Genomic DNA, 72089 nt, shown 5'->3' on the forward strand with positions numbered 1-72089 from the left:
AATAAAAATGTGACAAAGTTTAAAGGGAATAGAAAAGCTGTGTGTTGGGATGAAGTAAGAGATGGAGTTACATCTTTATCTTTTATATTAAAAAGTAAATAGATAATATTTAAACTGAAAAATCAAGAAATGTCAATATAAAGAAGTTATTTATATATATGGAGATGAATCTCAGGGAGAAAATTCACCTAAAATGTTGAAAATTTTCTCTGAGAAATTAGTAGAGGTGAAAAGGGCAAGGAAATTTTGTTTTTCATTATAAACCTTATGATATTTAGCTTTTAAAAATGTATTTATGATATTACTTTTATAAAATATTAACATGTATTTTAAAATCCACAAATTTTTTTTTTTTTTGAGACGGAGTCTTGCTCTGTCGCCCAGGCTGGAGTGCGGTGGCGCGATCTCGGCTCACTGCAAGCTCCGCCTCCCGGGGTTCACGCCATTCTCCTGCCTCAGCCTCTCCGAGTAGCTGGGACTACAGGCGCCCACCACCACGCCTGGCTAATTTTTTTTGTATTTTTAGTAGAGACGAGGTTTCACCGTGGTCTCGATCTCCTGACCTCATGATCCGCCCGCCTCAGCCTCCCAAAGTGCTGGAAAATCCACAAATTTTGAGACATTTTTACCAGACTAAAAAATGATCATCAATGGTTTTATAATGCTAATATTTTTTATTGAACTCTTCTCAAGGTCTTTTGAAGAAAATACATATTCATGCTTACCCAGTCTAAATATGGAAGGACCTCATGATTACTTAAGTTGTATTCCTGATTCTTTTATTTGAGATTCACTTTAATTCTAACCTAGATAATAATCAATGTATTTTTAAAAATGCCATAATGCTAAATGACGAGTTAATGGGTGCAGCAAAACAACATGGCACATGGATACATATGTAACAAACCGGCACATGGATACATATGTAACAAACCTGCACATTGTGCACATGTACCCTAAAACCTAAAGTATAATAATAATAAAAAAAAAAGGTCTTCACCTATGTTACTGAAAGGCCTATCTAAAGTTCTTGACATACATTCTGGACAACTTTATATTGTTTTGGGTGCTTTATTTCTTTAAGAAAATAGATGCTCCTCTCCCAACTTTACTGTTTTTCATACTTTTTTCTATTTTGTTTCCCTGGTCCACAGTTCCCCTATGTATTCTGGTTAGATGGCATTGTAGAGAAAATAATCAAATTAAAAAAAATACAAAAATGGAAAAAAAAAACCCTCCAGAAAACCAATGTCCAATGTCCTAGGAATGCTGAGAATAAAGTGAACTGGAAGAACTTGGCAGGATCTGGTCCCATAGGTATTTTTCTACAGTGTACAATAGACTCCACTGGCTGTAGACCTAGGTTGATAGGGCTCAGGGGTAAGTTTGGTTGAGTTGTATGGGCTTTGTGATGAGTGCAGGGATTTCTGCTTTTGGTCTTGCTGCCATCAAAGCTAGGTCCTGACAGCAGCAACGGTCTCTCTTCCTAGTTCAATGGAATGTCTAGTTTCTGAACTTGGAGGTAAATTATGTTTTCTTTATTTTTTCTTGGTCTGCAATAAGAAATAAAAATGGAGAGGGGAGAAAGAAATTATGAGGAGGCTGAAAACCAAAATAAAGTGGGTAATAAATAAGAGGAACAACAAATGATTATAAACTTTGTTCAGGATTAGTCTTGCAATGTGTTCTGAGTGGTGGTTCTCACAAAGAAAATGGACAGAACTTGTTGATAACTCATGTCGACAGAGTTATTTCTAAAATTATCTTATTGAATTGGAACTGGCCTAAATAAGTTCCTTTTTTAGGGTGTTCACCTTTCTCTGTAATAGAGAATGTGGGTAAAGTCTAAACTTAATCTTATATCAGTTAATCATGAAGATTGCAAAATCTAGACATTGTTATCATTAGTTATGCAAATAGAATTTGAAAAATTATTTTTTCAAAGTGTATTTACTTTTCAACAGCTTGATAAATGAAGAATGCAATTAAAACATTTGTTCAAATTGCAAGTTTTCTCAATGATCTTGTCTTCATGAATGCCAGGACATTGCTGATATTCATCCTAGAAATGCTGCTTTCTTCATTTTGTTGTTCCCAGCCATGCCCTTTGGACCTGTTCCTGTTTATAGCAATATTGAATCAGTTGTGGACTGCTCCTAGCCACCCAGCATCTCACAGAATTTCCCCCACCTGGAGTTGGTTAGTCTTGTCTCATTTTCTGGACCAATCCGATCTGAGACGAGGGATGGCAGAAGCTTACCCAAGTCACCCTATGGTTTTGGAATTATCTAAAGCTCCAGATGGGGAGGTACAATCAAGTCAGTTGAGCTCCTCTGGTCTCTCTGGCAACAACAATAACAACAACTACAGTGGCAGAAATAACAACAGTAGAAATAGCAGCAATAGAAGCAGCAGCAGGAACAACAAAAGCAACAACAGCAGCAAGAGTAGCAGCAATAGTAGCAACAGCAGCAACAACAGTAATAACAGCAGCAACTATAATAGCAACAGTAGAAGTATCAGCAACAACAGCAGCAGTAACAACAACAAAAGCAACAGCAGCAACAATAGTAATAGCAACAGAAACAGTAACAGTAGCAGCAACAGATATGGCAACAGTAATACCATCAGCAGCAACAGCAATAGCAACAATAGCAGCCTCAGTAGTAACAGCAATAGCAACAGTAGCAACATGAACAACAGCAGCAGCAACAATAGTATCAGTAATAGCAATAGTAACAGTAACAGCATCAGCAGCAGCAGCAGCAACAGCAACAGCAGCAGCAGCAACAATAACAAAAGCAACAGAAACAGTAACAACAAAAGCAACAATAGCAACAACAGCAGAAACAATTTTAGCAATAGCAGCAACAATAGCAACAGAATCAACAGCATCACAATTAAGAGCAACAACAGCAGCCACAATAGCCACAGAAATAGCAAAAGCAGCAGTAGCAACAACAGAAGTCACAGCAATAACAGCAGCAGCAGCAACAGAAGTAGCAGTAGTAATAGCAGCAACAGCAGCAGCAGCAGCAGTAGCAGCAATCATTACCATAGTAGCAACAATAGTAGCAGCAACACCAGCAGCAGTAGTAGCAGCAGTAGCAACAGTAATAGTAGCAGCAACAGCAATAGCAACAGTAGCAGCATCAGCAACAACAACAGCAACAATAGCAGCAGTAACAACAGCAGCAGCAACAATAATAGCAGCAGCAACAGCAACAGTAGCAGCAGCAGCAACAACAGCAATGATAACAAAAGCAACAATAGCAACAGTATCAGCAACAGCAACAGCAATAGCAACAAAAGCATCAGCAACAGCAATAGCATCACAATGGACAACAGCAACAATAGCCACAGCAATAGCAACAGCAGCAGTAGCAACAGAAATAACAGTAATAGCAGCAGCAGCAGCAATCATTACCATAGTAGCAACAACAGTAGCAGCAACACCAGCAGCAGTAGTAGCAGCAATAGCAACAGTAATAGTAGCAGCAACAGCAATAGCAACAGTAGCAGCATCAGCAACAACAGCAACAATAGCAGCAGTAACAACAGCAACAGCAGCAGCAACAATAATAGCAGTAGCAGCAACAGCAACAGTAGCAGCAGCAGCAACAACAGCAACAATAATAAAAGCAACAATAGCAACAGTATCAGCAACAGCAACAGCAATAGCAACAGAAGCATCAACAACAGCAATAGCATCAAAATTAACAACAGCAACAATAGCCACAGCAACAGCAACAGCAGCAGTAGCAACAGTAATAGCAGTAGCAGCAGCAGCAGCAATCATTACCATAGTAGCAACAACAGTAGCAGCAACACCAGCAGCAGTAGTAGCAGCAATAGCAACAGTAATAGTAGCAGCGACAGCAATAGCAACAGTAGCAGCATCGCAACAACAACAGCAACAATAGCAGCAGTAACAACAGCAACAGCAGCAGCAACAATAATAGCAGTAGCAGCAACAGCAACAGTAGCAGCAGCAGCAACAACAGCAACAATAATAAAAGCAACAATAGCAACAGTATCAGCAACAGCAACAGCAATAGCAACAGAAGCATCCACAACAGCAATAGCATCACAATTAACAACAGCAACAGTAGCCACAGCAACGGCAACAGCAGCAGTAGCAACAGAAATAGCAGTAATAACAGCAGCAGCAGCAGCAGCAATAATCACAATAGCAGTAATAGCAGCAACAACAGAAGTAAGAGCAGCAACAACAATAAAAGCAACAATAACAACAGCAATAGCAGCAGCAATCATAACAGCAACAGCAGCAGCAGCAACAACAGCAGTAACAATAGCAGCAATGACAACATCAGCAACAGTAGCAGCAACAACAGTGTCAGCAACAGTAGCAGCAGTGACAGCAATAGCAACAGCATCATAGTCAACAATGGCAATAACAACAGAAGCAGCAGCAACAACAAAAGCAACAATAGCAGCAATAGTAGCAGCAACCACAACAGTAACAGTAGCAGCAACATCAGCAGTAGCAACAACAGCAGCTGCAGTAGCAATAGTGGTAACAACAGCAGCAGCAGCAATGACAACAGCATTAACAACAACAGCAACAATTTCAGCAACAGCAACAGCATCATAGTCAACAACAGCAATAATAATAGAAACAGCAACAATAGCAGTAGCAGCAACAACAGCAGCAGCAACAGCAATGTCAGCAATGGTGGCAGCAGCAACAATAACAAAAGCAACAACAGCAGCAATAGCAGCAACAACAACAAGAGGAGCAAAAGTAGCTGCAACAATAACAAAAGCAACAGCAGCAACAATAGCAGCAGCAATAATTATAACAGCAGCAACAACAGCAACGTCAGCAAAAGCAGCAACAGCAATAGCAGAAGCAGCAACAACATCAGCAACAGCAGCAGCAGCAAGAGCAGCAACAACAGTAGCTGTAACAATAACAAAAGTGAACAGCAACAGCAGCAACAAAAACAACAACCACAGCAAAAGCATCAGCAACAGCAACAAAGCAGCAACAACAGTAGCTGCAACAATAACAAAAGCAACAAGAGCAGCAACAGCAGTGACAAAAACAACAACAGCAATAGTAACAGCAGCAACAGTAACAGTAGCAGCAATAGCAGCAACCACAACACTAACAGAGGCAACAACAGTAACAGCAGCAGTAGCAGTAGTAGCAACAACAGCAGCAGCAATAACAATGGAAGTATCGGCAACAACAATAGCAACAGCATCACAGTCAACAACAGCAACAGCAGCAACAATAGCCACAGCAATAGCAACAGAAGCAATAACAGCAGCAGCAACAACAGCAGTAGGAACACCAGCAGTAACAACAGCAGCAGCAACATCAGCAACCACAGCAGCAACAACAGTAGCAGCAGTAGCAACAGCAGCAATAATTATAACAGCAGCAGCAACAGCAGTAACAACAGTAGAAATAAGTACAATAGCAATAACAATGGTAATAGCAATAGCAAAAACAATAGCAGCAGTAACAATAACAACAGCAATAGCAGCAACAACAGCAACAGTAAAAATGACAATAGCAGCAGCAACAACAGCAGCAGCAGCAACATCAGCCACCGGTGAGTGACTACTAACTAAATACCAAGCACTGTGATGGATGCTTCATTGCATTGTCCCATGCATGAGCCCAACCCTCTGATGGTGAGACAAGTTCATGGGCCACAAAATCTAGCTGCCAGAATTGAAACTTTGGCTTTGTCGCTTATTGGCTGTGTGGTTTTGAGCAAGTCCTTTACTTTCTCTGGCCTGTTTTTTTTTTCCAGTTGTCAGTGAGGTTAATAATAATAACACCTATTTCATAGGGTTGCTGCAAGGATTCAATGAGGGAATACAGGCATACCTCAGAGATATTGGGGATTCAGTTCCAGACCACCACAATAAAGTAAATTTTACCATAAAGTGAGTCATACATTTGTGTTGGCTTCCCAGTTCATATAAAAGTTATAGTTACACTATACTGTAGTCTATTAAATGTGCAATATTATGTCTAAGAAAACAATGTAATTTAAAAACTCTTTATTTTTTAAAAATGCTAACAATCATCTGAACCTTCAATTAGTGGTAATCTTGCTGGTGGAGGCTCTTGTCTCTATGTTGCTGGCTGCTGACTGATCAAGACAGTGGTTGCTGAAGGTTGAAGTGGCTGTTGAAACTTCTTAAAACAAGAATCTGAAGTTTTCAATGTTGATGGACTCTTCCCTTCATGAAAGATTTCTCTGTAGCATGCAATGCTATTTCATAGCATTTTACCTGCAGTAGAGCTTCTTTAAAAATTGGAGTCAATCCTCTCAAACCCTGATGCTGCTTTGTCAACTAAGTTTATGTAATATCCTAAATCCTTTGTTGTCGTTTCAACAATGTTCACCGGATCTCCACCAGGAGTAGATTCCATCTCAAGAAACCACTTTCTAAGCTCAGCTGTAAGAAGCAACTCCTCATCTGTTCAAGTTTTATCACGAGGTTGAAGCAACTGAGTCACATCTTCGGGCTCTACTTCTAATTCTAGTTCTCTTGCTATTTCTATCATATCTGCAGACACTTTTTATGCTGAAGTCTTGAGCTCTTCGAAATTATCCATGAGGGCTCTAATCAACATCTTCAAAACTCCCGTTAACGTTCATATTTTGACCTCCTCCAATGATTCACAAATGTTCTTAGTGGCACCTACAATGGTGAAACCTTTCAAGAAGGTTTTCAATGTACTTTGCCTAGAACAGTTAGAGGAATTACCATCTATGGTAGCTATAGCCTTATAAAGTATATTCCTTAAATAATAATACTTGAATGTCAAAACTACTCCTTGATCCATGGGCTGCAGAATGGATGCTGTGTTAGCAGGCATTAAAACAACATTAATCTTTGGGTGCATCTCCATCAGAGCTCTTGGGTGACCAGGTGTATGTATTGTCCATGAGCAGTAATCTTTTGAAAGTGATCTTCTTTTCTAAGCAGTAGGCCTAAACAGCAGGCTTAAAATATTCAATAAACCATGCTATAAACAGATGTACTGTTATCTGTACACAGGCTTTGTTATTCCATGAGCACAAGCAGAGTAGATTTAGTATAATTCTTGTGGACCCTAGGGTTTTAATGGTAAATGAACACTGGCTTCACCTTCTAGTCACCAGTTGCATTCACCCTTCACAAGAAAGTCAACCTGTCCTTTGAGCTTTGAAACCAGGCATTGATTTTTTCCTCTCTCACTTTGAAAGTCCTAAATGGCATCTTCTTCCAATAAAAGGCTGTTGTGTCTATATTGAAAATCTGTTGTTTAGTGTGACCAACTTCATCAATGATCTTTGTTAGGTCTGGATAACTTGCTGCAGCTTCTACATCAGCACTTGCTGCTTCACCTTGCACTTTTATGTTATGGAGATGGCTTCTTTCCTGAAGCCTTATGAACCAACATTACTAACTTTGGATTTTTCTTCTGCTACTTCTTCACCTGTCTCAGCCTTCATATAATTTAAGAGAGTTAGGGCCTTGCTCTGGATTAAGGGAATCCAGGCTTTGGCTTAAGGGAATGTTGTGACTGGTTTGATCTTTTTTTTTTTTTTTTGAGACGGAGTCTCGCTCTTTCACCCAGGCGGTACTGCAGTGGCCTATCCCGGCTCACTACAAGCTCCGCCTCCCGGGTTCACACCATTCTCCTGCCTCAGCCTCCCAAGTAGCTGGGACTACAGGTGCCTGCCACCATGCTTGGCTGATTTTTTGTATTTTTAGTAGAGACGGGGTTTCACTGTGTTAGCCAGGATGGTCTTGATCTCCTGACCTTGTGATCCACCCACCTCAGCCTCCCAAAGTGCTGGGATTACAGGCGTGAGCCACCGTGCCCGGCCGACTGGTTTGATCTTCTATCCAGACCAGTCAAGCTTTCTCCATATCATCAATAAGGCTGTTTCATTTTCTCATTTGTGTGTTCACTGGAGTAGCGTTTTTAAACTTCCTTCAAGAACTTTTCCTGTGCATTCTCAACTTGGCTAACCGGTGCAAGAGGCCTCGCTTTCGGCTTATGCTGGCTTTCAACATGACTTCCTCATTGAGCTTAATCATTTCTGCCTTTTGCTTTAAAGTTGAGACTTGCAACTCTTCCTTTCATTTAACACCTAGAGGGCATTGTAGAGCTATTAATTGGCCTAATTTCAATATGGTTGTGTCTTGGGCAATAGGAAGGCCCAAGGGGAGGGAGAGAGATGGGGGAACGCTCAGTGTGTGGAACAGTCAGATCACACACATTTATCAATTAAGTTTGCTGTTTTACACAGACATGGTTTGTGGTGCCCTAAAACAATTGCAATAGTAGTATCAAAGATTATTGACTGCAGATCACTATCACAGATATGATAATAATGGAAAAGTTTGAAATATTGTGAGAATTACCAAAACATGCCACAGTGACATGAAGTGAGCACTTGCTGTTGGAAAAATGCTGCAAATAAACTTGCTTAATGTAGGGTTGCTGTATACCTTCAATCTGTTAAAAAATGCAATATCTGCAAAACACAATAAAATGAAGTGCAATAAAAGAAGGTGCATGGGAAGGCCATGGAAAGCACTGAGTAGAGCTCTTAGAAAATGTTAGCTATTGTTATCCTCATTTTACAGCAAGGAAAACCAGCTTAAGAAGTGAGATAAATGGCAGGGCGTGGTGGCTCACACCTGTAATCCCAGCAATTTGGGAGGCCAAGGTGGGCGGATAACTTGAGCTCCACAGTTTGAGACCATTCTGGGCAACGTGGCAAAACCTGTCTCTACTAAAAAAATACAAAAAATTAGCTGGGCGTGGTGGCACATGCCTGTAGTCATAGCTACTTGGGAAGCTGAGGTGGGAGAATGACCTGAGCCCAGGAGGTTGAGGCTGCAATGAGCTGAGATTGAGCCACTGCACTCCAGCCAGTGTAACTGGTGGGAGACCCTGTCTCAAAAATAGAGAGACAAAAAAAGTGAGAAGTGAGATAAAGAATAGGGTATAAGTCCATACAGGCTATATTTGTAACTATGACAGGTTTAGTGCCCTTAGGAACCAAATGACTTGGTTGGTGAGGGAGGGACTCTTGCCCTGCCCTGTTTCTGCTGGCTCTCCTCAGCACATGTGACACTGTTCTTGAAGTCAGTTTTCAGTGCCAGCTGTGGTCTGCCCTCCTGCTCCCAGACATCCCTGCCTCCTGCAGGCCACACCTCCCACCCCTCCCTCTGTAGGCACACTGTTCTCTGGCTGTGTCTCAGCCCTCACCACTCCCGCTCTTCTGCAATTCTCCAAGTCTTACACATATCTCTCAGTGCGTGGTGAACTGGGTTATGTAATACAGAAATAAGAACAGTGCAAATCTTCATAGGAGTATTTGTAGATCACATAAATGGAAAGAATATAAAATAAAAACAGGAATGGTCTTTTGAAATATCGCTTTAGCCTGCTTCGACTCAGCCTGATGAAAATGAACAACTCTGACAAGCATAGGTATGTGTGTGTCGCTGAGCCACACTTCTCCATCTTACAACAACAACTCGGAATATATTTTCAAATTTGATTTCCAATAAACAGTCTAGGCTTATATTTTCCTGTTTTATAGAACAGCTACAAAAGCTTTTATGAATAATAGCAGTGGTTCATAGATGTTAATTAATTAGTGTCAGGCACTTTATTGACACTTGGTGAGTGTCAGTTAGAAAGCACTGGGTGAGAGCACTTAGTAAATGTTAGCTATTGTTATCCTCATTTTACAGAAAGGAAAACAGGCTTAAGAAGTGAGATAAGGTATTAGGTGTAAGTTCACAGGTTATATTTGTAACTAGGACAGGTTTAGTGCCCTTAGGAACCATAACAATTTAATTAGGAACCAATTGACACTTAATTAGTGTCAGGAACTTTACACATATTTTCTTCTTTAATCCAGTGAGTAGGTACTGTTGTCCCCATTTACAGATGAGGAAACTGAGGCTTTGAGGCATTAAGGCAATAAAGCCACACACATGGGAAATGTGACAACAGGGCTCAGGTTCTACAGGTCTTGCTCTTCACCACACATATTACTGCCTGCCTGGCACTGGTGCTGGCTAGAGAAAGAAACTTCAATTAGGGATGCTGTAGAAAGAACTTCAGCATTTATTCCACAAATAATTGGTAAGCTCCTGCTCTGTGTGTGCCAGGCACCGTGCTGAGTTCCAGCGATACAACAGTAAACAGGATTTAGACTGTCTTTGACGGGAGGTGCCCATGTGTGTGGGAAGCTGCATGGGGAGAGGGGTACGGGGTTGGAGATGGTTGGTTTAGATGAAAGGTCTCCAACTCAAATGTCTGCATGCACCAGGCAGATCATACAATGTACCAAAGGCAGTAGGAAACAGTGGGGACTGGGGCCTCCTGCAGAGGGTGTGACCTTGAGAAAGCCAAGCCATCATTCAGCTCCTACAAATTGCCAACAAGAGGAAATATCTTCTCAGTGTTACCAAATCTTCTGCTTTTTTAAAACAGATCCTGGAAATCCAGTTTATGTGGAATTTCCCACTTTAAAAAAATACTGTGTAGGCCAAAGAGCGCACTGGAGAACTTGGTGGCCTGCAGGCTGCTAGTGTGTGACCTCTGGCCAGATTCAAAGGCCTCTTCCAACTCCAAGACTCAAGTTCTAGGAAAAGCCTCAGACCACTGTGATTTACCAGCATTTTGCCCAAGTACTGAGAGTGTTAAACATGAAGGTTTGGTAAAATGAATAAAAATCAGTTGTTTGTGGTATCAACAGGCCAAAAGTGGAGTAGAAAGAAAATAAATAAAAATATCTAAACATACTGTATAAACAAACTTGTGGGGAGAGTGTCAGATAGGTTTGTCTTTATCTAGAATTTTTTTTATGTACTGTTTGAATGGGTTCATATGGTCCAAAATTCAAAATTACAAAAAGGTAAGCACTGAAGTCTCCCTTCTACCTGTATCTCACAGTCACTCAATTCCATAGACAACCAGTGTTATGGTTCTTGTACATTTTTCCAGAGATACAAGTATTTATGTATATGTCTTTCACTATTTTTACACAAATGATAGACTATATACATTTCTATGTTTTGCTTTTTCCCCCATTAGCAATATATCTTGGAGAACTTTCCTTGTCAGTGTATGTGAAGCAGCCTCATTCTTTTTAATGGCTGTATAATTTTACAGAATGGCATATCATTTATTTAACTGGTGTTCTAATTCATGGTCATTTAGGTTGTTACCAAACGCTTGTTATAAAAAATTGCCTTAATGACTAGTCCTGTACATATGTCACTTTGTACATGTAAACTTCTGGAGGTGTAGAGTTACTAGGTTAAAGGATATACATGTTTATAATTTTTATTTAATTTATTTTTAGTTTTTTGAAACAGAGTCTTGCTTTGTCACCCAGGCTGGAGTGCAGTGGCACGATCTCAGCTCACTGCAACCTCTGCCTTGCAGGTTCAAGCAATTCTCCTGCCTCAGCCTCCCCAGTGGCTGGGATTACAGGTGCGTACCACCACATCCAGCTAAATTTTTTTGTATTTTTTAGTAGAGACGAGGTTTACCATGTTAGCCAGGATGATCTCGATCTCCTGACCTTGTGATCCGCCCGCCTCGGCATCCCAAAAGTGCTGGGATTAGAGGCATGAGCTACCGCACCCAGCCCATGTTTGTAATTTTTATGCTACTATTGCACTGTCCATTATAGAGGCATCTAACTCCTACCAGCAACACAGGAGACTGCATTTCTCCCCGTTCTTCCCCAACATAGTGTGTTACCAAGTAATTTTATTTTTGACAATCCAGGTAGTCATTAGTGCAGTGTTAATTTGAACTTCTCTTACTATGAAGGAAGTTGAGCATATTTTCATGTATTTAAGAGTTGTTTTTATTTCCCTTTCATTGAATTATTTGCTCAAATCTGTTGCTTATTTTTTTTTTCTATTGGGTGGTTGCTCTTATGGATTTGTTAGGAAAATTAACCCAATGTAGAGTAGTAAATATTTTCTTCAAGTTTATAATTTTATTTTTAGCTTATGGTAGTTGTTTAATGCAGAATATTTTATTTTTATGAAAGCAAACATGTTGACCTTTCTTCTATGGATTCTGGATTTTTGGGTCATATTTAGAAAGACCTTCTCCACATCAAAGTTTAAAGAAATTCTCGTATAGTGTCTTTGTAATTTTACTAATTTTTTTTAATGCTTTCAAGTCTTTGATTTAGTTTGAATTTATCTCAGTGTATGGTGTGAAGTATGAAGTCAATTTAATTCTTTCCAAATGGCTACAGGGTTGTCTTAAAACCTTTATAGAACAATTCACTTAGAACTTTCAACTGCCTACCTTTGCATATTTTCGGCTTCCTCAATGGTCTCAGGCAAAGCCTTCCCTTTAGTTTCTGGAAGCAACAGCACCAGACCTCCAGCAACCAAGCCAAGCACGCCTGAAAGCCAAACAGATGAAAATCACATTAAGAACTGAAAAACTCAAGGACTATAATTAGAGTTTCCCTTATTTTTGTTTAAAACATTTTTTTTGGTGTTTTTCTATACTTATTTACAGATTCCTTTGCTATCTCTGACTGCTGTATTTTCCATTATAAATATTATACCAGTTCCAAACTCCTTTGAATTACTATTCCTAATAGGGAAATGAAATACTTAACATTTTGAGTCAAGGTTATTCTAGGGTAGAGGACATTGCCACCATATTAAGATACTTTGGAGTTAGAAAATAACTCTGCAAAAAATTAACTGTAAGAAAAGGAGGACCATAACCCTGCCAGTTTAAATCACTTAGTAAAGAAAATAAGTCAGAAACTTGGATCATTTCTAGCAAATAAAAGTAATAAATTATGTATTTATTACGATGTAAGAGCACTAAAAGGTATAGCCAGGATTTTAGTTTAAATTCAGGTGTTCCTTAAATTCCCGTTATTCCTTTTTTTCTTTGTCTCTAGCTATAATCTTTAATAATAAACACTTACATGTTTTTGTTTCTTCAGATTCTGATTAAAGTTTTGATCTTTTAACATTGTATTTATATGTGTTTCACAATAATAGAATACAGAAAATAGGATGTGGGTTCTTTACTGGTTTTGAGGTCTCAAAACACTACATGCCAGTCTCTATTTTTACACCCTCAGAAAATGGCTGAAATAGAAGCTGCGGGGCACAGAACCAAAGCTCTGAGGGCCTGGACTCCAACTCTAGCACCTCACATACTGGTCTCAAGGCCTTGGGAAGTTCTGTTATCTTTCTGATGCTCCAGACATTCCTATATAAATTGGGATAACATACTGTCAAATCAAGTTTAGCCTACAGCTGCCTCCTTACATATTTTAAGTTTGGCCTAAAGGTTTCTCTATACATTGTGAACTATAATCTAGATGGAATGGTAAACACACTATAGCCTACTCTTGTGCCAATTAAAACCACCTTTGCAAAATTATGACTGAGACAGTGAAAGAGATCTAACTTAATCGACTTCATCTTGCTTCTAACCTCCAAGCTGTCCTTGTCATTCTTGGGTATAGGCTGAACTAACTTTGGGAGAAACTTAGTTTATAGATTAAAACAAAGATGACAACAGCCAAAGGAGACCTCTTTGTTGCCTGGGGACTAGGTTGCCTTTGTAGGACTAACATTAGCCACAACATAAGAAATTATGGTTTAGGAGTCATGCAGTTTGAGTCTACAAGATTCTGACCCTTTCTAAACTGCTGCTAAAATCAGTGCTTGGGTATTTTGCAGACCCTGCACTCAATGGATCAGCTGACACTACCCAAATTGATAAACTGGCTTATCTGATCTTGTGGCCCCCAGCAAGAACTGACTCAGCGCAAGAAGACAGCTTTGACTCCCTATGATTTCATCCCTGACCAATCAGCACTGCCGGCTCACTGGCTTCCCCCACCCACAAAGTTATCCTTAAAAACTTTGCTCCCGGAATGCTCAGGAGACTGATTTGAGTAATAACAAAACTCCAGTCTCCCACACAGCCGGCCCTGTGTGAATTACTCATTCTCTGTTGCAATTCCCCTGTCTTGAGAAATTGGCTCTGTCTAGGCAGCAGGCATGGTGAACCCCTTGGGTGGTTACAAAATCACCAAGTTTTAGCCAGTCAAATGCGGCCAACTGTTCAAACCATGTTCAAATAAGGCAAATGCCAAGCTGTAACCAATCCCATTATTTCTGTACCTCACTTCCGATTTCTGTAGGTGGCTTTCCTTTTTCTTCCCCTAAATCTTCTTTCACCCTGTGGTTGTGTTGGAATCTCTGAGCCTACTCTGGCTCAGGCAGCCTGATTCTCGAATCATTCTTTGCTTAATTAAACTCTTGTAAATTTAATTCAGCAGAAGTTTTTCTTTAACAATACCACCTCACAAATGTAAACTAAAAATAAAATTTGGAGATCCCCAACTGATTGAATTGAACTGGAAAACTTCAAGGTTTTTCACCCCTACCCCTTCCCATTCAAGCCTTGATGGAGAGGGGTAGGGGTCAGACATATCTCATTATACCCTCTCCCTTTTGGAGTTCAAGCACTACTCACCAGTGTTAACATTAAAACACATCTTAAGACTGACACAACAGACTCTTTGTAGCAATAAGATAGCAAATTCCAACCTGACCATAGAATAATATCACATGACAGACAAAAAAAAATAAAATATTTTACCCCAAAATATATTTCTTTGCCCTATTTTGAAATGGCCTGGCAAAGCCATCTTTTGTGGAGAGAATTTGCATCTGTAAAGAATCTCTATTAACATAACTAGATCTTTCCCTTTCTAGACCCTCCCAATCCTGAAGAGATTAACTGAGAGTCTAGCACCTTTTAAAGGTCTGTATAGGAAACATTTGCCATTGATTGTCTCAAAGGGTACCACCTATGAGACTTCATCTACATAATAAGAGCCTTGGTTTCCACAACAACTTCTCTTAACTCAGGCACTCTTTTCTATTGATTCTGGATCTTCAGATAATAACTCTTTCAAGCAATTGCCAATCAGAAAATCTTTGAATCCACCTATGACCTGGAAGCCCCTGCATTGTGTTGTCTTGCTTTTCTGGACCAAACCAATGGATACCTTGCATGTATTGATGGATGTCTTTTGTCTGCTTAATATGTATAAAACCAAGCTGTACTCCAACTACCTTGGACACATGTTCTCAGGACCTCTTGAGACTGTGCCTTAGACAAGTCACTCATATTTGATTGAATATGGTCACTCATATTTGGCTCAAAATAAACTCTTTAAATATTTTACAGAATTTAGCTTTCTTTCCTCGACATGTCAGAGGCTTTTGAAACACAACAACTTTATCTTGAATAGGGACTGGGTAAAATAAGGCTGAGACTTACAGGGTTGCATTCCCAGACAGTTAGGCATTCTAAGTCACAGGATGAGAGAGGAGTTCAGCACAAGATACAGCTCATAAAGACCTTGCTGGCCAAACAGTCTGCAGTACAGCTGGCTATAACCCACCAAAACCAAGATGGCAATGAGAGGGACCTCTGGTTGTCTTCATTGCTACCCTCCCACCAGTGCCATGACAGTTTACAAATTCCATGGCAACATCAGGAATTTACCCTATATGGTCAAAAAAGGGGAAAATCATTAATAATCCACCTTTTGTTTAGCATATAATCAAGAAATAACTATAAAAATGGGCAACTAGGAGCCCTCAGGGCTGCTCTGCCTGTGGAGTAGCCATTCTTTATTCCTTGACTTCCTTAATAAAGTTGCTTTCACATTATTCTATGGACTTGCCCTGAATTCTTTCTTGTGTGAGATCCAAGAACCCTCTCTTGGGGTCTGGATCAGGACCCCTTTCCAATAACATCTTTCTGGCAAACCCTGAAGGGAGGATACTGAGGAGACCTCCCCCCACCACCCCAAAGGACACAGACTGCAGCACTGATGAATTAACTTTGGGTAAGTGCTGGCGTACCCAGGTAAAGGACATGATTGTGTTAGAGACCCAACTTAGGGGAGTTAAAAGCTCTTTGAAGACAGAGAGGGTTAAAAGTCCCTCTTAATAAAAGGCAAAGACACTTGACTGAACTTGGGTTTGAGGACTAACTTAGGAAGGTTAGAGTCCTTCCTAAGACTGAGGGGATTAGAGGTCCCTCTCAGTAAAGTCTCTCTCAGCTAAGAACTAGTGTGGCACTATGGGATGTTAACTGCTGTTTTCTTTGAATTAATTTCCCTTACACTCTGCTGATGTCTACGGGTGACAGGATTAGGCATATACAGGATCATAGAACATGGGTAGTAATTGTCAGGCCTCTGAGCCCAAGCTGAGCCATCATATCCCCTGTGACCTGCACGTATACATCCAGATGGCCTGAAGTAACTGAAGAATCACAAAAAAGTGAAAATGGACTGTTCCTGACTTAACTGATGACATTACCTTGTGAAATTCCTTCTCCTGGCTCATCCTGGCTCAAAAGCTCCCCCACTGAGCTCCTTGTGTCTCCCACCCCTGCCTGCCAGAGAGCAACCCCCTTTGACTGTAATTTTCCATTACCTACCGAAATCCTATAAAACAGCCCCACCCCATCTCCCTTCACTGACTGTCTTTTCAGACTCAGCCTGCCTGCAACCAGATGAAATAGCCTTGTTGCTCACACAAAGCCTGTTTGGTGGTCTCTTCACATGGACACCAGTGAAATTTGATTCCATGACTCGGATCGGGGGACCTCTCTTGGGAGATCAGTCCCCTGTCCTCCTGCTGTTTGCTCTGTGAGAAAGATCCACCTACGACCTGTGGTCCTCAGACTAACCAGCCCAAGCAACATCTCACCAATTTTAAATTGGGTAAGTGGCCTCTCTTTACTCTCTTCTCCAACCTCTCTCACTATCCCTCAACCTCTTTCTCCTTTCAATCTTGGTGCCACACTTCAATCTCTCCCTTCTCTTAATTTCAGTTCCTTTCCTTTTCTGGTAGAGACAGAGATGACACATTTTATCCGTGGACCCAAAACTCCGGCACCGGTGACGGACTTGGGAAGACAGTCATCCCTTGGTGTTTAATCATGTGGGGATGCCTGCCTGATTATTCATCCACATTTCATTGGTGTCTGATCACCGCGGGGACGCTTGCCTTGGTCATTCACCCACATTCCTTGGTGGCAAGTCAATTGCGGGGACGCCTGCTTTGGATGCTCACCCAACCCCTTCTCTCCATGTTCCCACCCCTTCTCCACTTTCCTGGGGGGCAAGCACCTCCCACCCCTTTTCCACTTTTCTGGGGGGCAAGCACCCCTGACTCCTTCTCTCTGTGTCTCTACTCTCTCTTTTCTCTGGGCTTGCCTCCTTCATTATGGGCAGACTTCCACCTTCCATTCCTCCTTCTTCTCTCTTAGCCTGCGTTCTCAAAAACTTAAAACTTCTTCAACTCTCGCCTGACCTAAAATCTAAGCATCTTATTTTCTTCTGCAATACCACTTGACCCCAGTACAAACTTGGCAGTGGTTCCAAATAGCCAGAAAATGGCACTTTTGATTTTTCCATCCTACAAAATCTAGATAATTGTTATAAAATGGGCAAACGGTCTGAGGTGCCTGATGTCCAGGCATTCTTTTACACATTGGTCCCTCACTAGTCTCTGTTCCCAATGCAACTCGTCCCAAATCTTGCCTCTTTCCCTCCTGCCTGTCCCCTCAGGCCCAACCCCAAGCGTCACTGAGTCTTTCCAATCTTCCTTTTCTACAGACCCATCTGACCTCTCCCCTCCTCCCCAGGCTACTCCTTGCCAGGCTGAGCTAGGTCCCAATTCTTCCTCAGCCTCCACTCCCCAACCCTATAATCCTTTTTTCACCTCCTCTCCTCACACCTGCTCCATCTTACAGTTTTGTTCCACAACTAGCCCTCCCCCACCTGCCCAGCAATTTCCTGTTAAAAAGGTGGCTGGAGCTAAAGGCGTAGTCAAGGTTAATGTTCCTTTTTCTTTATCTGACCTCTCCCAAATCAGTTAGCATTTAGGCTCTTTTTCATCAAATATAAAAACCTAGTCCAGTCCATGGTCCTTTTGGCAGCTACCCTTAGACTCTTTACAGCCCTAGACCCTGAAGCGTCAGAAGTCTATCTCATTCTAAATATGAGTTTTATTACCCAGTCAGCTCCTGACATTAGAATAAAACTCCAAAAATTAAATTCCGGCCCTCAAACCCCACAACAGGACTTAATTAATCTCACCTTCAAGGTGTACAATAATAGAGTAGAGGCAGCCAAGTAGCAATGTATTTCTGAATTGCAATTCCTTGCCTCCGCTGTGAGACAAACCCCAGCCACATCTCCAGCACACAACAACTCCAAATGCCTGAACTGCAGCTGCCAGGGGTTCCTCCAGAACCTCGTCCCCCAGGAGCTTGCTACAAGTGCCAGAAATCTGGCCACTGGGCCAAGGAATGCCTGCAGCCTGGGATTCCTCCTAAGCCATGCCCCATCTGTGCAGGACCCCACTGGAAATTGGACTGTTCAACTTGCCCCACAGCCACTCCTAGGGCCCCTAAAGCTCTAGCCCAAGGCTCTCTGACTGACTCCTCCCCAGGTCTGCTCAGCTTAGCAGCTGAAGACTGATGCTGACCGATCACCTCAGAAGCCCCCTGGACCATCATAGACACTGAGCTTTGGGTAACTCTTACAGTGGAGGGTAAGTCCGTCCCCTTCTTAATCAATACAGAGGATACCCACTCCACATTACCTTCTTTTCAAGGGCCTATTTCCCTTGCCTCCATAACTGTTGTGGGTATTGATGGCCAAGCTTCAAAACCCCTTAAAATTCCCTCACTCTCGTGCCAACTTGGACAACATTCTTTTATGCACTCTTTTTTCAGTTATCCCCACCTGCCCAGTTCCCTTATTAGGCCGAGACATTTTAACCAAATTATCTGCTTCCCTGACTATTCCTGGACTACAGCCACATCTCATTGCTACCCTTCTTCCCAACCCAAAGCCTCCTTTGCATCTTCCTCTTGTATCCCCCCACCTTAACCCACAAATATGGAATACCTCTACTCCCTCTCTGGCAACCGATCACATGCCCATTACTATCCCATTAAAACCTAATCACCCTTACCCTGCTCAATGCCAATATCTCATTCTGCAGCATGCTTTAAAAGGATTAAAGCCTATTATCACTTGCCTGCTACAGCATGGGCTTCTAAAACCTATAAACTCTGCTTACAATTCCCCCATTTTACCTCTCCTAAAACCAGACAAGCCTTACAGGTTAGTTCAGGATCTGCGTCATCAACCAAATTGTTTTGCCTATCCACCCCGAGGTGCCAAACCTATATACTCTCCTATCCTTAATACCTCCCTCCACAACCCATTATTCTGTTCTAGATAAACCTAGCTGACCCCATAAATCCTAAATCCTTTCCCCACTCCCCTTTCCATTCCTTAAAAAACAGCCCTAAAAGCTGCTCCCACGCTGGCTCTCCCTAACTCATCACTCCCTTTTCATTACATACAGCTGAAGGGCAGGGCTGTGCGGTCGGAATTCTTATACAAGGACAGGGGCTGCGCCCTGTAGCCCTTTTATCCGAACTACTTGACCTTACCATTTTAGCCCAACCCTCATGTCTGCGTGCAGTGGCTACCACTGTGTTAATGCTTTTAGAGGCCCTCAAAATCACAAACTATGCTCAACTCACTCTCTACAGTTCTCGTAACTTCCAAAATCTATTTTCTTCCTCTCACCTGGCTCCCTCAGCTATACTCACTCTTTGTTGAGTCTCCCACAATTACCACTGTTCCTGCTTCAATCTGGCCTCCCACATTATTCCAGATACCACACCTGACCCCCATGACTGTATCTCTCTGATCCACCTGACATTCACCCCATTTCCCCATATTTCCTTCTTTCCTGTTCCTCACCCTGATCACACTTGGTTTATTGATGGCAGTTCCACCAGGCTTAATCACCACACACCAGCAAAGGCAGGCTATGGTATAGTATCTTCCACATCTATCATTGAGGCTACTGCTCTGCCCCCTCCACTATCTCTCAGCAAGCCAAACTCATTGCCTTAACTTGGGCCCTCACTCTTGCAAAGGGGCTACAAATCAATATTAATACTGACTCTAAATATGCCTTCGATATCCTGCACCACCATGCTGTTATATGGGCAGAAAGAAATTTCCTCACTATGCCAGGGTCCTCCATCATTAATGCCTCTTTAAAAAAAAAGCTTCTCAAAGCTGCTTTACTTCCAAAGGAAGCTGGAGTCATTCACTGCAAAGGCCATCAAAAGGCACCAGATCCCATCGCTCAGGACAATGCTTACGCTCATAAGGCAGCTAAAAAAGCAGCCATCAAAAGGCATCAGATCCCTTCGCTCAGGACAGTGCTTATGCTGATAATGTAGCTAAAAAAGCAGCTAGCGTTCCAACTTCTATCCCTCACGGCAGTTTCTCTCCTTCTCATCTGGACACTCCCACCTACTCCCCCACTGAAACTTCCACCTATCAATCTTTTCCCACACAAGGCAAATGGTTCTTGGACCAAGGATCTCCTTCCAGCCTCACAGGCCCATTCTATTCTGTCATCATTTCATAGTCTCTTCCATGTAGGTTACAAGCCCTAGCCCATCTCTTAAAACCTCTCATTTTCTTTCCATTGTGGAAATCTATCCTTAAGGAAATCACTTCTCAGTGTTCCATCTGCTACTCTACTACTCCTCAGGAATTTCTCAGGCCCCCTCCCTTCTCTACACATCAAGCTCAGGGATTTGCCCCTGCCCAGCACTGGCAAATTAACTTTACTCACATGCCCCGAGTCAGGAAACTAAAATATCTCTTGGTCTGGGTAGACACTTTCACTGGATGGGTAGAGGCCTTTCCCACAGGGTCTGAGAAGGCCACCACGATCATTTCTTCCCTTCTGTCAGACATAATTCTTTGGTTTGGCCTTCCCACCTCTATAAAGTCTGATAATGGACTGGCCCTTATTAGTCAAATCACTCAAGCAGTTTCTCAGGCTCTTGGTATTCAGTGGAACCTTCATACCCCTTATCATCCTCAATCTTCAGGAAAGGTAAAACGGACTAATGGTCTTTTAAAAACACACCTCACCAAGCTCAGCCTCCAACTTTAAAAAAGGACTCTGTCAAGAATAGAGCCCAAAAACTCACCAACCAAACAAGTACTTACACTGAACCCCCCTTGGACACTCTCAAATTGGATGTCCTGGGTCCTCCCAATTCTTAGTCCTTTAATACCTATTTTTCTCCTTCTTTTATTTGGACCTTGTGTCTTCTGTTTAGTTTCTCAATTCATAGAAAACTGCACCCAGGCCATCACCAATCATTCTATATGACAAATGCTCCTTCTAACAACCTTACCACAAAATCTTCCTTCAGCTTAATCTCTCCAACTCTAGGTTCCTACGCTGCCCCTAATTCCACTCGAACCAGCCCTGAGAAACATCGCCCATCATCTCTCCATACCACCCCCCAAAATTTTCCCACCCCAACACTTTACCAATATTTCGTTTTTCATTATTTTTCTTATTAATGTAAGAAGACAGGAATGTCAGGCCTCTGAGCCCAAGCTAAGCCATCATATCCCCTGTGACCTGCACGTATACATCCAGATGGCCTGAAGTAACTGAAGAATCACAAAAGAAGTAAAAATGGCCTGTTCCTGACTTAACTGATGACATTACCTTGTGAAATTCCTTCTCCTGGCTCATCCTGGCTCAAAAGCTCACTGAGCACCTTGTGACCCCTGCCGCTGCCTGCCAGAGAACTACTCCCTTTGACTGTAATTTTCCTTTGCCTATGCAAATCCTATAAAACGGCCCCACCCCTTCTCCCTTCACTGACTCTTTTCAGATTCAGCCCACCTTCACCCAGGTGAAATAAACAGCCTTGTTACTCATACAAAGCTTGTTTGGTGGTCTCTTCACACGGACACGAGTGAAAGTTATTTCTTCCTAATGGGGACACTTGAGAGCTGATAGGACTGCTGGAAAAGATCCCTTCACTACCGACAAGTAGTCACCTGAACAGTGTTGCTGTAATGGGTGGGACTTCTTCTGGCCTCCCTGAGCACCTCTCCTTCCCCACCCTGCCACAGGAGCTGCCCCTGCCGCCCCACCAGGCAATGTTTTTCTCCCTTTCTCTCCTTTCTCTTTTCTATTTTCTCTGTTACTCAGGGTAACCGTCTGCTCTTTCACTGTGCCCAGAAACCACATGTTGAAAAATGTCCTTGGGAGCTTGAACTTGTAACCACATGGCAGTTCTTTCTCTTGGTTTCCACCATCCAACAGATAGGAATTTGGGGGTTCATGTCATACTTATCCCTAAAAATTATCTTGAACAGTTAAAAGCCTTGGCAAGCTCAGAATTGGCTGCTCTAAAATCCTTCTGGGAAGAAAAATGGAAACTAGCCAATGCTGTAGCTCAATAGCTAAGGCTTTGCCATTTTACAATGGTGGCCCAGGGTTCAATCCTGGCTTATGGAATGAATCTTTTCTGGTTTAAAATCTGTATAACCTTTACCACTGGTTAATTCTCTTCCTCTCCACAAACCATCTTGAACTTTCCTTTCTCTGAGCACAAAAATATTGGCTGTTTGGCATGGCTAAAGTCAGGTAATAAGATATTTAAAAGGATTTGAGTGCTATGGTTAAAAGTCAATTTGTTCAAGCTCTAACAGCCTGGAACTCCATGGGAAAAACAGAGGAGACATCACAGACCCCCTTTTGGAAAAACCTCTGTTTTCCTCCTAAAACCCGAGGAATTAAAGTGGATAGATGCCTCTCAAAATCTAAGGCTCTGTTTTGTTTTTCATTTCATTATCTGATGTTTTTGACTTGGAGAGTATCAGAAATTACTACACATTATGAGACAACTTTGATATGTGACTAGGTAGGAAATATAGTTTTGGGGATAGCTAATGGCAGTTATGGGGAGATCCTCAGCTCTTTGCAAGTTTACATCAGACAAGCATGCTCTTGGCCACCTAGAAGTTATGAAAATGTCCCAATCCCCACTGAGAAATAAGATTCCTATAGGAAATGGGCTGATTTCCTCTTTTTGGGATAGAGGATATGGTATAAAAATGAGACCCTTAATTTCGGGGAATCTGTTTTTGCCTTTCAGCTGTGCCTGCTTAATAGGCCCTAGAAGCTGCGTACTTTGAAGAGAAACTTAAAGTAGCAAATGAAAAATCTTACAAGTACTGACTCTTCTTCTGTCTGCGAATTTATATGTGCTGTGTGTATGATATGAAAGAGTTTTGATTAACACATTTAAAAATAATAAGAGCTTAAGTGAAATATTCTTGGCAGAAAAGTAAAAAATGTAATGCTTTTTAGTTCATGTGACTTAAGTAATCTTTGGGAAATAAAAACAGTTGTACATGCTGGTTGTGTAAAAAAAGTGAAATGTAGTTTTGGTAAAAGATTATAAGAAGTCATAGAAATATGGCTTTTTCTGCCTAGATTAAAGGGTTAAAGGATTGTTTAAAGTTAAATAAGATAAAGCTGAAGGTTTCAACAAGTTGTGGAAGATTTGTGAAAAATTAATCATGTAAAAGAAATTCTGTGTGTGAATATATTGGCTAAAGTTAAAGGGTATCATTCAGTTTTTCCATAAATTGAACATTAGAATAAAAGCACAATAGGTTTTTCTTAGAGCAAGCACTGATCTGCTCTTTAATAAAAAGTTTGTAAAGAGTTATAAAAGGTTTATGAGAATCCTACCTTATGGTCAAACATTAAAATTGGGTAGATATGTCTATGAAGGTTTAACATTAATAGTACACTAATGTGAAAGTGAAATTTGACTTATGTAGTATAAAAGTCATACAGGAAGCATTGTCAAATATAAAATGGTGTTTGGCTGTCTTTGGGCTCTATTTATAGAAATATATTAATGGTATGTGTTCCAAAATTATGTGAAACTCCTATAATTCTGATAGGACTTAGTGTACATTATCAGTAATAATTGTAATTGCTATGTTAAATTAATGTGTGCCACAGAAGTAACATATTTCTTTGTCAATTGTGTTTTTGACTGCGGCTGCCCTAAGACTTAACCATCCACAGACAATTGTTGTCTTGCGTTGATCCTCTTCAAAAGGTGGTTTTATAATCAACTATAGGACTTTAACAGGTATTCTTGAATGCAGGTTTCTGATAACTTTGGAAATTTTGAGAATAGAGGAATAGAGGAAAATACTTTCAGGACTTTCATGGAGAGGTGAAATGTTCATGTATATCAAACAAAGCAGGAGTTAACTGCATGCACTGAACTAATAAAAGACCGAAGTAATCTTTTTTAACTTTTTGCTTAAAACGTTGCTGATCCTTTGTTTTGTTTTTCAGAGTCAAGGAAACTTTTCTTTTGAGCTATTGATATTTACAGCTTGTGGCAATTAAGTCAAGTACATTCCTGTGAAAAACTTTGGAGCACATTTGTTTCTCTCTACCTGATTTCTCCAGAATTTGAAAATTATCTGTGAGTACTCTTAACTTATGGCAATATAGTTATTTGCATAAGTGCAATAAGAATCTGTTTTCTTTTGCAACAGGACACAGTTGGAGAAACTGGTTATTTTTACCAAGGCTTTGACTGGAATGTTGTACTTTCCTTTAAGAAATCAAACTTAACTTGTAGAGCCAATAAAAGCCCCCTGGGAAAACTGACATCATACCTTGTCTACATAGTCCCTGTACAGGGCTCCTGACCTGTGGTAAGTAAAAAATGTCACTTTTTGACAGACCCAGGAGCCCAAGTTGTCTGGGGACCTCAAGAGGAGAGGAATTTACTCAATTTATTGGTATTAGAGGGTACAAACCCATGGCTGGGCTTGGCTTTGAAAAAAAAGTCTTATCTGAGATTCCTTTTATGGAACAAAGTTTTGTCAAAGCCAATTTTAAAAGCCTATGTGAAAAATAATTATTTTTGCTGCACTTTATACAAATAATCAGGCCAAGTACAATAAAGCAAATCAGTCCTACCATGATTTGTCTTTAGTAAAAATGGGAAACTAGAGAGAAAAAAATGTGTTTCAAGAACAATGGTATACCTGTTATTATATTCTAGTCTCATCAGTTGTTTTAAGCTTTTTTTCCTGCGCTTTAGACTGACCCTGCTTATTCCAACCAATGATTCCTGCAGCTCAGAAGAAATAAGAGGGATGGGTAATATAAAAATCTGGATCAATATTCTAATTCTGGGCACATTGGAATCAGGTAGTGACCCCATATCAGCATGGTTTCAACAATTGCCAGGTTCATGGAAAGTCTTCTAATTTAGTTTGCTTGGGATAATTTTGCTTATTTTTCTTTACTGTTGTGGAATATATTGCTGTTGTACTCTTTGTATAGGAATACACAAAGGATTGTGCAGGATAAGCTTACCAAATGTTTTCTTAAATTAAACTCTTATTAATCGTTCAGATATCACTTTTTGTCAGAACTCAGAGTTATGAATGGCCCTCACCATACTGATGCTTTCTGACTGAACTCCTCTCTACCCTGAATACAAGAGACCCTAATAGTTAATCAGAAATATCATCACCCTTAATCAGCATGAAAAATTTACAGAAGATGGATCTTCATCTCTCTGCAACCATTAAGATTAAGAGTTCTCTTACAAAAGGGAATGGGGAAATCTCAGAGGTGTTTGAACCAGAGCAACTTTATCTTGAAGAGGGGCTGGGTAAAATAAGGCTGAGACTTAACAGGGCTGCATTCCCAGACAGTTAGGCATTCTAAGTCACAGGATGAGATAGGAAGTTGGCACAAGATACAGGTCATAAAGACCTTGCTGATCAAACAGGCTGCAGTAAAGAAGCTGGCTACAACCCACCAAAACCAAGATGGTGATGAGAGTGACCTCTGGTTGTCCTCACTGCTACACTCCCACCAGTGCCATGACAGTTTACAAATGCCATGGCAACATCAGGAAGTTACCCTATATGGTCTAAAAAGGGGAAACTGATGAATAATCTACACTTTGTTTATCAGATAATTAAGAAATAACCATAAAAATGGGCAACAAGCAGCCCTCAGGGCTGCCCTGCCTATGGAGCAGCCATTCTTTATTCCTTTACTTTCTTAATAAACTTGCTTTCACATCACTCTGTGAACTCGCCCTGAATTCCTTCTTGTGTGAGATCCAAGAACCCTCCCTTGGGGTCTGGATTGGGACCCCTTTCTGGTGACAGAGACAGGCTTGTTATGAGGCTGAAATGAATTAATATTGTCAAAGGCTTAGAATAGTGCCTGGCACATGGTATATACAATGGAAGTGCCTACTAAATAATTAACCTCTCAAAATCTCTCCAAGCCTCCCAAGATTCACTTGGTTATTGTATTATAACTAATGCAAACAGGAAACACATTCAGCTGGCATCTGAATCTCTGAAGTGAGTGAATCATGATGAATACAACTGATTAATAAAATTGCCATTCATTTGGCATTTTATATTTGCAAAGACAGGCCTAGTTAACCAGAATAATCCTTATTGATTTTTCCAGTGCTCTTTCAGCCAGAATTTTCCAATGTGTTGACTTTAAGTCTTCTGTGATTATCATTTTATGTCTATTTCAAGACCACAATTAGCATACCATTATTGTGTGGAAAAGAAAGGGAAAGAAGTTAAAATGAAAAACTATTAAGTTTTCTTTCCACTAGCTACTCATACTAAAGGTTGGTGAGGGAAGAATATGAAATTACTTTCAAGAATAAAATTGGAATTGTCTTTGAGTTTACTTTAAATATTGAAGTGTAGTTATAATCCTTTATCTTTCCTGCGGGAAGGTGTCAGGCAGGAGCAAGGGTCAATAAAGTACTATTTGTTAAATAGTACTTAGAGAAACATGAAGTTGTCAAAGGTGTTTGAACCAGAGTGACTCCATCTTGGATAGGGGCTGGGTAGAATGGGGCTGAGACCTACTGGGCTGCATTCCCAAGAGGTTAGGCATTCTTAGTGACAGGATGATAGGAGGTCAGCAAAAGACACAGGTCACAAAGACCTTGGTAATAAAATAGGAAGTGGTAAAGAAGCCGGCCCAAACCCACCAAAACCAAGATGGCGATGGAAGTGACCTCTGGTCATCCTCACTACTCATTATACACTAATTATAATGCATTAGCATGTTAAAAGACACTCCCACCAGCACCATGACAGTTTACAGATGCCAGATGCCATGGTAATGTCCAGAAGTCACCCTATATAGTCTGAAAAGGGGAGGAACCCTCAGTTCCAGGAACTGCCCATCCCTTTCCTGGAAAACTCATGAATAATCCACTCCTTGTTTAGCATATAATCTAGAAGTAACTATAAGTTACTCAGCTGAGCAGCCCATGCTGCTGTTCTGCCTATGGAGTAGCCATTCTTTATTCCTTTACTTTCTTAATAAACTTGCTTTCATTTTACTCTATGGATTGACCTCGAATTCTTTCTTGTGCAAGATCCAAGAACCCCCTCTTGGGGTCTGGGTCAGGACCCCTTTCCAGTAATGAAGTAACTATCTGCTATCCAGAAATGTCCTGCTGACCCATTAGTCACCCACTGTCCGCCTAAGGGAGTGGCCAAGATTGAGTGATCTCTAACTTCCTCCATGGCAGGAAGGAGGACAGAGGGTTTGATGGGTACCTCCTCACGATGAAAAGAGGGTTCTGAGGGCAGGTTCCTTAGCCAGTGTTGGGCGAGAAAGAAATAGGGGTCACATATGTCTCAGGAGTGGCACCAGCTACTCTGTGGCCAAGTTATCTCAGGATAAAGGGCTTGTGCTCTGTCAGCTTTGGCCATCTCATTGCTATTAAACTGGATCATGGAGGAATTCATTGGATCTGTTTTGCAGGTAAGTTCTATCGGTGGTTTGGAACTTTTGCTGGGCAGATCTAGAGCAGTGGAAAATTTCCCCCTCACAAATTCCATGAGAAGAAAGGGAAGAAAAGGAATGAGCAGGGTAGCTGTGCGGGGCATTGCACAGCCTTAGGAGTGAAGTGGTGGGAGCTTCCCCTGGTAACCGAAAATGAGTGACTGAGGAAAATGTCCCAATCAGTCGAGGTTTATTAAGTCAGCTTTAGGGCATGTCCCTGAAAAACAATGAGCCACAGACACATCTGTGGCTGTTTTTACAAAGAGGCTTTCAGGAAATTGGTATTTATACATTTCCTTAAAGTAGGGAGGCAGGTAGGGAGAGGGGCAGGTAGGCCATAAAGGAATGGTTCCATTCTTGTGAGACTTTAACTAGTGCCCAGTTAAGTTTACATTTTACATATGACAAGGTGAATGTTTGAAGAGAAAATGGGAGTAAAAAAAGAATCAATTATGCAGGCCTCTCTGAGTAGGTGGAGGAATGGCTGATCTTGTCTTTATTCTGTATAGCGGGAAATAAGCTTGCAATCAACATTATCAGTGTGGAATCAGCAGACTTTAGTTTTAGAAACTAAGCTTACATTGTAGACCTAAAACTCTTGTCTATGGGAGGCCAGCAAAGAATTTACTTATGAATGATCTGCAGGGGTGGTCCTTTGTAGATAACTGAGGCATGAGGTATAATGCTTGTAACAGCTATTCATCTGGAAGGGGGTGTTGCATGACTCAGCCTCCAGGCTTAGTCTTCCCTTTTGCATAAGGATTTTGGGGGTCCTGAGATTTTTAAATTTCCTTTCCCTTTACACCCTCATATACATCTGAGAGTGAAATCTCTTCTTCTTCTCGTCCCCTAAAGTGAGTGCTATATGCCCATGGGAAAAAGTATCACATATTCAAATTAAAAGCAGCTCAGAATAGGTGTCAAAGGAGCCTGAAATGGGTGCATTGAGGTGTTCCAGTTAACCAAAGAAGGCTCAGTGCTGGTGTGTTCCTGCTGGCAGTAGCAGAAGGGCAGTGCTGTGTGACGCTCCTGAACTCTAATCGCTCCAGGTGCATCGACACAGGTGCTCCGTTATGCTGATGCATTTTCTTAATGTGGGTCTTTATTTCCTCTGGGCTTTGAAATTGCCTTTTGCAAAATTTTAACCCCCTTCTTTGAAGTAAGAAGTAAAAGGGCTTTGTGTTTTACCACCTCTGGGCATGGAGAAGTTAACTCTTTGACAGAGACCTCAGGAAGGGTGGAAATCAGCAGAGAGAGAGTTAGGGGCCTGCTGCTGGGAAACTTCCTTCCTTCTCATTCTTCTCTTCAACGTTCTGCCTCTATGGCAGGAGTCCCATACTTGAGTATTAGTAGTGACTAAAAATATTATGAATACTGAACTAGTATTATTGACTAGTATTACTACTACTACTAATATTACTAATCACTAGGCACGTCCAGGAAGAACACAAGCCACAGACACATCATTACTACTACGAGTAGAAATTAGCAGTTACTAACAGGCATGACACCTGTTTCGAATGAAGTAGAAGAGAAGTGAAGGTCTCCAGAAAAGTAAGTTTTCATTTAAAGACATCTATAAAGATTTCTTACCAAAAACCATCAGTGGGAGCTCAAGCCAGATGTCAGTGAGCCGGTAGACCAGGAATGGCGTGATGATGCCACCAATGTCACACATCGAGGAACAGATGTGGACGCCAAGATTCCTAGAATGCAGGAAACTGATTTAACTTGTTAACTTACCACAGTGCAGTAGTTATCGCCCACCCATCCCTGAATAAACACTTCTTCAAATCATTAAAATGTTCAGGAGCTGTAGTGTACACTGCTCAGGTGATGGGTGCACCAAAATCTCAGAAATCACCACTGAAGAACTTATTCATATAACCATATACCACCTGTTTCCCAAAAACCTATTGAAATAAGAAAAAAAAACAAAAATAAAATGTTCAAGAGTTTAAAAAAACATTCACGTTATTTTCAATGCACAATATTTTATATATATATATATATACATAATTCCATTCATATTCTGTCATTCTTGTTTTGTATAAACTTTAAGATTTTTTTTAATGATGGGAGGAGCAACTGTTTCTTTTTACTTCCATCACCTGGCTTCCCTAAGCTGTTTCTATGGACCTGTTTGTGCCGTTCCACAACAATCTCCCCTGTAGCCATTGGGTAATCCCTGTCTTGCAATTCAATTTTCTGTTCTCACCATGGCCTCTGTATTTTACCCCAGCCTGTAAGTGTGAGAGGTGAACTGCTGGGCCTGGCTGGACCTTTACGTGTTCTCACCTTCCCTTACACTGTGTTTTGAAGGTAAAACATCCTTTGTCTGCACTTGTGGTGGTTCCAGCCAATGAACAAATGTCTCACCCACCCTCTTCATTCTAAGGAAAATGCACTCACCTAATGAATGTGGGGTACAGCTCAGCATTGACCAGGCAGACCATCTCATAGGCCATTGTGATCCCCATTCTTCCCAAGCATGAGATAATAATTTTTAGCCATTGTAGATCTAAGAGGGAAAAGCACAGTACTTATCCATACGCAGATGATTCCTCATCTTCAGACAGTGCTCCAGAGTGGGACTGGAAGGAGAAATTCCCCATCCCAGAATGGGACAAGAAAGAAAAATGACTTCTTCTATAGGCTCCTGTTAATGTCAGAAGATTCTCACGTTTGTTCATCTTAACCTCAGACACAATGCTAATTCTCTGTTTTTTAAAAAAGACATTTTTTAAGAGCAGTTTTAGGTTCATAGCAAAATGGAGAGGAAGGTACAGAGATTTTCCACATAACCTCTGCCCCCACACATGCATTCCCCCCACCACCGCCCATCATCGACATTCTCCACAGAGTAGTATGTTTGTTACTTGATGAACCTTCAGTGGCAACGATAATCACCCCAAATCCATAGTTGGCATTAGGGTTCACTCTTGGTGGTATACCTCCCGGGGGTTTGGACAAATGCATAATGACCTGTATCCACTATTTTAGTGTCATATGGAATAATTTCACCGCCCTAAAAGTCCTCTGTGTTCTCTTAACTTTAGACCTCAGTTGTTAATGACAATGGAGTTATACCAGTTTCTAAAGCTGGGCCAACTTTAATCTATAGAAGTCAAAGAAAGAGCAAAATATGGGCACATTTAAACAACTGCTAATCACAAAAGGATTCAAACGAAGCTCCATATTGCTAAAAGGATTCTCTTATACAGGTATTTGTTCCCCTTCGTTGAGAAAGCATTTTAAAAGGAAAAAAAGGAACTGAATAGTTGTTTATGGATGGCATTTACTTACATTTTTCTCATTTATTCTGCAGGTTGATGCAGGGAGGTCAAGAGAGTCCCCTAATTAACACCCAGGAAGGGCTGGAGTGAGACCTTGACCTGGGCCTGCTTTACCCCAAGGCCCATGCTCTCTGCTCCAGGTCATCTTGATGGCCTGTAGCATGGGGCTCTAAAGTCTCTCTTGTTACATCACATCAAGGAACAATTGGGTGCAATTTTTCCTGACGGGAGGCTGGCCATATGAATTTGCTCAGAAGGGTCCCAGATACTGCCCTCCAATTTGTTTTTCCAAATTGATTTGGATGACAAATTACATGGTTTTCCTATCAGTGGGCCGTGACACTCCCTTTCTCCAGGGTCTTGGAGATAAGACTCCAAATTTGCCTGAAACTTACCACCAGGGATAAAAACTGAGGCCAGACAGGCTGCCCCTGCAACCATATTTGATGCAGCCCAAGGGTAACGGCGGCCGATGCGGTCGATGGTGATGATGATCATGAAGGCAGCTGGGAATTCAACCAGGGCAGAGTAGAAGAAATCCAGGTAGATATTGTCCCCTGCAAGGCCCATGTGCATGATGAGGCCCTGGTAGAGCACAGAGCCCGTGAACCTGAGCAAAGAGGAGAGTTCAGGTCAAGTCAAGCACCAAACGCAGGGCACCAAAAAAGAGAGGCTTCTGGAAAAATAATGTAGATTGTAGGTCACCTTTCCCTGTGATCATCTCCTTGCTAGTCCCCCATCCCACTGCTTTTATAATCTCTGATCCACTTCAGTGGCTGGCTATGGCTGGGTAGTTTCCAAGAACCAGGAGAAGGGAAGAAATTGGAATAGTTCGAAATAATTAGAAATTGCAATAATGTTTCCTGGACAAATTGAAAGCCAAGAAGAATGTCTTAATGGAATGATTTATTTTATTTTTTATTTTATTTATTTTTTGAGACAGAGTCACTCTGTTGCCCAGGCTGGAATGCAGTGGTGCGATCTCGGCTCACCGCAAACTCTGCCTTTCTGATTCAAGTTATTCCCCTGCCTCAGCCTCCCAAGTAGTTGGGATTACAGACGTGCACCACCTGCTAATTTTTGTACTTTTAGTAGACATGGGGTTTCACCATGTTAGCCAGGCTGGTCTTGAACTCCTGGCTTCATGTGATCTGCCTGCCTCGGCCTCCAAAAAATGCTGGGATTACAGGTGTGAGCCACTGTGCCTGGCCAATGGAATGATTTATTTATTAATACTATATCAAGTTATTAGTGGTTGTGAATTATTTCTCTCTTTGGGATTGAAAGAACTGACTACTTAATTCAAATTTTAGGGAACCAGAAGACCAAGCGAGTCCAGCCTCCCTTCTTTTTTTTTTTTTTGAGATGGAGTCTCGCTCTGTTGCCCAGGCTGGAGTGCAGAGGCACGATCTTGGCTCACTGCAAATTCTACCTCCTAGGTTCATGCCATTCTCCTGCCTCAGCCTCCTGAGCAGCTGGGACTACAGGCACCTGCCACCACGCCCGGCTATTTTTTTGTATTTTTAGTAGAGACAGGGTTTCACCGTGTTATCCAGGATGGTCTCGATCTCCTGACCTCATGATCCACCCGCCTCGGCCTCCCAAAGTGCTGGGATTACAGGCGTGAGCCACTGCACCCGGCCCTTAGCCTCCCTTCTTGATGACTTCTCTTCTGGCCTGTTACGAACAACATTTGGACAATGCTTCTAGTTTATTAACTAAACATGGTCATTATATGTAATGGAAAATATGAGGATAATCAACAAAAGTCACGATTACTCAGAAAAAGAAAGAAGGATAATGAGGCCAATTTTCAAAGCTGCCTCTCCTGTGCGCTATTGTAAAGGTTGCTAAATTAATTCCTGATGAGCTTTGCTTTTGTCAGTGATTGTAAATCTCCATTTGCCTGGGTGGAGATCCAATGTCCCCTGAAAAGATGCATTCCCCACTACAGAAAGCATGGCTTGAAGCTCTGAGAGCAGCCTGTAGATAGCAAATACAATAAAGATCAAGTCACTGGGCTGTGAAGCCACTGGAATTATTCTTGTTCAGAAATTTTTTTTTTCTCCAGGTAGAAAAGAAAAAAGGAAAGAAAAGGCAGTGCCCCCACAACCCTGTTTTTGTTGTTGTTGTTGTTTTGGTTTTTTGCCAGCTCTGTACTACAATAGAGATCTAATTCATCATCAATTAAGTTATACAAATAGTTCTCTATTTGGGCTATGCATTAGAATCACCTGGAGTATTAAAAAACAATTGGTTTCCAAGCCCTACCTTAGAACAATTAAATCAGTATTTCTGGGGGTTTCGGCTTTGGTATTTTGTAAGCTCCCAGGTGATTCCAATGTGAAACCGAGGTTGCCATTGCCTTGATCTGTGCTTAGGGACTACACCGATCTTAATATTTGCCCAAGAAAAACACGATCAGGAAAACCTACCAGACAACCCACACTGCTGCCCACCGTCAGCGCTAATACTGGGATGAGGTCATGTTTTCTTCCCTTCCTTACTATGGATGACTGTGATTAAAAGAATTTGGAGGCATTTCAAAGTGAAAAATATTCCTTACCAGTTGTACATCAATATCACAGTATGTTTCCTTATCTGAGGAGTTCTGACCAAGTCAAGAAATGAAGGATTCAATTTCTTGCCAGTTTCCTCTTCAAGTCTCAGGCGCTAAGAAAAGGAATAGAAAGGACAGCTTTGTCTATTTAATGCTAGTGTCCCTGGGTCACACAGGGAATAACAATAATTCCTTACCCATCCTGAGCGCCCATCTCATGCCCAGCACTAGAGCAAGCACTTTCCATACTGTGTCTCATTTCATCTATTTTTTTTTTGAGATGGAATCTTTCTCTGTCACCCAGGCTTGAGCGTAGTGGCGCAATCTCGGCTCACTGCAACCTCCACCTCCTGGATTCAAGCAGTCCTCTGCCTCAGCCTCCCGAGTAGCTGGGATTACAGGCATGCACCACAATGCCCAGCTTTTTTTTTTTTTTTTTTCCCCGAGACAGAGTCTTGCTCTATTGCCCAGGCTGGAGTGCAGTGGTGCGATCTCGGCTCGCTGCAACCTCTGCCTCCTGGGTTCAAACTATTTTTCTGCGTCAGCCTCCTGAGTAGCTGAGATTACAGGCACCTGCCACCACGCCCAGCTAATTTTTGTATTTTTAGTAGAGACGGGGGTTTCACCATGTTGGCCAGGTTGGTCTCGAACTCCCGACCTGGTGATCCACCCGCCTTGGCCCCTTAAAGCGCTGGGATTACAGGCATGAGCCACTGCGCCCAACCAATTTTTGTATTTTCAGTAGAGATGGGGTTTTGCCATGTTGGCCAGGCTGGTCTCGAGCTCCCAACCTCAGGTGATCTACCTGCCTCCACCTCCCAAAGTGATGGCATCACAGGCATGAGCCACCGCACCTGGCCTATTTTCGAATAAGCTTAATTTTCTCTTTTCTACCCCCTGTGGAGTGAAAAGGTTTGAGGTCAACGTGGTGAGATCTACTAAAGGCAAACAGTAAACACAGGTAACGAACACCTCTGTAACTGGATTCTATTTAAGAAGGCAGGGTATTGCTTAAAAGCTTTTCAGCCTGGTGCAGTGGCTCATGCCTGTAATCCCAGCACTTTGGGAGGCCGAGGTTGGTGGATCACCTGAGGTCAGGAGTTCGAGACCAGCCTAGCCAACATGGCGAAACTCTGTCTCTACTAAAAATACAAAAATTAGCTTGGCGTGGTGGCGCTCATCTGTAATTCTGGCTACTAGGGAGGGTGAGGCAGGAGAATCGCTTGAACCTGGGAAGTGGAGGTTGCAGTGAGCCAAGATCGCACCACTGCACTCCAACCTGGGCGACAAAGCAAGACTCTATCTCAAAAAAAAAAAAAAAAACTTTTTGGACAATTTCTATCCAAAGTGTTTACAATTCTAAGAAATCATGTGTGTTTAAAGAACTGCTTTACTGATCTAAGAATCTGACCTGAGGATGGTGAATATGCAGATGATGAGGGTGCTGGGCACCTGGGCATAGGAGACATAGGAGAAGGCTTAAGTTGCACAAGACAGAAGCTCCTCACCTGACCATTAAATGATTTCTGGTTCTCTTTTAGTTTGATGGTTTCCACCTGTTTGAAATAGTTTCCCACAGAACCACAAATCTTAGTACATAAAATTATCTGTTGCATTCCGCTACAGGTAAGCCAAAATGCAAGGGGGTGGGTGTTTCCATGGTTCCCCGCTGAGATCACTGGCATGCAGGAATCTTACCAGAGCCTCCCTTTTCTCTGTCCCCTGATTTGATGCTTAAGGCCCTGGCTCACCTGAAGGGAGGCAGGTAGAGATTTTCCATTTTTCTTTGCGATGTGCTTAATGATTCTCACGGCTTCAGCATTCTTATTCTGGGAGATCAGCCACCTGGGAGACTCAGGTATGCACCTAGGGTACAAGGTGAGTGGAAGGCAAATCTTACTGAATCCTCCTTACCCCATCCCCCATTTTTTTATAATCAGATTTCTCTGAGGATGTTAATACAGTTGGATCTCCAAAGAAAATAACCCTCGTGTAGGGGGATATGTGGTTCTTTCCTCCCTCAAATGCTAAATCCCTCCTCAGGGATTTCTAAGCAGAAACACAGGAAGCAAACTGCAAACAGGGTGCGGCTGAACATCCAGCTCCTGCTGCAAGGAGGAGAGGCAGGTCCCTCAGGGTGGCCCTGGGCTTTGCAAAGGCCTGAGAACCGGCAGAGGGGTCAAGGACTGGACGCTGGAGTATAAACCACTGTGGGGGTGGGGAGCAAGTATGTATATGTGTTATGCTCAATTTCCCAAAGGAATGAGATAAGCATTTGAGGTCAGAGGGTGAGGTAACTGAAAAGCCAGACTTCATAGTTTGAGCTTGATGTGGCAGGGCTTGGGGAGCTCTTGCAAGTTTTTGAGCAAGACTAGAACTATTGACTCTGTGTCTGGAGGGAACTCTGAGCAGTGGGGTTCAGGGTGAATGAGTTCAGGGTGGAGGTTCAGCGGGAGGAGAAACTGGAGAAAGGAGGTGATAGGGCTGCTGCTGTGGCAGTTATGGTATAAATGTAGGAAGGCCCCAGTTGGGATCATCACTCTGGGAGAGAAGTTGCTCTGAGAGGCAGGGCTTAAAAGGAATTTGGAATGGATGCTTTTGTGGAAGTGTAATGGAGAGAGCAGGAAGGGTCACTCTCAGGGTGTAATGGACTGAATGTTTCTGTCCCCGCTGAAGCGCATGCACTGATGCCCTCACCCCCAGTGTGCAATTTGGAGTTGGGACCTGTGGGAGGTAATTAAGTTTAGCTGAGGTCTGGAGAGCGGGGCCCCCAGATGTCCTTATAAGAAGAGGAAGAGAGACTAGAGTGTTATTTTTGCTTCACCATGTGAGGGCCCACAAGTGGGATGTCTGCAAGCCAGGAAGTGGGCTCCCATCAGGAACAAATCTGCCAGCGCCTGGATCTTAGACTTCCCAGCCTCCAGAACTATGGGGAATATGTTTTTAAGTACCCGGTCCCTGGTATTTTGTCACTGCAGTCTGAGCTGGTAAAACACAGAGTTTTATTGGCTTTTGGATAAGAAACAGGCTTCCGGGAAAGAGTTGACATGTTTAATTCTTAGGCAAGACAGCCATGGGAAGAACAAGTGGGTAAATCCAGGAGAAACTAAATAAATGGGTTGTGGCATGGGAGAGAGATTTGGTCTGATAATCCAGTATCCCCTTTGCTTTATTTCAGATAATCTCACATTAGGGGTTTCTAATAGTTTCTGGTATTTCCCATGTGTTTCTCTTGGGCAGGGATGACAAATATATTTTACTTGCCTTGGTAACTCTGATTGATTGGTATGGTCTGTCTGGAGTGTCATGTTGGCCTTCTCTGTGATGAAGAACACTGTGATTCACTGGGGATGTCTGCCTTGGGCATGAGTATTGGGAAATGGTGACACAAGTGCCATACTCTGCTTTCTCCACCCTAAAGTTTCCTCTGATTGGGGAGAGAATAGTAATAATGATATTTTCAGTCTCTTCAAAGGGCCTACCGCCCAAATTGTACCACAGCTGCTAGAAGCTAATTTAAACATCAAATAAATAATGTGGAAATGTAAGATCCAGGTCATAAAAACTTTAAGCCCAAAGAGAAAGGACATTTGATTTACAGAGGGAGAGGTGAAGCTTTTGGTTTTTATTCCTGAAACATGGAATTGGGCTCTTTGTGAAATGGGTCTGGAGAGTGAAAGCAATCTCAGAACCAGAAAGATAGTGTGCATTAAGGAAGGTAGACCTTTTAGCAAAATAAAATACTTTGATTTATTTCCTTTTTATTCCAAATGGACTTACCAGTAATAGAGCAAGAAGAAGAAGTTGGGCAGAGTAACTGTGAACTGCAACCACCTCCAGTGAGGAAGTGCATAAGCCACCCCAGCTAGCACCAGCAGCCCAACTGTATAGGCAATTTGGTAACAAATCCCCACTGTTCTCCGATAGCTCCGCCCAACAAATTCTGTAACTGCAGAGAGAATTCAAATGGTTAATGCAATTCAATACAATAATGAGGTGGCTGTCCAGCTATCAGGAAACTAGAACGCCAACCTCAAAAATATAGACAGATTCTAGAATATTCTATACAACTCTGAATATTTTTAAGTGTTTTTTTGGTTTTTATTTTGTTATAACTATTGCTGTTTTACTAATTAATAAATCTTATAGTCCCATTGTAGATGGGATGAAAGGCCTGCCAACATAAGCAAACACATTTGATTTATAGTTTTCATGATGCAATTGTATTTCAGATACATGCAAGATTTTGACCTAGAGTAGTAACTCAAGACCTGAACAAATGAATCAAACATTAAATTTAGACTGTAGATGATTTTTATGTAAATGAACACCTGAGTATAACTTGTTCTCTTACATGGGTTTAACATTTATCTCGCAAGTCCTATTTGTTTACTTGTATAAATGGCTTGGTAACTTAGCAGAGGGCTGGAATCAGCTAGTGCTGGCTGGCAGGAACTGGTTTTACATGCTGGGGAATTTTACAAGCTGGCGGTTCAACCCGCTGGTATCAGCCATAGTGAGAATATTGCTATAAAGATGCTATGCTGTTAGAAGTCAAATATTCTCTTACAGTATACGGAACTTAACTATAACTCTGGCTACTAAGGAATAGGATGTAAGTTATATTCCTGGTCCTAAAAATGTCTGGCTGAGTAACCTAGGTTGACTACAGTACTTGTGTTTTCAGTTTCCTTGTGTGCAAGTTGAGGATAATTGTAGTTTACTAGAATAGATTTTTGCAAAGTACTAAAGTCCTTTATAAATCTACTATATCTCTCATCATTGAATCTTCTTTATGAATAGGTCTAGTAGGATGGATTTTCTTTCCACACAATACTCCAGGGTACAGAAAACAAAAATTCCAAAAAAGTTATATAAGAATCTGGGTGGCATTATGTTTACCCTTGTTTCTGCCTTCATTTTTTTAGTTTATAAGGAGGAATGCTGAATGAGTTGGTATGCTTTTAGAAATTCTTTTGATATAGAAATAAAAAAATCTCTCAATATTGTCTTGAAGCTGGGTCTCTTTTTCTGCATGCCACCCCCCCACCTGACTCTATCTTGGCAGTGAGGTTGCTTTTTCTCACAGCTGCAAGCACAAACATTCTTACTCAGGATGTAGCCTATTAACCAGCTTGCTTTGCTGACCAGTCCTTGGATTAAGCGAAAAATTAACATCCATGTATAGGTTGGGGAAACGGCCATGAGAACTCCAGCTGAAGCATTTATGAGGACTGTAGTTAGGAGGCAGAGCTTACGGCCAAACCTGCAGGAAGAAAAACAAAGAGAGGGAATGGAATTAATTTTGATTTGTGAAGATTGTAGAAAATGCATGGAAGTTATGGAAATCTAAACAAAGTTAGAGGTTAACTTTGAATTTTGTAAATCCAGGAGGCACAGACTGATAGCCACAAAGGGAATCTGTGACTCCAGGTCCAGGTAGTACTTTTCATCAGCACACTATGTGTAAGTTTTCAGCATGATAAGCCCCATTCACTCCAGGGTTCAAGTACTTTCTCAGTCCCACACTATGGCAGGTATTCAGGGAAAGAGTAATTCATCCCCAGGCCATCCCATGCTGAATACCCTATGGTCCTATCTGGGTCTTACATCACCATGTGAGCTGCGGCCTTTGCACTAACAGTTTCAACCAATTATCCACCCAAGAATGTTTTCACTTTGAAAACAAAATTCAGTGTTCAGTATATACCCCCTTTCTTTTTCAACAGTGGTTTTAGGCTTTGTGAAAATTGTCTTTGGTGCCACACATGTTACTATCCTATAGGGGCCTCTGTTTGGAGCACCCTGGGAAGACAGCTTCCACATATCAGATTTGGGAGACTTAGGTTTATTCAGTTTAGGGATTTGGAAAGTTGTCCCAGTACATAGAATAGAGGAAAACAATTGGCAACCTGGGTTTAATCATGACCTTCCTACTTACTATGATGTTGGGCAACCTATTCAACCATATTCAATGTCTTCATCTGGAAAAGACCCATCTGACCCAGCTGAAAAGAGGATTAAGTGAGATATTACAGATAAGAAGCTTGGCACATAGCCTGCCTTGGACCCTTTCCTTCCTTTTTTCCTTCTGTTTGCAAACCTGGCTCAGCTCAGAGAGTTGACCTCAAGCCCAATACTGTTATTTTCACCACATCCCGGTTTTCTTGTAAAAGACACCCTAATCCACTTAGTGGATATTTAAAAAAATTCTTCATAGAAAACGACGTTTATTTAATCTTCGTTTTTCCACTTCAATTGGAAGGATGGCTTTTTGTTATCAGGATTGCTCCTTTTAATGGTGGATAAACATTGTTTAATTGATGACTTATTATTATGCAACTATATTCTTGTGAAGGTGTCAAATAATCCATATTATTAATAATTATTTTGGAATAGTAACATTTTAAATATGAAATTTAAAGGTTAAGCAGTCACATTGGTAATTAGTATTAACTAGTAAATTTCTGAAGTCTTAAAACTCTGTTTTGACCATATAATTTCAGTTTTTAAAAGTTTTTACCTTTAGTTCTGGGGTACATGTGCAGGATGTGCAGGTTTGTCACATAGGTAAATGTGTGCCATGGTGGTTTGCTGTACCTATCAACCCATCACCTAGGTGACCAAGTAATTTCTTAATTCCCAGTCAATGGCTCCCCACTGTAAATATACAACCTCTTGGCCTCTAATTCAAAGCCTTCCAAAGTCATATCTCAACTTAATTTTTTAGCATTTCTTCCCACATTTTCCTACCCAAACCCCTTCCTTTACCCTCAAAGAGTACATAATCTATAAACATTGACTCAAATGGTGCTTCTTCAACTTCCAAAACTGCTTCAGGCACACAATAGAACACCACAGTAGTGCCCCATGTAGATGGACAAAATTTTTTGGGTGATGAGAGGGAATATTCATCATTTGAAACTCAGAGCAAGAAAATCAAATCCATGATGGGGAAAAGCTTCACTGGAGACATGTTCCACATAGGGAAGCAATGCTACTTAAAACAATAATAAGGCATGGCTAGAATAAATTTGGGGAATCTGGGATAGAGGTCTGAGACTCCTCCTACCCCTCAGCAGGGCTATTTAAATGGTTAAATGAAAAACAGAAGAAACAGGAGAGGAGGGGTGGACTCCCCATACTGCTGGCTTGGTAAGTCTTTTAGCTCCTTGTGACTCAGAATGTGGCTGAGGACTATTAGCATGGGTTTGGAACAGCATCACCTGGGAGCTGGTTAGAAATACAGAATTTCGGGCCCACCCAGATCTGCTGGATCAGAATCTGAATTTTAGCAAGATCCCTGGGAGATTTATATGCAACTTAGCATTTGGGAAGCAGTGCTTTAATTTCATGGAGCTTCAGTTTCTTCATCCACTGTAAATTATGGATAATGAAATCTACTTTAAAAGGCTCTTGTGATCCTAAATGAAATATAACAAATGAGGATGCCCAGTAAAGTGACTAGCACACAGTAATCAGTGGTGAATGTGTTTTGGAAGATCCCATATAGTTGGGTAAGTTTGACTGCAACCCACTGGGACTTTAGTTCTGCTTTTGATGCAGGACAGGCAAGCACCAAAATTGGGGCTTAGCCTGGGAGGGTTCTTGGCTTTGCCCAGGAAAGAATTCAAGGGCAAGCTGGTGTTGTTAAATAGCCATTTTTATTGAAGCTGCAATGTATAGCAGCAGCACCTCTGCTCCTTGTGGAGCAGGGATATTCCATGGGCAGTGTGCCTGGAATAGCAGCTCAGAGGATGCTGTTCTGTACTCATATTTATTTTTAATTATATGCAAATTAATTTAAATTATAAATTTGATTGTATGCAACCCACTTTTAATTATATGCAAATTAAGGGGTGGCTTATGCAGAAATTTCTAGGAAAAGGGTGGTAATTTCTGGGTTGTAGAGTCATTGCCATTAAAAGGGGGTGGTGATTGCCATGTTGCCATGGCAATAGTAAACTAACATGGTGCACTGGTGGGCATGTCTTATGGAAAGCTGCTCCTGCCTGGGACCTGTTTTAGCTAGTCCTCAATTTGGTCTGGTGTCCAAGCCCTGCCTCCAGAGTCAAGTCCCTCCTCCTAGCTCACTTCGATCTAGTTCCATTGCAACATATAAAAGTAGGGTGCTGGCTCTTTAAGAGCTAATGATCAGACTTACAGAAAATTTGCAAGCTAATTGTTAGCATAACCATTATTAAAAATTAAATTATATACATTTACAACTAAATTATATTGAAAACAAGTGTAATATGCAAAACATCACTTTCCAATGACTTTACTATATTTGGCCACTTGTGCTTGTGAGGTTATTTACATCTACTGTATCTGCATGGTGGAAATGCTGTGTAATGGTGCACATTCCTAGCCAACTCTGTGTTCTGTGATGTCATTTTTGTAGGCTGAAGTGGACCACAGTGGGTATATTTACACCAGAGAAATCAATAAGCACTACAAACTGGGGCTTTCCCTCCCAGAGAACTAGTTGTTAAGCATTTATAAGCATGACACACTAAATATAGCACTTATGGCCAGGTGCAGTAGCTCATGCCTGTAATCCCAGCACTTTGGGAGGTCAAGGAGGGCAGATCACCTAAGATCAGGAGTTCGAGATCAACCCAGCCAACATGGTGAAACCCTGTCTCTACTAAAAATATAAAAATTAGCTGGGCATGGTGGCGGGTGCCTGTAGTCCCAGCTACTCAGGAGGCTGAGGCAGGAGAATCGCTTGAACCCAGGAGGCAGAGGTTGCAGTGAGCCAAGATTGCACCACTGCACTCCAGCCTAGGTGATAGAGTGAGACTCTGTCTCAAAAAATTTTAAAAAATAAAAATATATCGTACTTATAATTACTGCTCATTAAAATAAAAACAACCCTGGAATTGGTGAGGAATTGCTTTTTTGTCTCAGGTGATACTCAAAATCATTGATTAGGAAGTTATGGGTATATTCTTGGGTCCACTCTTAGTCTTATTTACAATCTTTTCATAATGCCTTACTTTTTTAAATTAGTTATTCATGGAAGACAATGCATTTTATTTAACGTTGGCTTAATCTGTGAATACATTGTGGATCCATGACATTCTTGTCCCATTGTATAAAATCTGAAAATTGTAGGCATTAACTACACAAAAAACAAATTGCTTTCTCATTTCTTTAGGCTAGGCTTCTCACTCCTGCATGCAGGCACAGAACAGAAGAAGGGCAATGACCAGCCAAACTTCAGATGGTGTAAGAAAAAGAAGTCGAGGCATGGAGACAGCCTTTAGGGGAAGAGTAATGAGTACTTAATGACTACTTACCTTGACAGAGGGGATTTCAACAATAGGAACAAAATAATGAGATCATCTAAGAAGGTGGATAATTGACTGAGGCTTATAACACAGGAATGCACTGTCAGTAGGGATTTATAACCAATCTCCTACTTGTTGAGTGGGATGCGAATAATTAACTAATTTCTTAACCCACTGAGCAAGGGTTAAAGATTGAGTCACCTGTTTACTCACAGCCTGTCAGGGAGTGAGTGTTAGCACCTCTACCTGATGGTGGAGGAGGGAGTGCAGAGAGAGTGAATGCCTGCAGTGCCAGAGCTGCCCAGGGATGTGAGGTGGACTCCGGACCTCCCCTTGTTAATGTGTCTCTCGTGACTTAATGGGTCATCTTTAAAGAATCATCCTCAATTCTGCAGCAATAAAAATAAAAACAAATGACCTTCCCTTTCACCTTGCAAGCCTCCCACAGAAAGCCCCAGGAAGAACCTTGTCAGGGAAGCTGAGGAGATAATTAATAACCATGGGTGATGGATGAGGTGCACGTGGCCTATGCCTCCACTTTTATCCCTCTTCCCTTCTGCTGCCAGTTGGGCCCCAGGCCCCTGTGAAGTGCATATGCCTTGGGGGTGTGATATATTAAGCCATCATTATTCATCTTTAACACATTTGCAAGTTTTAATTCAGCCTAAAAATATAATATAATCAGAGAAAATATTCTACTTGCATTTAACATTATACTCACAGGTTTGGATTATATCACAGACGTAGTTGGGGATGGCATGGAGGGCAACAAACATAAAATGCATTGACTTTACCATTTATTTCAGTTATATATTTATATTTTACATGTAAATTCATAATTAGATATTTATATTTAGATAAAATTATATGTTTGTGTATTATATATAATAATCTATAGTTATGTATCACTATCTCACTAGGTGATTGCTGATTAAGGGGAATACTATTATCCACAATGTTGAACACAGTTGCCTGGCCACAGAAAACACTCAGTAAATAGTGTTATGAATATTAAATAATTAGCCCTGATGGCCAAGTTATCTAAAGTGCTTATCAACTATGAAGCAAACTTTTTGGTTCCTTTTCCTTTTGAGGACTTCTAAATATGTCTCATTGGTCATCAAGAGAGCAAAGCTGCGTGTTGTAAGAAAGTTGCAGCACAGTGAGTGTGGGATTCCAAAATGCTGGATAAGTAAGAGATATAGCAATAGCTTGATTCGTACAAACACTGACTACTACCTTGCTGAAGACACAGACTCATCAGAGAGGCCTCTCGTCATCTCTCCAGGGACAATGATGTTGCAGAGGTGGACATTTACCCCTCTTGTTGTAGACAGACCCTGTTTCCCTTTCTTTAAGTTATGGGTTCCACACATATAGTCACATATGGCCCCAGGAACCCAATTCAGGACTCTTGCAATCCCACGGGTATTAGGGAGATTCTACGTCGGGCCTGATGCTGGGGCCTCCCAGCATATGCGAGGCAAGCAGAGGATAGGATTGAGCTCAGAGGCCCTGAAGGCTGATGGCCAGGTGGATGGTGATGAGGCCAAAAAATGAATTGGGAATTACAAAAGGGATGAGATCATCTGTTACTCTCCCTTCTGACTTGAAGCTTCTGCATAGCCCACGTGGAAGACTTGCTGTGTAATGTTGAAACATCTGTCTATGACCCCAGAGAATTTGAAAATAAAGACATTGGTCATGGTTATCCAAGCAGCCGAAGAAATTTAAGATTGTAAAAACACCAGCATGAAGGCCAGGAGATTGTGGTCTGTGTGCTTGGGAAAGGATGGGATTCAAGCAGGGGCAGGTACATCCAAGTGTTCTCCAAACCTTTGGGATTGTTTAAATTCCACCACAGGTGATTCAACCTACCTGTCTGCTATGTAGCCGATACTCATAGAGCCAATAAAGAATCCTACATTCACTGATGACTGGAATAGGTCCAACATCCAGGAGTTGGCACATACCAGGTTAAACTGCCAGCAGGGGAGATGTGTTCCAAGTTGGGAGAGAAAGGAAATGAAATCCCGTTAGAATCCTGTTGGACATAACTCAGCTAGGGTACTCATTAAATATTCCTTGAATTGAACTGTGTAGTTAAGTGGCAATAAGCCATTGTTTCTTGATCATGCCAATTTTCTTCTTCTTGCTCTCTCTTTGTTTTTTGTGAGACAGGGTCTTGCTCTGTCACCCAGGCTGGAGTACAGTGGTGATCATGGCTCACTGCAGCCTCGACCTCCTGGGCTCATGCGATCCTCACACCTCGGCCTCCCAAAATGCTGGCATTATAGGCGTGAGCCACTATGCCCACCCTCAGTTTTCTTTACACAACCAGAAGGCTTGCCCTTCCATCTGGCAATTTGTCATTAACCTAAAACTATAGCATTGGCTAAATCAGCAGAAACTGGGTAATTACTTATAGAAAAATTTATTTTTTCCTTTCTGATTTCAATGCACATGCAGATAGGTGTGTGGACATGATACAATGCAGGCACCAGGAGGTTGGGCCATTTAGCATCTCCCTGCTGTCTGTTTAATAAAAGGGGATTAGGAGTGACTGCTGAAGGCTGCTGCATTTTCTCTTATTTGGAATAAGAGGAGGTGGTCGGGTGGAGCAGGTGCTGGACCAGGTCAGGAGACCCATCTTTTAGGGCTAACCCTGCTAAGTCACTCACTGTGTGGCCTGGGAAAAACCTCTTCTCTGCTTGGGGCCTCAGTTTCCTCCTCTCTGTAGGAAGGAATGCGATTGGCCATGCGAGAGAGCCTCGGAGAGTTTGTGGTGTGAAGCCCGTGAGCTGCCACATTTCCTGTAACTATCCGACCACTTTAGACCCTTCAAATTAGACTCTACCTACTGTTCATACAGAATATCTTCCTATTGTCCAAGCAGTCATTTTAAATTAAACTAGACAACTGGCTCTCTCAGTATTTTCAGGATAACTTAATTCCCCTATTTTGCTTTGCTATCAATAAAAGCAAGATCCATTTATTGTCTTTTTTTTTCTATTATACTTATTGGAATGAGGCTTCACAAATAGCTTTTGATATCATCTGTAGTTTTTAACAAAATAATAGTGCTATAGCATGATCTCCAGCCCCAAATGATTTTATATGAACATTTTGAGGAAATTAAAGAGAAAAAATAGGCATCGAGAGAAAAACACATCCTATCACAAAGGCACAGTTCAGCTGAGTTCCCCAGGCTTTCAGGTGTGTGGGGGCATCTGTGTGATGGAGGAATAGAGGGGGAGGTAAGGCTTCCAGAAAAAGAGGAGGATCCACAATATTCCCTATCTTGGCAACATTTCCAGGAGTCCTAATATGCTTTGGCCTGTTTCTTATTGCTGGGACATGCACAAACTAGAATCATTATTGTCAGCATCCGAAGACGTTTTAACTAATCCAGTTATTCTCCAGACAAATTAGAAGCTGCATGTTTTCATTTGGAAGCTAGGATTTTGTAAGATACATGCGGGCCAAAGAGCATGTCCAGGCAGGGTTTATAAGAGCCAGGCCTTCCCTGGTTGCTTCCTTGAGAAAATCTCCACCATTTGCTTCTCCATCTGAGTCCTGAGCTCACTCTCTTACCTCGGTGACGATGGAGGAGCCAGGCGTCTGGTACACCCAGCCGTCCTGGCAGGGGCCCAGTGGCAGGCGGCTCCTGTCGGTGTCCAGGCTGGCCAGGGGGTCCACGCAGCCGAAGGCGCTCTGGTTCCAGTCCACCTCATAGCGCCTACACTGTCTTGGGGAGGCCTCGCCCCCAGGTCCTGGGCCCGGCACCGTGTAGTTCAGTTCCTCTGCAGGACTCCAGCCGCAGCGCAGACTCAGCTCGGCCACTCCGGGGCTCCGGCAACGGTGGTCAGGGGTGAAGCCCAGGAAGACGATGCCCACGTAGATGGGCGTGAAGGCAGCCGAGAGCAGAGCCAAGAGGAAAAACATTTGCTTCTGGAAAAAGTGAAACTCCCCTCCATGCTCCAGGACATCGTCCATGGTGGTGGGCATGATCCTGCAGGCAGGCGGGCCCGAGGCTGCCCGACCTGCCCGGAGCGAGGCTGAGAGCGGCTGCAACCAGCTCAGCACAAACCCTGGCCAGAAGTCAAAGAGGGGAGTTTACCTCTGCAAGTGACCAGCCTTCAGGGCAGGCCTTTCCTTGGTCCAGCTGACTTCAAAGGTGCACCCCTCCAGCGGGGGTGCGTGTCCTTCTGCACTTCCCAAATGCCCTGAGCTCACTCCCAGGATGCCTGTCGTGTTTATTGTAACAGGTTCTCCACAGGCTTGTCGGTGCTGCACGCCAGCAGCACAAACAACCCGCCCTCTGTGTCCCACCGCAGGGAATCTGAGTGCTGGCCCATATCACAGCCCAGTAATCTTCCCGTAGTGCCCCGAGCAGCCAGGAGCTTAATGTACTCCTATCTCATGCGCACCGCCAGCTTTTCTTCAAGGCGCTACGGAGAAAACACACGTGTTTGGCCACAAGGCCCAGCGTGATGTGAACCAGGATCTGGGTCAGAACCCTGGTCCAGATTCGAAGTGGGTTGCAAGCCTGACTGCTGGGCTCATTCTCCAACCAACAACAAGAGCCGTCGGGATGCATGCTGGTGCTGCTTGTTTTGATGTTGTCCAGATTTTATAACTCTGCTTTTTAAAAGTGTTTGCTCCAATCTGGTATTCCTGCGTTTCAACCCTGAAGTGTCCTTGCCCTTAACCCATCTGGAGGGAAAGAGTGAAGTGTTCACGTCGCAGACAGGTCAAGTGTAAATGCAGGCAGGTGTGTCTAAGCCACTATCTTTGTGTCCTGGATTTTTCTGTCCAGGTCTGTTGGGGCTCAGAAATCCATGCCCGAAGGTGAAGGCCTCAGAAGCAAAGTCTCTCTCTCTGACCTTCTCCTGCCGTCCCGTCTCTTCTCTCATCCATCATTCTCCCCCAGGGCAAGCCATAGAAGTGAGAATCCTTCTTCCCCAAAGCAGCTCGTGGAAACCAGACTCTTTTCTCCCCAAAGCCAGCCAGAAAGCCTAGAAATAGCACTGTAACTTCCCCTCTGCCTTTCTGTGTAACAGTGGGCTGTAAAGAAATCCAGACCCGCATTCCAGAGGAGTCCTGTCCCTGGTGCCTGGAGGAAGGGGTGCTGCACAGAGAGGCCAAGACGGATCTGAAGAGACAAGGCTTGCTGGGATTTCCCCTCAGCCTGTGCACATGAGCTGCTGCCCTTTATGTCCAGCCACAGTTCTGTACTGCCGTCCGGTTTTCCCTGTATCTGTGGGTCTTCATTCTGAAGGCTCCTGTGTCATGTAAAACTGTGATCAAATAAATTTGTCATGCTTTTCTCTTGTTAACCTGTCTTTTGTTATAGGGGTGTTGGCCGTGAGCCTTAGGATAAGGAAGAAAGGGATCACCCCTTTCTGCTCTCACACATCAGGGGCGTCTCTTCAGGATGATGTTGTTGCATCTAAACGCAAGACAAACAGGAAATTTGTTTTTCCTGGTGGACAAAGGACCCTTAATACATCGTGATCCTGCCAAGCAGAGAAGGTGGCCTGCTGACATATCTGCAAACTAAATACCAGAAAGTTAACCCAGTCTTCCTCCTTCTCCTTCTTTTTTCTATTGAATAGTCAGTGGGTGTAATAGCGTAGTCTAAAAGGAGCGACCCACGGGGTCTTTCTCCTTGCTGCAGCTGCAGGCTTCTTATTTTCTTAAAAAAGCAAAAAGCAGGGTGCCGGCAAGGACATCCATTGACCTCCACTGCGGCTGTGTTGGGCACACAGAGGCACTCTGCTTCATGGTGCCCTGGGCTGCTGCCAGCTCCGTTTGCTCTGAGCTGAATGAGGGGGCTCAGTTCTGTTTAGGGACTTCCCATTCGCAGCCAGCATCGTGAGTGCATGAGCCGGAAGCCAAGGCTGTTCTGTCTGCACCTGTTCCCCGTCAAAGAGCTGTAGGAGGGCGAGTTAAAGAGTTAAAAAGTGACAGAAGTTGTCAAACTTTACTCCACCACAGGGGCCCAGCGATGCTCCTGACTGCCTCTTACAAGAAATTTGCAGACACGTGCACTTGGGTTTGACTCACTTGACATGGCAAAACATCAGATATTCACGTCATGAGCGAGGGGCATGAGGTAAGGGCCAGAAGAGCTTTGCTGGCCAATGGGAAACAATATTGAAATTCGCTACAAATTACTCAGAGGAAACAATCAGATAAGGAGAAGTTCAGACCTCAGGTTGCTTACAGCAATGCGTTTACACAGTCATTAACATTGTTCTATGGATGCATGAGTCACAGCACAGCTGCCATAAAATCAATCCCATTAGGTGACAGGCCCTACAGAGAAGCCACATGGGCAGTGAGCAACTCAGGGAAAGAAACCACAGAGAGGAGGGGTAGGCACCCTACAGTTTGAGTCCAGGTATCTTGGGAAATTGTCACTTCTTTTATGGGGGTGTTTACATATTCAGAAGCACGACTGGAGTGTAATCTGATCATTTAATCCATATAACCTGGTAATATATTAATTAATGTCAGAAGTATTTCTCAACCTCTTATCAGGTTTCTCTGCAATGTAAATAAATATTGCCCCAGTGTACCACCCTCTCTGCAGCACTGAGGAAGGCCAGTTGTGCCCAGACTAACCTTCTCGGCCCCCTGCACAAGAAGACAAGGGGGCAGTTAGGGTGGGAAGTTAGAATGGATGAGTCCTACCTACCCCATGGCAAGCCAGGCATCAGGTACTTAGAAGATGACAGGGCAGAAGCAGTGAGACGCATCAGCAATGGAACTTAGGCTTTTGGGTCATTTGTTAAGCAGGATGATTTTAGAAATCAATATCTGGTCTATTGAGGTCAAGGCAACCTGCTTGGCTAAGGTGACGTCTACCTGAGACAAAAATGATAGAAATAGATTGTCTCACAGTGATAGGTGCCATCTGTCCTCTATGCAGCTACGATGGAAAGGCAGTGGGAGCAAAGGGGAGGGTCAGCAGAGCAGCAGAGCAACAGAGCCCGGACTGTAGCCCAGCCTGGCCCTAACGTGTCCGTGTGGCCCGGGCAAGTTCTAATACCTCTTGTAACAGGGCCAGTATCCCTAAGTCAGAGAGCTGACCAATGAGATCGCGTAGGACTATTACTGAGCACAGTGGCTTCAATAGCTGGAAGTTATTCACCGAGACACTTTCACCCTCTCTATTCCTCCCTTGTTTTCTTCCTCAGTGCACTCCATCCATCCGTCACATGCCTTGGTCTCCTTCCTCAACTTCCTGCTGCCCACTTGCATCACAGCAGGGTGGGCTGGGTGTAGGGCTCCTGGCCAGGCACAGTGGCAGGTGATTTGCACTGACCCAGACTTCTGGATCACAGAGCCTCCCGGAGGGAAGGCAGCTTAGAGGACAGCAGACAGCACCATCTGACACTTCAATTCCTCAACACCTGTCCCAAGTAGTTACACAGAAATGCTTTCAGTATTGGCTGAACCCAGGCTGTTGTTGGACTTTACAGATTGCTGGAAAGATCCTCCTCATAGCACAACAGGATTCATCTTCCAGAACTTTCCACACATTTGGACACTATTCTCCCTTTTGGGGTCAGGTAGATTAAGTTAAAACCTTCCTACACAGAACTTTGGATATTTGAAGCTTCCGTTTACCTCCAACTCTTGTCTTTTCAGAGTAAATGTTCCCAGCTCCCCACATAGTGAACATGCTCTTCTCACCACCACCAGGGACAGCTCTGAGCTCTGTTTTGCTTTATCTCTTGCCTCCAGGAGAGGAGTCTGGGGCCTGGCACATCACTTGGGTGGGTCGCCCGGGTGCGCTGTAGACCCAGCAGTTATCTCTTCCTGCAGAGCTGGGGCTAACATCCCTCAGTGAGTTCAGTGTGCAGAAGGCAACTCTAAACCACTTCTATTGCCATCCTGCTGAGCGAGGCTTCCGGGAGGGCTGACTAGAACTCTCCTTGGGCTTTCTTTATCAGTGTCGTTCTGATTTTATTCATTTACCTTTATTTGTTCTATTTTCCCTACAAAATGATAGCTCTGTGCTGATATCCTCTGAGGCAGGAAATTGGAATTAGCCTGGTGATGACAGGAGGAGGCATCCGTTGGGGGAGGAGGGGGCATGAGGGTGGCTAACTCGCCCCTCCCGTGGTTCCCTCTCCACTTTCCTCTTATACTCCCAGCCTTCACACCAAGCCTGTAGCTCTAGAAATCACAAAAGGACTGGACCCTGTTCTTTAAAAGGCAAAGCACGAGTCTAACACAAAACCACAGAGAGGACCCAGCAGACTTCGCGGGTGTAATTTTGAAGAGCTCTAGGGAATCATTTTGTAAAAGACCCAGTTAAGTAAGTACTAAGTTTTCTTCTTCTCAGATATTCATTTTTAAAGGCTGTATTATTACTCTATGTAAAATTAAGTGTCAAGTATTTGGTTCAGCCCTGGGCTTCCAAGTTAGTGGTGGGATTTAGGACATGCCACCCCAAAATTCAGAACCCTGGCATTTGAGAAAAGAGGCAGAGGCAGAAAGATCTCTCACGTTCCCTGTTCTGCTCCCCTGAAGCAGGTCAGTCATAGGACCTGCATTTGAGACGTGCCCTGTTGATACCTGGAGGAAAGAAACATCCGTATCTCTGAAGACACAAGGACACAGAGAAGAGTCTGAACAAACACCCCTTGCTAAGTTTCCCCTGGTTTATTGCCATTAGATCACAGCCTGTTTGTGCAATCACACTTCCCCACACTGTCTACTCTTCACCAACCTAAGCTTAAAAATATTCAGATTTCCCTGTTTCTTTGGGCCTTCTCTTCTGAAGGCTTTGGTGTCTTATAAAATATGGGTAAATGTATATGATTTTCTTTCGTTAATCTGTCTCGTGTTAGTAGGGGCCACAGCTGTGCACCTAGCCATGGGCAAGGAAAAGCTGTTTTCTCCTTCCTCTTCCATGAGGTTAAGTGTGCAGCTGGGATGTGCTGCAGGACCAGGGCCAGGTGTGGGCCTCATGCCTATCATCCCAGTGCTTTGGGAGGCCAAGGTGGGAGGATCCCTTCAGCCCAGTAGTTCAAGACCAGCCTGGGCAACATAGTGAGACCCTATTCCTAAAAAAAATAAAAATAAAAATAAAAAAATAAAAACATGCCATAGGACCACTGCTCAGAGCTCTTGGGTCTGGCAACCCTGGACCTTCACATGGTTTTGTTTGCCAAAGCAAAGTCCTTATTAATATCCAAATACAGTTTGAGTTTTCTTGGGCATTTATCCTCTCCAGAAACCCAGGAGTGTGTCAACTTCTTGGTTGCATTGCTTTCTTCAAAGAGAGAGTGAATCCGGTAGAGATAGAAAGGATGTCCTTTACGTATCCCACAGCGGCCTCATGGAGAACGATAAGAGAACAATCATTAAAACTTTCATTGCCATAATTTTCTGCTTTTGTTTTTTAAAAGTTTGGGTTAGGAACAAATTTCCTCCTTGACCAGGTGACTATTTCCTAAGACTGTTTATCCAGAGCATTAAGGAAAACAGAGCATACCACCCTCCCACCATAGATGATAAGGTGCGTGTGCTAGAGTTAAGGGAACATACTATGTTAACATGAATCTAAACTGACTTAAAAAATAGATGTCTGAAGCAAGTCTTTTAATTCACAGCAAGGCTGTGGCTCACCGCTGGAAGTGTAACTGTTGTAATCTGGCTAGAGAGGAAAGTCCATTACATTTTAATTTTTTTATGACTTCATTCAGCCTGGAGCAGGGTGAAGAGGATAAAAGAGAGAGTTGTCTTCTTAGAAAAATTGCTGATTTCAGATCAGAAGAAGGAAATCAACACCAAGAGCCTGGGACATTCTGTTGGGAAAAAAAAAAAAAAGATAGCTGAGACTATTGGCTATGGTGACAGGAACAAGGGGCCATCTGAAAATGCTCCCATTGGCCTAAAGTGGGGGAATTTGGATATAAAAAAAAAAATTAACCGCCAACAGGCTGGGAGTGGTGGCTCATACCTGTAATCCCAGCACTTTGGGAGGCTGAGGCAGGTGGATTGCTTGAGGCCAGGAGTTTGAGACCAGCCTGGCCAACCTGCTGAAACCGCATCTGTACTGAAAAATAAATATAAAAATTAGCCAGGCGTGGTGGCACGTGCCTGTAGTCCCAGTTACTTGGGAGGCTGAGGTGGGAGAACTGTTTGAACCCAGGAGGTGGAGGTTGCAGTGAGCCAAGATTGCACCACTGCACTCTAGCCTGGGTGACAGAGTGAGACTCTGTCAAAAACAAAAAAACAAACAAACAAAAAAAAACAGCAAAAAAAATTAAGTGCAACAGATTGAAATACATGAAGTATATTTTAAAAACCTGTATGAGTTCATAATGATGTTTTTAAAATCCCACGAAATAGTCTCAGCATTGATCTGCAATAGATATTAAGTTTATTAAATGAAATGCTGACGAGAAATTTCATATTGGAGGGGTCAGGCTGACACCATCACTAAAAGTGGAAAAACTTGACATTATGGGCTGCGTGTTGTAACGCAGTCGGTTACAACACACAGCATACAACCTAAAACATAAACCTGAATGCACTGAAGCCTCTAAATCTGTCAGCTTACAGCATGTGTTAGGGATAAAGTAACAAGTTAAATGACAATAGAAGGAAGCAATCGGACAAATGCAGGATTCAGGACATTCTACCAATGACCTGGGTTCTCCAAGGAATCCATGAGACTTCGGAGATGTAAAACCAGACCCAATGAGTGGACTGTGTTTGGATATAACTGTGAAAAAAGGATCTTTCAAACCATTTGAATGTGGACTCGATATTAAATGATATTAAAGAATTATTTGTAATTTTATTAGGTCTGGTCATTGTGGCCATGCTTTAAAAAAGGAGGCCTAATTAATTAGAATACATCATACTGAAGTATTTATGGGTGACATGGCACATTGCCTGCTATTTTATTTAAAATAGTTTTTTATTAATAAAAGTGAATGCAGATGGAGAAAACAAGAGTGGCAAAATTAAAGCTACAAAATTGTAGTCACTGCGACAAAGGACATTACACGTGAACCATCTCAGGCCTTCTGATCCTTGTGCCTCTGGTGGCATCTTCAGTCAGCTTTCAATGGCCTTCTTACTTTATTCATTTCAAAAGACCTTCCTAAATCCATCCACTTGTACTTTTAGTTTTTTACTGCCTCATTTTTCCTACTGTACAAGTTGGTGTCAACGAAGTGGGATTTGCTAGAATGACCATGGCTCTGGGAAACATGTGGTTTGGGAAGAGAAAGGATAAAAGGGTGGGGGGTGAGGAACTTTTGATTCCTTGGTGGCCACGTGCTCAGCCACATGTGGAGCCACAGTTGTGCTGTGCTCAGTTACTAAAAGTGAAAGTTATCAGTGGTACTGAGAGATGGCTCCAACTCCCTGGGAGCTGGTTCACTGGATGTGTAAGGAAATGCAAACTAGGGTGAAATGTTCAATTCCTTGGTTATTGTTATATGTAACAGCTAAAATGAAACTAAAAGGCGGTGCTGGCTCAGACCTTGATGCTAGACGAAGCTCAGATTTCAGTGGATCTGAGCTTCAGCCACTGGCCTGAAAGCCACCCTCAAGGGAAAATTTATGCAGGAACAACGGAAAGTATCTCTAAGATCTCTGGTCACCAGAAGGTAGTCCATGTGGGGAGAGGGCCAAACCAGAAGACTATTGGAACCAGAGGCGTAGTGTGAAGGAATTGTTCATTTTGTAGATCAGTATCATCAGCTTCCTCCTGAGGAGTCTTTAGTAAAAATGGATTATGACAGCAATGAATTTAGGATGAATGTCTTTGGTTTGGAATGCTGCAGAGTGGAAGAGCATGTTTGGGTTCATGCAGTACCCACAGCTTGCTATGGAACAATCACAGGTGGCTCTAAGTGATCAGACACACAGAAGGTTATTCTCAAGGGAACAGCCAGCCTGGTGGACTGGTTACAGTCACTGTAAGGTTTGTTTATCCTGAGAAGAGGGACTGTTGTCTCCTCCTATGACTGAAGTGGAGCACCCCAGATGAAGCGGCTGACATGCTTTGCGTGCAAGCTATGTGGGACTGTCTTTTTGATGACTGTGATATTCACCTGCTAAACATGCCTGTTACTGATGTAAAGCAATATATATATATAATAGAGAGAGAGAGAGAGATGGAGTCTCACTCTGTTGCCCAGGCTGGAATACAGTGGCATGATCTTGGCTCACTGCAACCTCCGCCTCCTGGGTTCAAGCAATTCTCATGCCTCAGCCTACTGACTAGCTGGGATTACAGGCGCCTGCTGCCACGTCCAACTAATTTTTGTATTTTTAGTAGAGACAGGGTTTCACCATGCTGGCCAGGCTGGTCTTGAACTCCTGACCTCAGGTGATCCACCCGCCTCGGCCTTCCAAAGTGCTGGGATTACAGGCACGAGCCACCGCGCCCTGCCGTAAAGCAGTATTAATTGGGCATGCTAAATGGGAACCAGTGAGACGTCTGAGCCCACAGGGGAGAGTTGAAGCTGGAGTGTTGGTAGGGCCAGATTCTCTCTGTGTTAGGTCTGTGTGGTGTGTGCACTGGAGCTTACATCAAAGCCTGTGAGCACCTCCCAGCTACAACTACTGGGACTTTGGACTGGAGAATTCTCATTTAAGGGGCATTTACTAACTTGGTCTCAGACATTAGTGGAAACTACTCTTATGACTGAAGGACATAAAATGATCTTAAAACATGAAATGCCCCTGCTGACTTGGGTGATATCAGAGAAATGCTCTAATGGGAATGGCAGTACCCTAGAAGAGTCCTGTAATAAAGTGGAAGTGGTTTATACAGGATCATGCTGCCTAGCGAATACAAGGAGGCGATATGAGCAGGGAGCCCATTTGCCTCTAGGACTGAATCTGGAGCTACGTGAGGAGCTTCTGGATTCTATCGTCAGTTGAACAGAGCTCTGTCAACCTCTCTCAACTGACCGACCAAGAGTTGCTTGGTTTGTGGGTGGCAGTTCCAAGGTGAACAGACACACAGTCCTGTTGGAAGGGCTACTTTGATCAAAGCAGGTTAAAGCAAATCAACTTGGCAGGCTGAAATGCATGCTGTTACCTAACAGTGATGGAAGAATTGAAGGGTTGTAGAAGCTCCTGTGTTTAGGGTTTTATTGACTTTCGGGCAGCGACCAGTGGCCTGGCCGTACACTCAGCAAGAGGGCCATGGAAACATGGCTATTAAAAGGACTCCCCCATGGAGCACAGCCCTGTGGAAATCTGAGGGTGCATTAAAGTAAAACAAGCCAATGCTCATCAGAACTCCCTTCCAGATTCCAAAGGTGACTGGAGTCAACAAGTAGGTATCTCTCTGTCCTCCCCTGAAGTGGCCAGCTGGGTCCATGAAATAAGTGGGTAGCTGCAGCAGTGCAGAGATGGGCTGAATCTAGACATGTTCTGTATAGACACTGACTCTGGTCTGGGCTTTGCTTACCCGGTGGAAGATGCAAATGCTCACCGTGCCACTCAAAAGCCAGAACAGAAGATATTGCACCAATTTGGATGGCCCAGTCACATTTCTTTAGACCAAGGAACACACTTTACAGCCTGTAATGTCCAATAATGGGCAGAGCGAGTCTCCTCAGGGTAATAGTTTGATAGAAAAGTAGAACAGGCAATTCAAACATGAGTTGTCCTAAACGGGGGGAGATGAAGACACAAAGGGCTGGCTTGCACATCTTCACAAGTGTAGTGCACACTCACCATGAGTGGGGCTAAAGGTGTGTTCCCCCAACGCTTTCCTCCATTTCCTGGTGGATCTGGGATAGAGGGGTGGGAGGATGCTGGTATGACTATGCAGTTCTTGCCAAGGGAGAAGTACACGGGTATAATGACTGCAATTTTTTTTCCTTCCCTCTCCACATCACATTAACTTTTTTTTCCTCTACCTGATGCAGGGGTCATAGGCCCAGAGCTGCAATTATAAGTACTGACAGTAGGGATGATTCCTAGGCAGGAAACTGTCACTATGTTTTTAAAACTTGTGTCAGAATTCCCAAAGGCCTGATGAGGATGGATTGTGCCTTCACCCCATCTGGCAAACTGGGGCTAACACGGAATGAAGCTATCTTATTTGGTGGTAAGTATAGCCCACTGCTTTGTATCCTGTCTGAATGGAGTGGACCCAGGGGGAGGCACTTGCTAGACCAGTAATGCTCCCAGCAATCTAGACCAGAACAGTGGCTGATCCGAGTGTCCCTTCCAAGGGTGGAAACATTTGGGTCTAAACAAAGAGAAGGAGAAATCATAGCTGAGGGTAAAGGAGTGAATAAAAGGCTCCTGTAATGAGGGAGGTCTCATATTATAGTAACACTGAAAATGCTTCAGAGCAAGAGATATCATTGCCTCTTAGCTCAATTATCCCAGATGCCCAGAAGGGTAAAGCTATGTGTTTGCCGAGGCCACTCCTGCTTTTGAATCCCTACAGGACAGGGTGGAAGCCTGCAAATCTGAGTAGCCCCACCCTGGGAGACATTTCCATAAGATATGATGATGGACTGACTAACTATTAATGAATGAATGGGATTCTAGTCATGTGACAGTATCTTTCGAGTTGTATATCATTTTGCTGTAAGAGATCTGTGGCCAGAGACGGGGGGTGGATTGTGATACTGTACTATAATAAGAAATCTCTATTGATCTCTGCCCCCAGTTCCTGGCACAGACCTCCTAAAACCCTTGTAATTTCCTGAGCAATAGGGATGCTAGATGCATCTTTTGTTCCGATGTTTGGTCTTTGACTCTGGTTCCTGACACAAAACTCCTCACCCCTGGAATTTCCTGGGTGACAGGAGTGTCTTTTGTTCTAATGGAGCCATTCCTGGTGGAATCCTGCATGGGGGCTGGTCGCCAGAAAGACCAAGCCATCTCCTCTGGGAAGAGAAGAGGGGCTGGAAATGGAGTTAATAATCGATGACACATATGTGATGAAGCTGCCATAAAAATCCCTGAACTGCAGGGTGTGGAGAGCTTCTGGGTTGGTGGACATGGGGGAGTGCCTGGAGGGAGGGAAGGTTCCCTCTGTGCCCCTTTCCCATGCCCTACCCTGTGTACCTCTCCATCAGGTGTTCATCTGTATCCTTTACAATGTCCTTGATATTAGCAGTAAACTGGTAAATATAAGTCAACTGTTCCCCGGAGTTCCATGAGATGCTTTAGCAAATGAATCAAACCTGAGGCGGGAGTCGTGGGAACTCCTGATTTATAGCTGATCCATTGGAAGTTCTGGAGGCCCAGCCTTGCAATTGGCATCACACAGGCAGTTTTGTGGGACTGGGCCCTTAACCTGTGGATGGCAACTCCCAGTAGATACTGTCAGAATTGATGTGTGGGGAAAAACCCGGACATCTGGTCACAGAAGTGTTCTGTGCTGTGCTGAGAGCATACGAGGGGAAATCAGTTTGCTTATGTTCTCCTGCCACGTAACAGAGCCTCTTCTGGGAGAACCTGGGATTCTCTTCTTTCAAGCCTGATGGACACGAAGGACTTTATCTCCCTGGGTCCTTCCTTCTACACGGGATTTTCTGTTTGAAGGCTTTTAAGCACAATCACCATGGAAAAAAAGGACAGAAGGTTACTGTTGGGTTCCCCCAAAATATATGTTGAAGTCCTAACCCCCAGCACCTCAGATGTGACCCTGTTTGGAGACAGGGCTGTTACAGATGTAATTACTTGAGATCCTGCTGGGGTAGGTGGGCCACTGGTCCGATGTGCCTGGTGTCCTTACAAGAAGAGGAGAAGAGACGTATGCACACGGCCGTGGAGACGCAGGCAGAGGCTGGAGTGCTGCAGCTGTGAGCTAGGGAACACCAGGGATCCACGTCCACCCCAAGAGCTGGGAGAGGCAAGGAAGCATTCTCCCTTACAGATTTCAGAGGCAGCATGGCCCTGCTGACACCTTGGTATCAGACTTCTGGCCTCTAGAACCATAGGAGAATAAATTTCTGTTGGCTCCAGCCACCCAGTTTGCGGTCCTTTGTCACGGCAGCCCTAGAAGCCAACACAACTATGGCAGGGGGTTCCAGAATCTAGTAGTAATTCTGTGATGTGCTTCACGGCAAGGCAGGGAGCATCTTTGCTGATCGGCTTCTCACTGAAACCTCCGGGCCCTCATAGTCTCACTCCTGTGTTCCTAGGGACAAAGCCTCCTATAGTCTGAATGTTGGAGTCCCCACCAAATTCATATGTTGGAAACTGATGCCCAATGTGATAGTATTAAGAGGTGAGGCCTCTGGGAAGTGATTAAGTCACAAGGACCCCACCCTCATAAATGGGATTAGCGCCCTCATAAAGAGACTTGAGTGAGCTTCCTTGCCCTTGCTGCCATGTGAGGAGGCAGCAACAGGACACCATCTACGAAACCCTCGTAAGACCCTTAATCTGTTGGCACCTTGACCTTGCACTTTTGAGCCTTCTGAACTGTGAGCAATACATTTCTGTTGTTTATGAATTGCCCAGTTTAAGGTATTTTGTTACAGCAGCTCAAACGGATTAAGACAGAGCCCAGCCAAGCACCCCCTCCTTGGCTCGCTCTGCTCCTTCCTTTTGCTGCCTCTCCCCTCATTAAGGAGCGGGAAGGGAGAAACAAGGGATAAACAAGCACGGTGATGGATTGGTCCTAGACTGACATGGATGATGTATGCATCAGAGATTTCCTGCGCCTTGCTCTGACTTTGGTCTTCCAGCAGTGCGCAGGCCCACTCTACCCCACTCTGCCCTGCTCTGCCCCGCTGGCCTCAGCCTTCCTCTTTCATCATTGTTCACCTCACTCCCATCCACCTTCTTCCCTTGTTCCCAAACCTATCCTGATGAGAAATTTGAATTCTGTTTTAAGGAAAGACCTTCCAATGCAGTGTGGAGTGAGGGCCATTCCCACATATATACACACTCCATATTCGTTTGAAGCGATTTTGTGAATTACAAAACCACAGTAATTGTCAGGAGTAGTGGCATGTTTTAGCAGGAAATGTTGAATGGAATCACAAAAACTCGAGAATAAGAACAATAAAAAGATGGGATGTGCTGACATTTTTGAAAGCCCTAAAATAATTTGGTGCCCATAGTGGGAACCTTGTCATACTTATTTACATAGTATGGAAGGCTATTTGACAAAAAAATCAAATGAGGTATAGGAATAGTAACTCGTTATAAATTGGGGACAATAAAGCCAAATTCCACTGGATTTTAGTTATACAAATGATTCTCTAGTCCCTAAATTAGGGATATAAAAGTCCATAGGCAGCTTTGGGGCTGAAAGAGGTTCAGCAAGCATCTTGCTGTATAATGGCGCAAGTCCTGACCCAGAAAAGAATCTGTACTTTGTCCCAGATGGGCTATAACTTGCTCTGTGACTACCATCATGTGTGTTCTGGAAGAGATTCATAGGCAGGCAGAGGAGTGGGGAAGCTTCATAGCAGAAAAGGGAAGATGTCAGGTGTGTGCTGACTGGAGGCTGCTGGCCGGGGAAGCTAGAAGGAAGTGGGCTATCCAGAGGTGGTGCATCCATCCTCTGCAGTTGGTTAGGGCACTTAGTTCACTCTCTCCAGTTTGGGCTGATTGCAGAGTTCTAACTTTATATGTGGTCTGGCCACTGTCCATGTGTATATTCAGTCTCTCCCAAGCTAGTCATCTGGTAAGTGACCAGTAAGCTTTAGTTACTTAATACAAAGAAACCAAACCAGCATTAGATGGGGAGAGAGTTCCATCTAGAGCTCTAACACCGTGATGGTGGAAGCAGTCCCAAAGAATGATAGCCTGTGATACTGTGCTTGGGGATGTGGTCTTCCGGTCTCAGCAGTCCCAAAGAATGATAGCCTGTGATACCGTGCTTGGGGGTGTGGTCTTCCGGTCTCATCAGAAAAAGTACAGAGCTCAGAGCAGAATCACATGGAAGCAGCTCCCTCCTAGACTCTCCTAGATGTTAGGTCTCTGAGATCATAGTCATGCAGTCAGCAATCAAACCTACCTGGTTAATTAGAGAAACAGCCCCATTGATGTAAGAGAGAAGTCTGGTAAGCCTTCTTATGGAAACTTCTTTACCTATTTTCCCTTCAAATATTGTTTCTGCTCCATTCTCTCAACTTTCTCTCAACTGGAATCTTTCCATAAATAAGTTGGAGCTGTTCATTCTTTTCTCAATTTCTTTTCACTTTTTGTCTATATTTTCTATCTCTTTAGTTCTCTGGGTCAAAGTCTATTTTGTGTTCTCAGATGTAGTTTCGGCTCACTAGTTTTCCCTTCTGTTGTGTTTGGCTTACAGTCTAACTTGTCTGTGGCATTTTACTTTAATGGCTGAATTTGTACTTATGGTGTTTTTTCAATCTCCTTGTTCTTTTTAAATGTAATTTTGTATTCTTGTATCACACATTAAATACTTCCTTTATATACTCAAACTGTGAAAACAGACCCACTGAAAATATTTTTCACATTCCCTTATTTTTGTGTTCCTGGGAGTGAGTTACCCCCAACTCTTAGCTTTATTTGGGAAACTCAGTTTCAGCTTCTCATCACATACAGGCTTGAGGCCACAAATTCTGTTTCTCCTTGAGTACTAAACTCCAGTGCCAAGGGATTCATTGTACCCCATGGGCTCAAATCATGTTGAAACTCAAGAGCCACCTCTCTGATTTCAGTTTCCTTCTATGACTCTGTGACTCTAGCACCTTTCTTGCTTTTGAGCTCTCTTTCCCACAACGGTTCTATTCAGCATTTCTCTGTGGGAGGAGCAGCCAGGTCTGCTCAGTGTCACATGTTAGCCAGTGTCGATAAACATTTGTAATGCACCTACCGTATGCCCACTGGGGCTAGGCACTGAGGATACAGAAATAAAAAAGGCATGGGCTTTTCCCTCAAGAAACTTATAGTCCAAAGGACCAGACAGCAAATGAACCAACATTTATAATAAAATACAAGATGTGCGATGGTACAAGTATTGCAGGTTTTATGGAAGTCCCAAGGAGGGGTATCTGACTCAGGCTTAAGGGGAGGTAAGGGGAAGTCAGCAAAGAAAATGCATGTTCTTCTAAACAAAGGTCTTATTGGAACAAATGAATGAGAAAGGGCATTTTTGTGGGGAAAGCATTTTGGCTTTATTTTCTTTTTAAATCTGTGTGTGGGCCCCAAACCCACAATCGTACACAGACATCCTTGCCTCCCTACTTCTCATAGTGTGAGGCTTTCGTGACTTACTTGTTTCCTTTCAGCACCAAAGGTATTATCTGATGAATCATTTATTCAGCAAACATCATGCAAAATAAAAATCATTTATTCAGCAAACATCATGCAAAGTTATTAAGGTCGCTTCCCAAAAGGTTAATTTTACTGCTTGGATATAGGTTATAACCTGGAAGACTTTGAATCATTGCCAAATGCCATTGTAAATATTTATGAGAAGTTTGTTCCCAATGTCTTAGGAAGCTTTATTCTGTTGTTTTTGTTTTCCTGTATACACTAACATGGATAAAGCAATATCCATGTTATGTGCCATCCGCATATTTTTGGTAAGGTATAAAAATTAGGCTGGGCATGGTAGGTCATGCCTGGGCAACACGGTGAGACCCTGTCTCTACAAAAATAAAAAAAAAATTAGCCGGGCATGGTGGCTTACATCTGTAGTCCCAACTATTCGGGAGGCTGAGGTGGGAGGATTGCTTGACCCCAGGAAGTCGAGGCTGCAGTGAGCTCTTGACTGCACCATTGCACTCCAGCCTGGGTGACAGAGTGAGACCCTGTCCCAAAAAATAAAATAAAATAACAAAATGAAATACAATTTTTTTTATATTGAGGATAAAGGATCTGGAATGAAAGAAATATACTGAAATATCTACAGGACCATAAGATGTTTAAGGAGGATGTTACCTTGTTGAAAATGAGGTAAATCTAGGTGAAACCAGGGTTTCTTACCCTCGGTATGATTGAAATTTTGGGTCAGGTAATTCGTGGTTGTTGAGGGGTTTTTCTGTGCATTGTGGGATGTTGGGCAGCGTCTCTGATCTCTATTGACTAGGTGCCCATAGTCACGACAGGCTGCATGTCTCCAGATGAGAACTACTGGTCCGGATTCTTCATTGTAGAGCTAAGAAATGAAGGCTCAGAAAGGGAGGGTGATATGGCTTGGACAGCCAGTGAGAATCAGAATTTGGACCAGCACCTCTGGGTTGCTGACTTTATAAGGCTCTTCTCACAAAAATGAACTGCAACAAAACCTGCTGGCTAATATTAGCCTCTCAATCCCATTTGCATCAGAGCCCTGGGCTCAGACCCTCAGAATAATGTAGCTTCTATTGAAAAACTCAAATTTGGCAAGCTTGTCCTGTTTGAGTTGTCTCCAATTCACTTAAGAACCAGCATTTTTGTGAAGTTTCAATGACGGTCATTGAGTTGATTCTGAGTGACCAAAATGTTCCTTCCACACTCACACTTTCTTTTTGAACAAGTGTCTGTTTCTCTTTCCGTCTGCTTGTGAAAAACAAATCCTTTGAGCCAGTCCCAGGATTATTTTATACTTGATCATTTTCCATGGTACTAATGATTGAGTGACTGCATGCTTGCCAAACAGTAAATAAATCCGTACATAGCTTTTGTTCATTTGATAATTGGGTATAATATATGCAAAGTTAAAGTTCACTTCATGAAAACATCCAGTTTTATTTGAGGTCTTTTCTTCTGGTCAGTGAACCCAAAGGCCTAGGGAAAAAAATCAATTCACATGTTTGAAGCACTGTGGTCCTGCCATTTGCCTCTCATTCATCATGTTGACAAACAAGTGTAAGGAAAAACAGAGGGTGAATGAGACCAGGCTCCAGAATGTTCGTCCTCAGGGAGTGTACCGTTGCGGGCGCAGCCCTCTCTGGTTGGCAAGAGGCTCCCTCACCTCCAGGTTGCCCAGGGTCATTTGGCAGGCCTGTGTTGGATTCTGACACTTTGCAGAGCTGTTGTCACCGAGACCAGCGGCTTGTGGTTGGGAAAGACCACCGGAGCCAGCGAGTGGTCAGTGACATTCAAGCTAAGCTCAATTTATGTCAGTATGCCGGTGACGAAATTCACAACTCGATTCTCCCTCAGGGCTGCCGAGTGTCTGACGGGACAAATCCTTCCAACGGCCACAGCAGGTGCTTCTTCTAGCCCTGTGTTGCAATGACCTGTAGCTCCCAGGGATAACTCAGGAACGCCGCTGACGCCATCAGGAGGCTCAACACCCTCACCCGCTTACGCTACGACCAGCAAAAGCAAACCCTGCAGCTGCCTGCCAGCCGGGAAGAAGGACTGTGTTTCCATGTTGCGAGTCTCAGCATTGCAGCCAGATGATGAATTTGCTGCTGACTTTGTGCGAAACCGAGAAATACCCAGCGTCCAACTGAGGGCCAGGGTGGCAACAAAATCAAGCAGATGAATTAAAGAAATATGGCCTGGTCAGGATGCCTGGAGGCCTCAGAGTTCTGATCTTTCTTCTGAGTTACTGCATCTTCTGAACTGCTCCCAGGATGGTGTTTGTGATAAGTTGGTTTGCCCAGTAAAACTGTCACCCAGTGAAGGCAAGCCCTACCTCCTGTCCTTTCTCATGCAGTGGTGTGGAGCGTGGTGGGGAATAAAGGGCATTTGACAGCAAGTCAAAAACTTTGGATTTCATTCGTGGCTGTGACACTTTTAGGAGTTGGAGTCAGTGGCTCAGTGTTGGGGGGGGTCTCATTTCTCTCCAACTCCATAGGGCTGTGAGAGCACCCACAGCTTTGATTTCCATGTCCAAGCTCATCCCAGCACTTTCTCCTCAGAATCTGGCTAACATTTCAAGTCACTCACTAGCTTCCAGAACTATGGTTAGCTCAAACTCAGTCGTAGCTTCCCCAAACTGTCATCCTACTGTTTTCATCTTACGGTTGAAGGAACTGAATCCCAAGCAGCCCAAGCAACCCATTCAGAATCCCACCACAGATTTCCTCACTCCTCTTCCGCACCACAGAGCCTTCCCATTTTTACATGTCTTTTATATTAAGACAAAACCAAAAACTCATAATTAAGGCAGTAGTGTAGAAACCTGAAAGATATTTTGTTATAAAAAGTTCACCGTGAACCAGGATTTAGAAAATGCAAACTCTTGGGTAAAATGAAATGTTTTCAGGAGACTCACCAGCAGGATCCCTGGCCCCAATTCTGAGAATGTGACCATAAGGACAAGAGGCCTGACTGGTCACCCCGGGCCAGGCCGTCTCTCTGACAGTCTGGGATTCTCCCTGCATGCCCCAGATCCATCCTAATGATGCAGCTCAGGTGCTGAGAGCAACTGATCAGATGTTGGCAGGGTCATCTAAATCCATAGGCAGCCAAGCAGCCACTCTACTTTGCCCGGCAGAGCTGCAGCAGCCACCTGCAGACACCACCCAAGAGACGTTTCTGCAGTGGCTGAAATGTCCGGAATCTGTACTCCTGGAGCAGCGGCGAGTGGGCACAGGTGGCTATGGAGACTTAAAATGGGGCTAGTGCAAGTGGGAAACTGCATTTGCAATTTTATGTCATTCTAACCAGTTTAAAGTTTATGCAGCCACATGTGGTTAGCGACTGAGGCATTGGACAACACAGTTAGAAAAGCCCCTGACCTGGGCACTGCCAGCTGCAGGCACATTCCTAACCTAAGACATCCTGCTTGTTCCTCTGGGTGTGGGGGCTGCCGTCTCAGTGTCTGCTCACCCACGTGGACACACCTGCCTTTGCCAGCGCATCTCACCCACCCCTTCCACACACACACACACACACATGCACCCAATTCACCTTAACTTTGTGAGTGTCCAAGCCTTTTCTTGGCCTCACCTGCAGTCTTGATGCCCCAGGTAGAAATCTTTGCATGTTGAGGGAGGGGCCTGTGGGCAGCAGACTGCATTCCCCTCCTTACTCCGCGATCGTCAAGGATTCACCCCTGCCACTCTTCTCCCCTTGACCTCAGCGAGAGCCACGTTCAGCAGTTTGCCTAACTGAGAATCCACAGCTCCCCTGCCCTCTCTGGCTCCCTGCCTCGGAAGCAATGTTCTCGCATCTTCCTCCACACAGGCAGCTGCTGGCATCTCCACAGCTCCCTCTCTCCGCGGCTGAAGTCAGGACCCACAGATGGTGCCGCTTATTTTCCTCCGCAGCTCTGCTTACCGCATTTACAGGGGTGGCAGAAGCCAGTGCGAATGAATATTAAATTACCTAAGGCAGAACTTCTCAAAATACACTCCTCAAAACACGTGGTTTTTTGTTTTGTTTTGTTTTGTTTTTTACCCCACAAACTGGGTCCATTTTAGCTTCAGTGAAAACCACACTCTCACCTTCCTTTCTGTGAATTACCAGGAAAGAGTCCAATTTTACTTTTTTTTTTTTTTTCTGTCAAACATTTTCTTCCTAAACTTTTTGGCTGCTACCTGTTTTCAAGCAGATGGCTAATCTGGTAGCAAATGAACTGGGTTTTTCTTAGGCTTGACATATCTCTGTCAACAGCCTTTTTCTTTTTTTTAAATTAAGCCCAGATTTTTTTGCAAAACCAAGAAATACCCAGTGTCCAACAGAGGGCTAGGGTGGCAACAAAATCAAGCTGATGAATTAAAGAAATATTGCCTGGTCAGGATGCCTGGAGGCCTCGGAGTTCTGATCTTTCTTCTGAGTTACCACATCTTCTGGACTGCTCCCAGGATGGTGTTTGTGATAAGTTGGTTTGCCCAGTAATACTGTCACCCAGTGAAGGCAAGCCCTACCTCCTGTCCTTTCTCATGCAGTGGTGTGGAGCGTGGTAGGGAAGAAAGGGCATTCGACAGCAAGTCGAAAACTCTGGATTTCATTCATGGCTCTTACATTCCTTTTTGAAAGGAGTTTTGAAGCAAGCTTGCAAGCGGTTACACCTGAACTCTCAGTTCAGAGCAATTCCATTCTTCCAGTTGCTTGGGCCAAAAACTTCTATATCAGTCTTGACTCGTATTTCTCTCATACACATATGCAGTCTGTCAGCTCCACCTCCACCAAATATGGAAAGCTGGATGCCGTTCCTACCTCCCCTGCCAACCCCCTGGTCCAAGCGACCATGGCCTCTCAGCTGGGTGAATGCAAAAGACCCTTCTCTGATCTCCTTGTATCTCCCTTGAGCTTTTAAAATCTATTTCCCACCCAGCAGCCAAAGAACCCCGTTCCTCTTCTGTGGTTCTCCTCCTCACTCAAGAATAAGCCCTACATGATCTAGAGCCCTTTCCCGGCCTCTCCCTGCACATGCATCCTACCCTCACTGCCCCTTCCCCCTTCCCCCTTCCTCACCCCTCCCCCGCCTCTTTCCTGTCGTCCAGCACACCCTGCTCCACCTCCGTGGGCACTTGCTGTTTCCTCTGCCAGAACACTTTGTTCCCAGTATCTTCAGAACCCAATCCCTCACTTCCTCCATATTCTGGCCTTCCTAAACATTTTATCTGAAGTTCCAGCATCCTCTTGCCCCAACACATAATACAGACACACATTCCTGGCTTTAGTGTTCCTTGCTAACATTTCGCTCTTGAAAGCATATCTTACGCAGTTACTCTGTTTATTTTGAATCTCCCACGTAAGAACGTAGATTCCTGAGGGCAGGGATTTGGTTCTCTTTTGTTCACTGCTGTGACCTCATTGTCCAGAGGAGTGTCTAGCCCTCAGTAGGCACTCGGGAAAAGTTAAGTGACTTCATCAAGGCATCTTTTCCACAGCAGTACCCACATTCTGTATTGTGGTGTCAACACTGGCTCACTTTGAAATGACTGGCCTCTAATGTAGAGACAACCCAACCCTCAACACAGTCACTGCCCGACTCTTCAAAAGCCCTATAACCATTGAGGTAGGTTATTAAACTTAGCATCATAGGATTTTTAAAAAAACAGCAACAACGATTTTTGAGGTATAACTGGTGTACAATAAACTGCATACCATCTAAGTGTAAAGTTTGATAAACATTGATGTGTATGCATCATTACCACATGAAATATAATGAATAGGCCCATTATCTCCTCCAATTTCCTCATGCCCTTTGTAATTCCTTCCTCTTGCCCCGTACCCTTTTCTACACAACTATTGATCTGTTCTCTGTCACTATAGATTCGCTTGCATTTTCTAGAGTTGTAAGTAGATGAAGTCATGCATTACGTACTTTTCCCCTAGCTTCATTCGCTCAGCATGGTAATTTTGAGAATCATCGATGTCATTGTGTGCATCAGAAGCCATTTCTTTTTACTGCTCAGTAGCATTCCACATTTCTCCACTCATCTGTTGATAGGCATTTGGGTTAGTTCCAGTTTGGAGCTATTACTAATCAAGCTGCTATAAACATTAGCGTACAAGTCTTTGCATGGGCATCTGCTTTCGTTTCTTTGTGTAAATACTTGGGAGTGAAAATGGTTGAGTCATATGATGGGTACATGTTTAGCTTTTAAAGAAACTGCCAAACTGTTTTTAAAAATGGTCATACCATTTTGCACTCCTGCCAATAGTGAATGAGGGTTCCTGTTCCTCCACATCCTTGCCAACACTTGGTATGGTCGGTCTCTTTAATTTTAGTCATTCAGGTGGCTATGTAGTAGTCTCTCATTGCGCTTTTTATTTGCATTTCTCTAACACCTTTTTAAAGGTATAATTACCATGTATTAAATTGCACATTATTACAACATACAATTTAATCTCATACAACTTTTTGTTTACTTGCCATCCATATCTCTTCTTTCATAAAGTGTGTGTTCAAATTTTTTATCCATCTTTTATTGTTCATTTTTTACTGTTGAGTTTGGAAAGTTCTATGTATATTCTGGATGCAAGTCCTTTATCAGCTATATAATTTTCAGTATTTTCTTCCAATCTGTGTTTTATCTTCTCATTCCTCTAAAAGCATCTTTTAAGAATCAAAAATGCTTATTTTTAATAAAGTCCAATTTATCAATTTGTTCTTTTATGGATGGTGACTTTGATGTCATAATAAGAACAGACACTTCTCAAAAGAAGACATTTATGCAGCCAAAAAACACATGAAGAAATGCTCCTCATCACTGGCCATCAGAGAAACGCAAATCAAAACCACAGTGAGATACCATCTCACACCAGTTAGAATGGCCATCATTAAAAAATCAGGAAACAACAGGTGCTGGAGAGGATGTGGAGAAATAGGAACACTTCTACACTGTTGGTGGGACTGTAAACTAGTTCAACCATTGTGGAAGTCAGTGTGGCGATTCCTCAGGGATCTAGAACTAGAAATACCATTTGACCCAGCCATCCCATTACTGGGTATATACCCAAAGGACTATAAATCATGCTGCTATAAAGACACATGCACACGTATGTTTATTGCGGCACTATTCACAATAGCAAAGAGTTGGAACCAACCCAAATGTCCAACAACGATAGACTGGATTAAGAAAATGTGGCACATATACACCATGGAATACTATGCAGCCATAAAAAATGATGAGTTCGTGTCCTTTGTAGGGACATGGATGAAACTGGAAAACATCATTCTCAGTAAACTATCGCAAGGACAAAAAACCAAACACCGCATGTTCTCACTCATAGGTGGGAATTGAACAATGAGAACTCATGGACACAGGAAGGGGAACATCACACTCCGGGGACTGTTGTGGGTTGGGGGGAGGGGGGAGGGACAGCATTAGGAGATACACCTAATGCTAAATGACGAGTTAATGGGTGCAGGAAATCAACATGGCACATGGATACATATGTAACAAACCTGCACATTGTGCACATGTACCCTAAAACCCTAAAGTATAAAAAAAAAAAAAAAAAAAAAGAAATTATAAAAAAAAAAAAAGAAATATTTGCTTACCCCAAGATTGTAAAGATTTCTCTTATGATTTCTACTGTAAGTTTTATAGTATTCAGTTTTGGTCATGTATATATTTATATTCTGCATGATGTACATACATTAAATTTATGACTCATTTTGAGCTAATTTTTATATCTGATGTGAGGTATGTATAAAGTTAACTTTTTGGCATATGAGAATATCCCATTTTTTAGCAGTATTTGTTGAAAAGGCTATGCTTTCTCCACTGAAATGCCTTTGCACTTTTGTCCAAATTATTTGTCCATATACATGGATCTATTTCAGGACTCTGTTTTCTTGCATTGATCTATTTGGCTATCTTTATACTAATACCATACTGATTTGATTACTGTAGCTTTACAATAACTCTTGAAACAAAGCTGTGATGGCACTCCAACAAAGTCGTTTTGTCTATTTTAAGTCCTTTGCATTTCTTTTTTTTTTTTTTTTTTTGAGACAGAGTCTCACTCTGTTGCCCAGGCTAGAGTGCAGTGGGTGATCTAGGCTCACTGCAAGCTCCGCCTCCTGGGTTCACACCATTCTCCTGCTTCAGCCTCAAAAGTAGCTGGGACTACAGAGGCCCACCACCACACCCAGCTACTTTTTTGTATTTTTAGTAGAGACAGAGTTTCACCATGTTAGCTAGTATGGTCTCCATCTCCTGACCTTGTGATCCACCCACCTTGGCCTGCCAAAGTGCTGGGATTACAGGCGTGAGCCACCGCGGCTGGCCAGCCCCTTTGCATTTCTATAAGAATTTTAGAATTGGCTTGTAGAATTAAATTCTAGAAAAAAAGGCTTCTGGAATTTTGACATAGATTGTGTAGAATCTATAGAACAATTTAGTGAGTTAACATTTTAACAACACTGAGTCTTCTGTATGACATATCTTTCTGTTTATTAGGTCTTCTTAATTTTTCTTGTTCATCTTCTGTAGGTATTCAATGTAGAGGCCTTGGATATCTTTTGCAAATATTTTCCCCCAAGAATTTATTATTTTTGGTGCTATTTAATTTCAATTATTGACTGTTGCCAGTATATAAATAAACAATTTTTGCATATTTATTCTGTATCCTACAACCATAATAAATTATTAGTTTTAGTAGTTTTTGTTGCTGTCAGATGCCATCAGATAATTCTAAGTAGACAATTAAGTCAAGTTGTCTTCAAATAAAGAAAAATTACTTTTCCCTTTCCAGTCTATATATTTTTTCTTTTTCTTGCCTGAGTGAACTGTATAAAATCTCCAGTATAATTTTAAATAGAAGTGGAGAGAGTGAATGTTTTGTTCTGTTACCAGTCTTAAAGGAAAACAATTAGTTTTTCACCATTAATTATAATGATAACTGTAGGTTATTCATAGATCCTTATTATCAGATTGAGGAAGTTCTAATCTTAGTTTGCTGAGAGTTTTTTTTAAATCACAAATAGATGTTGGATTTTGTTGAATGATTTTCTGCATCTATCAAGATTATCATATGGTTTTTTGATTTTAAATTGTTAACATGATAAATTTTATTAATTTTTAAATATTAAATGAACCATGCACTCCTTGAAGAAATCCCACTTGGTTGTGATGTATTTTCTGTTTGAAAATTTTTTTGATTTAGTTATTAATATTTTGTTATTAATAGAATTTTTGCATCTGTGTTCAAAAGGAATATTGGTCTATAGTTTTCTTTTCTTGTAATGTCATTGTATGATTTTGGTGTTAAGGCAATGTTAGTCTCATAGAATAGTTTGGGAAGTACTCCTTCCTCTTCAAGTTCCTGGAAAGGTTTATGCAGAATTGAAATTATTTCTTTTTAAAATAATTGGTAGAATTCATCAATGAAGACATGTGAACCTGGGATTTTCCTGTTGAAGAGATTTTAACTACAAATTCAATTTAATAGATACAAGGTTATTCAGGTTATCTGTTTCTTCTTAAGTGAGTTTTGGTTGTATGTGTCTTTTAAAAAATTTAACCATTTCATTTAAGTTGTTGAATTTATAGGCAGGAAGTTGTTCATATCTTCTTCTTATCTTTTTATTATCTGTAGGCTCTTGTGATATCACTTCTCTCATTGCTGATATTGGTAATTTGTGCCTTCTCAATTTTTTTTCCTGATTGTTCTTGCTACAGGTTTATCAATTTTATTGATCTTCTTTAAGAAACAGTTTTTTGTTTTATTGATTGTTTTTAATGTTTTCTATTTCATTGAGTTGTACTCTGATTTTTCTTTTTTTCCCCTTTTTTCTGC

General features: G+C 42.7%; 1 protein-coding gene across 1 annotated transcript; it reads right to left on the reverse strand.

Annotated features, from left to right (window-relative positions):
* Window positions 1–664: 664 nt before the first annotated feature.
* Window positions 665–47784, reverse strand: SLC22A2 (solute carrier family 22 member 2). The gene is made up of 11 exons (XM_055244116.2): window positions 46602–47784; window positions 44886–44989; window positions 38823–38977; window positions 37492–37660; window positions 35463–35577; window positions 33718–33824; window positions 31547–31761; window positions 30268–30376; window positions 29449–29561; window positions 12341–12440; window positions 665–1553 (listed from the first exon to the last, which is right to left on the reverse strand). The coding sequence occupies exons 1-11, from the start codon at window positions 47013–47015 to the stop codon at window positions 1487–1489; spliced, it is 1668 nt and encodes a 555-aa protein (XP_055100091.2). The 5' UTR covers window positions 47016–47784; the 3' UTR covers window positions 665–1486.
* Window positions 47785–72089: the final 24305 nt, after the last annotated feature.

The sequence above is a fragment of the Symphalangus syndactylus genome, chromosome 2 (assembly GCF_028878055.3).
Source record: "Symphalangus syndactylus isolate Jambi chromosome 2, NHGRI_mSymSyn1-v2.1_pri, whole genome shotgun sequence".
Classification (NCBI taxonomy): Eukaryota; Metazoa; Chordata; class Mammalia; order Primates; family Hylobatidae; genus Symphalangus; species Symphalangus syndactylus.

Bases quoted from the DNA above. Each gene is read 5' to 3' on its own strand.
- SLC22A2 (XM_055244116.2), bottom strand. From the start codon at position 47,015: ATGCCCACCACCATGGACGATGTCCTGGAGCATGGAGGGGAGTTTCAC. The intron at 38,978-44,885 runs GTAGGTTGAATC...TTCTTCCTGCAG, and splicing joins ATCGGCTACATAGCAGACAG to GTTTGGCCGTAAGCTCTGCC. The intron at 31,762-33,717 runs GTAAGGAATATT...CTCTTTGCTCAG, and splicing joins GTGATATTGATGTACAACTG to GTTCACGGGCTCTGTGCTCT.